At 35.6% G+C, this 72,089-nt stretch overlaps 2 protein-coding genes across 3 annotated transcripts in view; both read left to right on the top strand.

The window, feature by feature from the left end:
* TBX20 (T-box transcription factor 20) overlaps positions 1-2,933 on the top strand; it is a 41,507-nt gene extending 38,574 nt beyond the window's left edge. Inside the window, exon 9 of one of the 2 annotated variants that reach the window (XM_085309134.1) lies at positions 1,016-2,933. In XM_085309134.1, the coding sequence (XP_085165260.1) occupies positions 1,016-1,035 (20 nt within the window). In that variant the 3' untranslated portion in view covers positions 1,036-2,933. Of the gene's footprint in view, positions 756-1,015 lie in introns of those variants that run through there. The other variant, XM_085309132.1, reaches the window with a different exon arrangement.
* A 16,687-nt stretch (positions 2,934-19,620) lies between these two features.
* On the top strand, positions 19,621-70,797 carry DPY19L1 (dpy-19 like C-mannosyltransferase 1). The gene is made up of 23 exons (XM_085309131.1): positions 19,621-20,128; positions 21,128-21,196; positions 25,571-25,595; positions 26,848-26,935; positions 27,559-27,696; positions 32,558-32,678; positions 34,329-34,422; positions 40,759-40,816; positions 45,769-45,860; positions 47,896-47,995; positions 49,251-49,328; positions 51,279-51,365; positions 53,000-53,059; positions 54,416-54,496; positions 55,863-55,964; positions 56,731-56,802; positions 57,324-57,373; positions 58,472-58,496; positions 60,041-60,160; positions 64,875-65,049; positions 65,872-65,971; positions 67,279-67,404; positions 68,866-70,797. Exons 1-23 carry the CDS (start codon positions 19,840-19,842, stop codon positions 69,020-69,022), a joined length of 2,307 nt encoding a protein of 768 aa, XP_085165257.1. The 5' UTR covers positions 19,621-19,839; the 3' UTR covers positions 69,023-70,797.
* Positions 70,798-72,089: the final 1,292 nt, after the last annotated feature.

Here is a 72,089-nt window from a genome sequence, read left to right as displayed (position 1 = left end):
TTTTTTATTTTTGGTGAGTTCTTACTATCACTATTCCTAYCTGAGGTGGGTTTTTTTCCAGTAACCACATACTTGCTGGCCAGAGGATTTAGATATACTCTGTGACAAACTGTTCTTGAATATAGCCTCCAATTTATAAAATGACAATTTCTTTTCCTTTATTTTGCCTTTTAAAAKAAAACCAAGCAGTGATTTAAGTAAACTCTCAAGTAACTTTCTATGATAGTTTAAGGACAGAAAATACAGTTTGCTGTATTTTACCTTTAGCACATTTAAACAATCTTTTCTTTTTTTATTGTACCTTCAGAAACAGGAGGAAAGATTTTGTTTAAAAATAAGGAAGGTAAAAACTGGATGTAACCTCTTTAACAGAATGTACCACAGTTCTGCTGTTTGCTGTGTTGACTTTGTTGTTTAAAATGCATTGCGTGAGCACATTCACCATGTACTGAAGTGTGTGTTTGTGTGTACGGGGTGGGGATGGGGGAAAATCTTTTTATGGAAAAAGAAGTTATGAACATAAACTATGAAGCAACATCTAATGAAAAGTTTCTTTTTAAGTGCAATATATTTATTTCTGCTAGAAAAATAATATCAACATTATGTAATATTTGAAGCATTAAATGTTATTTGTAAACAGCTTAAAATTATATATATATATCACAAAACCTGTACAGAAGTGCAAATGTGTGGATATTCAGTTTCTTTCATTAAAATATTGGGTGTTTTGATATATCATTCTTATTAAGCCAAAACTTTCTCCTTCTTTTGTTCTTTCTCTAACCAAGTCACTTTGTGGAATGAAACCAGTGATGGATTTCTCTGAGAACACACAAAATTAAGAATTGCTGCTCATTGCAAAAGGTGGCCTAAATCTTGGATTCATATGGAGTGACAGTTATATTGTAATTAAGTSTAACTGGAGCTTGTGCATTGTTACACAGATAATTTTTCAAAGTGTTTTGCAGTCATATTCATATTCAGACAGTCCTCAAAATTGCTTTTTTKTCCACAGGAGTACAAATAAGAGTTTGAAATTTGGGGTTCCCAGGATGACCAAGATAATGATCGCAGGCCTAGGAAAAACAGCCTAAGAAAAAAGAGGAAAGGAATTGTGTCTGTTTAGTCTGGAGAAGTGAAGATTATGGGAAGACACAGAAAGATTTTTGAATCTATGAAGAATGTAAAGATGTAAGGAGTAAATTATTCTACATATCTCTTGTGGACTTTTAATAGGCTTAGATTTTGTTTGTATTTTAATAGGCTTAAGTTAGGGAGACTTATGTGAGACATCTAAGATATGCAAAGAGGAGGAGTAATGAAGCAAAACACAAGATTGCTYAGGGAAGTTAAGGAGCAATTTCCATCACTAGAAATCTTTAAGAACAAATTCTACATGTATTTGTGTGTATTTGTTAAGAACAATGTGAGCAGAGCTAATGTTGCCTTGGGACAAACAAATGATCTACTAAAGTGATTTCCAACTTTCTGTGAGAGCTATTCCTTTTAGCACCTTTTCACAAAATCCTCAGATTCCTCTTAAGGGTAGTCTTTACACAYCTGCTAATTTATCCTCAAATTGAGATCAGCTGCTGGGTTTCAGCAGCTAGTTCACAACAGTGGTTGGCTTATGGAGAAACTTGATGTTACAGARGAGCGCAAGGTCCCATCAAACAGTTGTAGCATTGCCTTATTTTGGTTTCTGTCTGAGAATGTAAACAAGGAGAGAGCAGCCTGAGAGCAGTCAAATACACTTTTCACTATGCTGAGTTACAACCAAGCATTACTGTATCCTTTTACATTCGGAATATTTGAAAATGAAGACAGCTCAGTGARTTAACAATGGTATATGGTGTCTTTTGTTATATTTTAATGTCTGSTTGGTAGCAAAAAACCCTTCTATTTATTCTCTCATGGATATTCAGTGCTCTGAAAGTCTTTTGTATAACCTCAGGCTGGGAGGCTTTTTTGAATGCAAGATAAACTAATTGTGCTTTCTGGCACTTTCCYGAATCAAGGATACTGGTTGTACGCTTGTCAAGTTATAATTATGCCAATAGCCTCATTAAAATCAGTAGACTTGCTCACTTAAATCATTGCTTAAGTATTTCACTGACTCTGCAACTGAACCCTCTGTGCTTTGTGGAGTCAAGACTTTTGGGAACAAGTTGTCCATGCAACAAACACCTTTATTGACAGTAGTAAATGAAGACTCCAATTATAGAGAAACTAKAAGATTAAATAAAGCAAAGCTCCTGAATTGCCTCACAGCAGAATTACTCTGAAAAGACTGATGAATAGTAGTGGTGACTGTAGGTTGGGTCTTATGTGTCACATTTAGTGAACAGACTTGTATCCAAATCACCTATCTTGGAGTGCAGAAAATGAGAGTAATTTTTCTAAATTTACTGTGTAGAAACACATTGATTTAATGGCATGCCAGCCACTGAGAAGTAAATGATACTTTGAATCACAAGTAGAAAAAAATTACATAAAAATGTTTAGATTATACAGCTTCTGTTCATTATTTGTATTTAGCAATAATCAGTAATGACAATTCTATCTAAGAAAAAGCATTTAAGTTGTCAGTGGTCTGATGCCGAATATCCTTGTTAAAGCCAATTATTGATAAGCAGTGTTGGTCAGTGAGGCTCCAGAAAGGAGTTCTGGAGGAACTACCCTCTCTGATGATATCTGGAGGAACTAACATCCTGTGGGAATGCCTACCGGAAAAGTTTATCAGTGAGKTTGGTTTATTTATTTATTTGAAAAGTAGGATGATAACTTTTTTCAATCCAGAGTGTATTAGATATCTGGTCGCTGCATTTTTAGGCATCTTTTAGGACTTATATGTTGGAAAATAGACTTAACATAGAGACTGCACTAACTTGTTTCATCTTGATCTAGTGTTGAATTAAAATCAGGCAACCATGCTGGATGGCTCTTTTTGATTTATTAGTTGACTTTGAAATGTTTTTACTCTAATTGTGAAGCCTGCCAGGGACATGTGCTGTTATTTTTGAGTGACTCCAGGTTTTTGTGTCCTAGAGAATCTCCTAGTTCTGAGCCAAGGTTTGGCTAACTTCATGAGTATTTGCTTCAAATTTCTGTTGCCCTCCTGTGTTTGGRGCAAGGTGATTAGCAGAAACAGTGGTCACACAAATAATAGCGGTTCAGATATGCAGAAGACACTCCACTTGCTTTTCATCTGTTTTAATTCAGTCAGCTACTGTAAAGGACTAGGTCAAAAAATAAGATTAAAGAAGGGCAAAACCTGCCACTGAATCCGTAATTGATGACATTTAGGAAAAATAACCCCCCCCTCAAAAAAAGGCAGAAGTAATAGAGTTCTTTGAGCATTTACAACTTTCCTCTATTTAGATGCTTAACTTATGGTCAGGTGTCCCTAGAGGGATGAAGTATGTATCATACATTTTGTGCCTTTCCCAGAAATCTATAATCTTGTCTTTCAGAGGCAATCCATTCATATACTTTTTGAYGCCTCAGATTAGAGTTACTGATGTACTTTTTACATGGGCCTCTGTCTTAAGGCATCCTAAAATGTCAAGAAAGCAATAATACAAAATCACAGAAATTCATGAACTCTTCTAATTAAAGTCTGCACTAGCTTACAGTCAGCTTTTAGGGACAACACATAATATCACTTTAACTATAAAATCCTGAATTGTTTGGGTGTTTGTCATCAGAATCTAATCTGTCTGTCTCTCTCCTTGAGTTATCAGAGAGCTGGAATGAGCTGTGATTCTTAAACTSATTGTTTCTGTTTAACAGGAACTGCTGGAAGTGGCTATGGTCAGTGAGGGGCCTTCCCATAAGGAGACAGTCCTCCTCCGCTTCTGTCAGTACCTGCAGCTTTTTTGTATATTTTCAAGACACAAAGTCTATTGATCTTCATTGATGTTCTCTAGTGTGAAAAGTGAGTGTTGGAGACAGACTTTTTTTCATCTTTCTTTTCCTCCACATCTTAGTCATGTTTGATGCATAGTCACTTACAAGTCTATTATTACTGCTTCCCCTGCTCTTCAAAGATTCCAAGGCAGCCAAAAGAGGAATCAATTTTTGTCCAGATGCAAACCATTGGTTGTAAAATTTGCATCGACAATACTTGAACGTATACCTAGGGCTTTGGAATGGCAAATTTCAGTTACCTTCCTCTGAATGTTGTAGCTTTTAGACTTGAGACACCCGTAATGCTACTTGGCTTCAATGATGTTACAGATAAGTTAGTAGTACTCAGGAGATTTATCAGCCTGACTTTATTTAATCATTCCCATTTTCTGTTAACATAGTCACCCCAAGCAGTGCATTTCCAAAGGATGATTAGATTGTTTCAGRTGGTTAAAGTCTTTGTCCTTCCTTGCTCTTTCATTTTACATTGCACCAGGAACATCACACATTTTGGTATGCACATATAAAAGTCAAATGCTTGTGCCCCCTTAATTTCCTTTACAAGGCTTTAAGCATTTTTCAGTTGTTTTTAAATGAATTAGCATGTACTGTATATCCTGCCTAGCCCTTGAGATAACTTGGCATGGTTTCCAGTTCTTCTGGACAGACAACTTGTGTTTTCAGTCAGAGAAAATGTTTTCCAGCCTAGATGCCTGCTAAGGAMAAAAAAAGATTAATAATGAATATTGTAGGCTGAGATTTAAAAGCCATCTAGGTATATAAATGCACAGATTCTACTAATTTTAGTAAGAATCATGCTTCTAACTCCCTCAGTCCTGCTTTGAAAGTCTTAGCTATAGTGTTTGCTATTTTGATAGACTTATGATTTATTTAGACACCAATCTAAAAGTCTTGCCATCCCTTCCTGAATCTGTAGTTTCTTTTAAAGTTTGTTTTGCTCCATGCCATAATATCATGTCTTTATTCTTCTGCTCTTCAATAGCCTTGGCCAAACTGTTAGGGGACACATGGATACTTCYTTTTTATTTGCTATCTCAATAATAAGATCACTAAGTTGCAGAAATTCATTTATTTTCTCTATTTATGGGGACTGGAGTATGCTGGCTTTTGTGGTTCCTCTTCCTAGGAGCTTAGTTCTCCTCATGCTTTGAGTAAGAGTCCATATACTTGTCTCAAAGCCAGAGCTGCTATCTCAGCAAAACTGAATTTTGCTGTTCCAGTAAGAGCTCGTTTGCCATAAAACAAGCTGGGATAAGGTGGAATGTRGATTTGCAAGGGGGAGAGTAGGACCAACATTTTCTTACTGCAGCCAAGAAGTGGTGCTTCAAAYCCTTGTTCCTTAGTAGTAGCTGTTGCCCTGGCACATTCAAGTACCCTACTCAACAAATTTTGCTCTTCAGGGGTTTGGTATAGTGAGCAAAGTAGGTAGCAGAACTGAGAGGCTGGTCTKTCCCCCCTGTCCACACAAATATAAACACACAGATTCTTAGARGCCCAGGAACTGCCCTTTTAGCTTGTATGCAGAGCTGACTACTCAAGGCTGTGGATTCCCTTGGTGATCTAGGAACCTAGAAATTAAGATCTACAATGTTCAAGTCTCTTTCATAGATCATTCCCCAGTTGCACGTTAGGGCTGAATAAGGTCCTAGTCCTGCCTTTGTCTAAGATCCTATTGGAAAGGTGTGAGAAGTTCGGATAATACTTATTTTGAAGTCCAAACTTCTGCAAGACTTCGGTAAAGCCATTTTTTACAAATAGAAATGTGTCCACCACTGGGATATCCAAAAATTGATGACTTAAGTATTTTTAACATTTGTATTATTCTGGAAATCCACAATGCAGCTATGAGATGGGCATTTTTCACCAGAATGAACACAACAGGAAAAACTAGAAAGACAAGAATAGCAACTGTCTAGATGCTACAGTAGAAATAAATTGGAAGCTCAGTAAAAGATCCAAGTGGGTATTTAGAGTCATTGTAAATAGAAATACCAAATTAAGCAAATAACATGTCATTTTGAGATGAATTGCTCTATGTGCCAAGTGTAAAACCTAGCATTGAATATGCCCTGTATGATAACAGGAGACCAGGGGAGACATTTTAAAACACAGACCAGGGGAGGCATTTTAAAACATAAAATTTCAGGAGAAATTGCAATCATTAAAAAGAATTCTTAAATAAAAACAAATCACACATGCTGTATGAGCATAAACAACGCTGAAACATGGTTAAAGACTATTGTAGCTTAGGATGAAGGGTTCTGTTATTACATAACCTGAAGAAGAGACAGGGCATATGTCGAAATTTTTGCTATACCAGATCCCAATTCAAGCGATCATTAAAAATCAGCCATGAGCTGTCCATGAGTACAAGAAAAATAAGTGCTTATCCTAACTGTTGTGTTACAGTGCTGATTCCATATTTATTTACCTCCTTGGTTCTAGAGTATGCCCATATAAAACAACTTGCATGGCTGGRGCTAAACCAATGATTCAAACACAAATACAATGAACAGGACCAAAATAATGGATTTCTGCTTCATCTGTGAACCATGACAAAGGCTGAGCATCCATCYAGAGAGAGAAATTATTCAGAGAAGACAAAACAACCCCAGAAGAGGAAATGGAGAACTATACTTCATCTTTATTTAAATAATGAATGCCATAAGAATTAATAAGTGCACCAATCTGTTGGAATGAAATTGAGGAAAGAAACAGAGCTCTGCAAAATATCCCCCACAACTGCACATGACACAAATAATCTTAGAATGAATAATGACTTCATTTTTTTCTTTTGCTCTAAACTTCACCAATGGTGAATTAATGAATGCCTTAAAATAGATTTCTTCATATGAAGTTGCTTTGAGAAGTAGGACTTAAAAGAAGCAGCTTAAGCTAGTAAGAAAATCATAGGTTAAAAAAAAAAAAGTTACGTTTACAAGCATAGTACATAAGGGTGTGCACTCCTGTTAGTAAAGAAAACAAAGGTTCTTAAACATGATAAAATGTAGGTACAAACCTGATGCTGTAAGAGGTATGTACCTCTAAAATGGTAAGGATTATAGCAGGGAGATCGTTCATGAAACATAAATATGGTTTCAGTTATTTTTCTTGGATTTCCTTATTTATATCCGCAAGAGGGTATAAGCTGGTTGTTTTACTATGCTTCACCCAATATCACATGATCAAAATATCTGGATAGAGAGCTGGAAATTCATTTTAAATTTGAATACAGGATGGCTGTAATCGCCATTGTCTAATTTTAAAACTAAAACATTTCATTTCAGCATTAGGGCTTCCCTCCCCTGCCAAAGCTCCCTTGACTTTTCTTTTGTATTTTTATTGTGTTTTGTGATTTTTCACTTTTTTTCCCCTTAAAAATATACTGATGAGAATCAAAATTTTCTAAGAACCCTAGCTTCCTCCAAAGGAGCGGGGGGGAGGGGGGGAGACCCCTTAAAGTTGCAAACAAATAGAGGTGAGCTTCAAAACTCAGCATCCAAATGATAGTAAGATTAAAAATATAGTCCCAAATCATTTCCCAGTTAGGTCATGACTTATGTGAGGTTTTTTTGTTTTGTTCTTAATACTGGTACTGGCAATAGCAAAAATACTTTTGCAGATATTGCTATGCCATCAGATATATTTATTTCTAATATAATTAATCCAACTGCATAAGTAAAATAAGCTATAATGRCAAAGTGACTTTTCTACATTGCTCTTTACACAGCTGTATTTAGGAATCTAAAGTAATGGGCCTGGGGGGTACTTTTTGGTTGGATGCTAAACTGAAAAAATAGGGTAAATTTGATTCAGATTGAATTGAAAATGGAAAAATAGTTTTGAGGAGCAGAATGGCTAATTTAAAAGCAGAACAGCAAGAAACACTTCACAGGCAAATCTGTTATGTTGCATTCACTGAAAATATTTGATTCTGTCCTCAGGTTATTTACCATTCTTCCTTAAGTAATTTATGACACCAGTTCAAAATGAAATATTAAAACACTTTATCACCTATCAAAATAACATTTTTTTCATATGTGAAGTAGTTTTTCTTTTTTTTTCTTTTTTTTTTCCCTTCCAGCTGAAAATCACTTGGTCTGAATTAGAAACTCATTTCAGTTTCCAGGAAACAGGTTTCTCATTTGACAAGTCCACTCATCACTGAACTTTTTGGCCATGGCTGATCCTAAGTCACGTTCCTTCATTTGAATATCTAATCCCTACTCTACACTCTTATATGTTGTCACTCCATTATACTCTTTTATCATCATTAGATAGCAAAACAAACAAACAAAGAATTGCAGTGCTGGCTACTGTAAAGTCTACGACAAAGTACAATTTCATACCCCCTCTGTAGCTTGAGATGCTGTGACAGTTTTAGACCCCTTTTTTGTACGCACTAGGTAACTGTTTGGAAGGCTGGCTGCACAGCCTCACATTGCAGAGCACTGATGGTGCTGGAGAACAGAGATGCCCTCTCTKGCGGCTGCTGCAGTCCTGCCCATTCCCACAACTTTCCATATAAAGCTAGGGACCCAGCTCTTGCTTGAACACTGAGCTAAGGGTCAACAGCTTACCCCTCTATGCCACAAACCCATTGCTCTGCCATGCTCCAGTAGTAAGCACTGACGGGGGTCTCAGGTTCACAACTGACCTCACTTCCATGCTATGTCTGTTTGCACATGCATATAATACCCAGCACAGSTGTYCCCTTGCAGCACAGCTGTCCCCTTGCAGCACAGCCTGGCCAGTAACCCTTAAACCTTATGAAAATGTTCCCTGCTCAGGAGCCACTACCAAAGAACCTTTTCACAAAGAGTAACACTCTACCAGAGCTGCTGCAGGGGAGGATGGAGCATGCWGCAGTAAATGGAGGACTGGCAGGAGAAGGGCAGTCCGCTTTCACAATTGCTTGGGGGCACCAGGTGGTTTTTTTATTTTCTCTTCCTTGCTCTAGCAGTCRGCCTAACCTGAAGTTACTTTGGCACAGGAACAATTCCCATCTTTGTTTCTAATCAAAAACTAAAAGTTTTTTGGAACTCATCTGATTGTTCTCCTCCTACACTTGGATAGAGCTGTAAGAAAAATGCCACCTGAAAGAGAGAATACATCTTTTTCAAGTACCATATTACAGGCATGTATTTCACAGCATTTCTGTGCCCTCTGCTGGCCGCACGATGGCAGTTCCCTGGGCCACGATGGCCTTTTCACTGGCAGCAGATGTACTTGCAGTATGGGTCCTGCGGCCTCAGAGAGTTGCCCGCTAGAGGAAACATGGGAAGGTGCAAGCATATAGCAGCAACGTGTGTGTGGGGGGGGGGGAGGGGAAGGAAAAAGAGACAAAAAAATTGGTCGAGGCAGACCTCCCTGCGCTCTCTTTACTGGTATTCCCAAAACTGCCTTGCTCCTCTGCTGGCTCCCAACCTCTGCCCTCAGCAGTGATTGTGTCAGTTCTTTCCCCAGGAACCTACGCTGACGCTGCTGCAAATTTTCATTTTGTGGCTTCAAGCGTTTTTCAGGCTCCAAAATCACTTTTTTTCCTATGCAATATAAAGCCTACATTCAGCCCTGAGTGTATCCTCATAGATTTTCTATCAGATCCTTGGATGCAAAATCTGCAAGGTGAGTGAAAGGATGCTGACTTGTACATGCTAACTCTTTATGTTTCTTAAGTGGGCTTTTCTATGTTTTTCTTTCCTTTTTTCAACTTGTTTCCTGACAACCAGTAAACTGTAATGTCTTTTTGGATTATGGATGTAAGATCATTTTTTATTCTTACATATTTTCAGCAAATAACAGTGTTGTCTGTAACAAATGCTATCTCAAAAAGAGAAAAGAATTAGCTCATATGCACATGCATTACTTTTAATTTCTTCCCAGTAGGCAAACCAAATGTACCAGTCCATATCTTAAAAAAGGAGTTATCTTTAAAATCTTTTGGAGTATATACTCCACATTGTACCAGGTAGAAAATACATAGCTTTATTTTCATTTACACAAAAGCAAATGTATAATGCTCAGGAAGCATTWCAAAGCTTAAAGCAGATTTGTGTACCCATTTAAAGCTCTCTTTACATACCAGAATTGTGTAACTAGACAGTCTTTCAAGACTTGCTGTTGCTGAATGGGTAAAGTGTGCCACACCTAACACCTCACTCAGGGAAAAGCTATTCAAATGGAATATTTGCATTAAGATGAATGTATTTTATTTTGCGGAAATAATTTTCATACATTTTCAGATCTCCACTTTGAGCAGGATGAAAATGAACTATAAAAAGATACTGTGATTTAGTCTTTTGCACTGGTCTCAAATTTTTGTCTTCTCTTCCTTCCGCTGCCTGCACAGATCTAAACTGTTGTTAATCCAGAAACCAACAGAATACAAGRACACCTYACCACTACTGTAAAGCATGAYTGTCAAATTAAGTTGAAATTCACTMAATAATAGAGTCATTAGACATGGCTAGACAAACTCATATATGCACTTATAAAGTCTTAAATCTCATTTCTGTATGTAACTGAGTAAAAAATCAGGAACTTAAGACACTTACCTTCATTTTCAGCTTTCATGATTTTTGAGTCTACATTCAAGTGGACCCAATGAGAGGAAAAGACTATGGTCTCTGCTGGAGGATAAGAGTGTCTCAGCTGGAGTCTAGCTAAAGGAGAGTAAATCTCCTTTTAATAGAAATGTTGAAGTAYACAGCATGTGTCTGATTCTAGACATAACCTTGCCATCTCTTGGAAGTGAAGAYATACTTGACAGGTCATGGAATTTGACCTTCCTGGTCCTTCCAAACCATATTTGRGGGGCTTTTCAGAAACAGGAAGGCTAAACCCTAGAAAAGAAGAAGATTCTGATCCCAAAYACAGTTCTGAAAACATAGGGACTGACTGAAGGGTAAAGTAGACAAACAGCATAAATCTGACAAGTGCTTTTTGAGGTAAGGCTAACAGGATGAATATAAGGAAAACTTGAAGATGCAGCTTCCTTCTGCACAATCAAGTGTCTATTGGGGTGAATGCCTTTGCCTTCTTTATGTTTCTTTTATTTCAAGCATATTGGGTGCAACTTTYCTCCTTTTTCAGATGACAATAGTGATGAATGATGAGGAAGAAGTACCAGAAGGACATGCTCTCCTGGAGACTTTTGGAATCTATTCCTCAAACCTTGAGAAGGAAGAGACTTCCAATGTTCAAGAGAGGAAGGCAAGAAAAATCCATCACATGACAGACTCATTTCTTGAATGTGGGAAATAGACTGGWTACGAAAAAGCAAAGTTTATCGTATCCTGGGGTAGAGAACACATAGAAGGAGAACTTCTCTATCTCTTGAGTGAGATGAAAATTCTAGTAAGTGAGACTTTATGCAGTGCTGCAGAAATGTGAGCCCTCATGGTCTCTGGCTTACTATGAGTGGTAGGCCAAGGGACCCAGGTTCCAAGTCCAAGTTTCTTTGTAGCATTTAGACATCCCTTTTCCACTCTCCACTCTTCCTCTCCTTTAAAAATATACGAACCACTGGAAATAAAAAATTCTTTGTTGGAATTAGGCCTCTTTTTCATATGGACATTTAAGGTTAYTTATTTCCCAAGATAACTTTTCTTTTCTTCCCTCTTTTCTTCTTTGTGCTCTGACTTTTCATTTTCTTCCTCAATTATTTCCTGCCCCTTTCAGTCCTATTCTCAATGCTGCTAATCAATTACTGTCACAACACCCTTCCTTCTCTGTTATCACTCCCATTTTAGACYATCCACTGTACTTACAAAGGTCTGTGGCAGATCCATTAGAGAAACTCAGGTCTCAGACCCAAATTAWTTTTTCATTGTAAACTCATTGTTTTCTCTTTCTTCATCTGCTTTCCCATTCTAAAACGTCCAAGCAAATGTTCCTGCTCCTCTGCTTCTGGAGTTCATTCTATTCTCCTGCTTTTTCAGACATTAGCATMATTTGAAGTGATTGTTATGTATTTTGTTGCAGAAGATTAATCTTCCCTGAGCTGTAGAGAGCCTTCATGGCGAACAACCATAGAATGGTARCTCAAAGTGGAAAAAAAGCATTTTCCTCAGTGTATGAGACCACTCACAGCTGGGTCAGGAAATACTTGGGATGAGATTTTTTTTTCCATAAAAACTCATTGAGCATTAGCTCTCATATCATAATAAAGAATAAAGCAAGAAAGCTTCTTCAGAGATCATCTCCTACACTAGGGGGTCCTAGAATAGATAGGATATCTAGARTATCCTATCATGCATTAGAGAAAAGGTGAAGGCTTACACAGACAGGAGAGGATTTTATTAAAAAAGTCTCAGTATGTAATAAGTGGTCCTTATCTACAGAGTTAGAATGATCACCAGGAGCAACACAAATTTCTGGCAGACATACTTAAAATTTGTACTTTACAAACAAGCCTGGTTCTTCTTACTTTGAATGTATATCATAGCATTTAATTATATGGAATTAATCTACAAGTCAGGTGTGATTTAAACTATGCATAGATTATTGGCTTAATTTAAATTAACAGCAACTCTGACAAAATAACCTTATAGCCAGCAGCAAATGAATATGCCCTGGTCAGTTTGTTTTCCATCTAGTCAAACAGCCAAGAGTTGGTCCACTAAGCCAGATCAAAGTATATGTTGAAACAAAAATGAATGTGTTAATTCTGGGGAAAAAATATATTGCTCTTTTCAGTTAGTACACATTAAACATCATCTGCATTTTGTTTTCTGTCAAGATGATGCAAAAGTAAAGAGGATGCCTTTGACAGTAGAGGGCACTATGACCTCAAAAATACACTTCAAAACTAGGAATTAGTTCCACCTATTTGTCATAACATAGCTGACAGGACACAGACAAAAGCCTTATTCCAGCTGAAAGGAAGCACCACCTATCTGGTGATAGTTCAAGAAACGAMAGTGGTGGTAGAGTGACAAGAGAAACAAACTGATAGGTAGTGTAATGCCAAGATGTCTGTGAATGACCAYGGAAATTTGAAAGGAAGAATTCTATCAAGTTAACATGGTGAAACAAATATTTTGGCACACAGTCATTAAAGCCTGGTTTTTGGGTCCTGCTATCTGAAAGGTCTCAGAACACATAATGAAGCCATACAAATAGTCAGGACCATGATTTGACACAGATCATCAAAAAATGAAAAAGGTGAGGAAGGAGATGAGGAAAACAGATTAAACTGCTGCTGTTAGTTACCAGCAAGGACTCTGTATGTGATTTTCAAATATATTTTGTGATAATTTTTAGTTGTGTGGGGGTGTGAAATTAAAGGGCTTGTCATCTCACCAACATTTTTTTTTCCAGATAAGGTTTCTGGCATCAAGACTAGACTTGCCAAGAAATGAAATGACATGCAGACCTAAAAATGACTGTGTCAGTGATTCAGTTCCTAACAATGAATTCACCTTTGTTCAGGCATGTATAGGAAGCAAATAAAATTCCCAAGTGATAGCTTTGTCTACATTTATGGGGTACACATTTGATGTACAAAATCATCTTGCCTTCATTCTGTCTGTCACTATCTGCAGGTACTGAGTCTGCCTCTTCTCTGCCTTCATTAACATAAATGAATCATGAATATCAGGGCGGGCAAAAGGTAAACAATAAATTAACTTTCTAACATCTCAATAGATGAGCTTGGACCCTGCCAGTTTTTCTGTTCGTAAGTATTTCACAGGGGTTCACAAGCTTCTCTCTCTCTTGCTAAAGTCGATTTGCCAGTAAATCTCCAGCAGTGTAAGTTTAATGACTTCTATATGGCAATAGCAATGTATTTCAAGAGCAATACTGTTTCTCATATCTGACTGCTTTGCCAGTTGTTCACTGAAAAGCTATTTTGTGCACACCTCCAGATCATTGCTTTTCTCATATTACTGTCCTAAGTCCATTGATGGCCTTCCTGTATTTCCACCAGAAATGGTGCTGATGTTCTCATTCTTGCACAGAGTGTATCTGCCATGAAAAACAGTATTTGCTCAGTCCATCTTCATATGATCCTATTCTGCCACTGTCACTTAGCTCCTGCTTGTCCTTGCAGGCTTCTTCCTCTTTTCTGATACATCTTCTGGCAGCAGCCACTTAAAGAGCTACCAAATAAACACTGACCCCACAAAAAATGAAGCAAAACCCTGGTGGGTGGTAAATCAGGTTAGGATAAGCTGGCTCAAACCCTTCTTTCTATAACCGTGAGTTTTGGGGTCTTCAGATAACTTGCTCTACAATAAATGCAAGCATAATTAGATGCAGTTGCTGTGGCTATGAACCATGGCATCCATGCCAAATCAGTATGACTACTTGCTGTGACCAAATGTGCGCAGTGAGAATGTGTGGCATACTGCAAGAGTTCATTTTGAAATCTGTAAGATTATATCGTTCAGTAGAGTTGAAAGTCCTCAGAATGGTGAGGAATTACAGAAACATTACAGACTCCAGTGAGAAGAAACTATCACATTCCATGTTACAAAAAGAGGCACTAGCAAATATCCCAAATCAGCTACTGAACATGGCAAGTGGAAGGCTGTGCTGCTGTGATTGTTCCATCTGCAGCAAGGAAGGAAGGGTAACTGGAGCTATCTTAGATCTAAGAGGTTCACGATGTAGTTTATAATTTTTTCTTGATATTCATAATAATTCATGGTCTTTTAACTTTTTTTTTTTCCAGAGCTGCAGGCAAGTATTTAAGGTAGTATGAAAATGATGGTATTGGAACCTGAAAACCAAGAAAACAGAAAAGGTCGGTGGAAGATAATTGGGCTTTTCTGAGTCACTAATGCTCTCCAGCGCTATTCTAGCAGCAGGCAATTTAAGACTCACAATCTTTTTTCTGGAAAGGAAGGAGGTAATTTCTGTGTCAAAGAAAGARGAGCCTTCAGGACCTTTCATTCTAAAAAAAATATTTTTGTTGCCAGGACGGGAAAGCTGAGTAAATTGTTCCCATTAATTTCTAGTAGAAACAAGCTTTCGCTTGTATGAGAGGTTAGCCACATATACATAGATGCTGCAGTTGTATAGTTAAAAATGCAACTGCAATTCTAAAAGTGAGARAAGATGGTTGTGAACAGAGATGTGTCAGCAGCAATCAGATTGCTGTATTACTAACTCGCTAGGAGTCCATTTTTCTCTATTCAAGATACAAGTAACACATTTAAGAGAGTTAACTGAAGGGGAGATATTCATATCGTGCAAAAAGAGAAGGCTCCACAGAGTTGTTAAATAGAACAAGATACACATTATTCTCATTACATTTGCTGTTTCTCCTGGAAGGTTCCATCACTTGCAAAGTCCTAGAGCAATCCTGCTTCTTCACATCTGCCTTGAGAGATTCCTTAGACAACTGCATTTCTATTCAGCCTAGTCTCACAAGAAGAGCTCCCAACTATTTCTGTCCTCACAAAGTACTTTCTCTAGGTAAGAACCTGTCTGCCCTGTGACTGAAGTTCAAGCAGGAATAATAATTATTTAAGTCAGACATGGCCATATGGTATGGAGCTCAAAAAGCTCTAATTGCCTGGGTATTCACCTGGGGCTCTGAGCTCCATATTGCTGTAGCTATATTGCTGTCAGTACTCAAAATCCAGTTTAATGCTAGCTTGAGCACGGCTAACCAAGCAGCATCCACACATTTGTCTACCAACCTGACATACCTTGCAGATTATGCCTTTACTGCATGTTAACCTTGGGTTAAATAAGGGAAAGGAAGGGAAGCTGAAGTTCCCTAACGACTGCTACAATGCAATCCTGCTATTATTAATGGTCTCTTGAAGAATATGGGGAAGTGTGGAGGATCGAAACATGCTTCAAAGAGGCAGAGCGATGTGGTWCTTGCCAATGGCAGATTAACTGTTCCCTAGTTACAAAATCTCCAGCATACACTCAGAGGCAACACAACTGGGACAAAGCAGAGCAGTAGAAAAAATATTATAGATAAGAAAAACRGAATTCTCCACAGGCAGTCTCATTCAAACTACTTTGGGATAAGGAAGGTGTTAGTATTGGTAATAAACTACAACATAAAGTGAGATAGCTCGTAGCAAGAAACACTACAGAAGATGAGAATGAGTGGAGGAAAAGAGAGTAAGCGCTGCACTGTTTGGTGGTGAGGAAGTACATCGGGGTAAATACTGCCAGAGAAAAGATAGGAATTGTAAAGGCAATGTATTTTTTACTGGCAGGGCCTGACACGTACAGACTATGAATGACCTCCATTGAAAGTGTGTCAAAAATACCATCCAGCTCAGTAGCCTGAGGCTGTTGAAAGCTGGAAGAGTGACTTTGAAATATGAAGAGACAGTCAAATGGTCATTGACAGAAAATCTGTTGCCAGAGAAATAAGGGGGACTTAGCAGAAACATGAATATTGTGGTCTAGGATGTGCTTTGTCCTGTGAGTGATGTCTCATGCATTTTGCTGTCCTTTGCAAAAGAAGTTAGCAGAAGCTGATTAACATATTGTCTCTCTTGCCATGCCTACCATGTCTTTTAGTACCATCAAGAACTGAGAGAAATCAAATTTACTTTCAGAGTTATCACATTTCCTCTTTTTTTTATTTTGTTCTTAATAGAAAGGTGTATGTTGSCTTACTGGGGTCACTCCTTTGTCTGTGATCTGCAGGTTTAGCGATGATCTATTCCATAKGAAACATTGTTGGAACTACTTACATTTTTTAGACTGAAGAAAGTCTCATTTTATTTTTAGAGATATACTGCTTTACTGTAGCACTTTCAAGGTAGTGTTAATGGTTTTCTATCACAATTCATAGTTGCTGAACACCTTTACATTTAACGATTTTAAGTTCTATCTTTATGTTCTTATCACAAAGTACAGTTTTCTAATCCATCTGAGTTGTTTAGTTAAGTAGTAAGTGCCTTTGTTATTACGCACTATGGGTGGTATCTTCTGAAATAAATTATCTAAAGAGTTATACTACTAAAAGAAAAGAGTCTGAAGGTAATCAATTCGCCACAGGCTTGACTAGGCCCAGTTAATCTTAATAGTCTAGCCATCCCAGGGCAACGATGTGAACCGTAATAATGCCAATTCTCCTAGTTCCTAAGTGTTTCATAACTATATTGATTTTGACAAAATTTGAAAGTAGGTTTCAAGAGTTAAAACTCAGTAGAACATATCGTATTACTCTTTTTCTATGCCAGTTAAATGCAGAACTCCTTAAATATCTGTAGACTGCACACTTCAAAACACAGCCAGCAACAACAGACTTGGTTAGTTACTAAATTTATGACAAAGCTTCATGATAAGCATCAGATACGAAGAACAGTAGATTATAAAACTTCTTCTGGTTTAGCCACTTGGAAAACAGATAGAAAAATTGTATGAGGTCTTCAAACATTAAAATAGCGTTCCTTTTATACTTGTAGATATATCTAGTATATAATAAATGCAGATAAATGTAATGTTAATCTGTTGCAGGTAATTCACTTCTGAAGAAGAACTTGTGTGCCCARGAGACTGGCTGTTTTATACAATTATATAAACTGAGCAAATGAAAGGTATTTCTTCCCCAAAGATTTGCACTGCTCATTTTTAGACAAATGTAACACAGGACATATGTCATTTGATTTTTATTCTGAAGAAAAATTGAGGGTAAAGCAATGATTTTCCCTCAGCAAGCTAAAGAATGTAGAGCTACAAGTATCTGTGGATACACAAGCCCTCTGTCAATCCCCTAGACTTGTTTGTTTTATTAAGCTGTATCAGTTTATGTCTATTATTGTGGTAATAAATACTTTCACTGTTATTGCAGTAACAACATTCCTACTACCACAAAGATACAAAGGCCATTCTTTTCTCATATATTCATAACCTTGGTAGCTGAACCTGGACCAAATTACCCTCCTGTCCTAACGATCTGACTATATTAAACATCTTTTTGAAATAATATGATAGCATAATATTTGYTGCATAATGCTGAAACCTTTCTTTCAAGCAGGATAGAATTCATTAAAAAATAGGAAAAGGAGAAAAAAAAGGAAAAACTGAAGCTGTAAACATTTTAGAAGCAGCCAAGTGGCTTTTATTTCAGAATGGAAATGCCAGAAAAACATAAGCAGAGAGCTGAATGGAAAAATGATGCCAAGCATGTGGAAAACTCAGGAGCAGAAACATGAATACAGAGAAAAGAAAAAGGAGCAGGGTCAAGAGAAACACTTAAGACAGAAATAATGGACATCTGGGAAGCAAGGAATATGTATGGTTGAGAAAGAACTTGCAGGAGAAAAAATAAGGGGTCAGAGAGAGAACAGTGATGGGGATAGTTTGTASAGATTATAGTAAATACAGTGGTAATACTCTTTTATATTTAATCACCATTATCCAAAAATGGTAATTAAATTGATGTGTCATTATCAGATCAGTCACTGCCTGAACACAGTTGTGTTGACCAGAAAAACACAGGTAGGAGGAAGAAAGATTGTTCTATTTTAGCTCAGTCTTGTCGGACAGTTAATATTGTATTTACATCATCAGTGAAATAGTAATTCTATTTGTTAGTGTAGGAGCTACAGTAATAGCTACCATGACTTATTGAAGATGACTGCTTTAGAAAGTCATGAAATAAAATTTCAGGTTTCAGAGGTCGCTGTTATATAGAATCTAAATGGGTATTATGGGGAAATATAAATATTTTCAGGGCATTATAACCAATTATACAATGTGCTGAGCAGTACTGTTCCTCCCCTGGCATGTCCCGGAAAACGAAGGAATCGGGATGCTAGACAAGCAAGTCAGGAAGCGAGATGTGCTCTGCCATGCTCGCTGACCCGCTCTGACAGTGCGGTTCACAGCCTGCAAGGCGCAGGCGGACCACTGGTCGAGAGCACTGCTCTTGTGCGTTCATGGGCATCCTCAGAAAACAGGTACACAATTTACCTGGGGCACTCTTACCCCCTCGGTGGAGGAGGCCCTGGCAAGATCTCAGGGCTGTGCACAGGCATTAACCAGAGTGTTTTAGTTAGTTTTAACAAATCATAATGCTAAAGCACAGGTGAACCCCAAAATGAAGAGGAGGTCACATTTTCTGTGAACAGGAGGCCACTGGGACAAGGCAACACACAGCAAATCACGTTCTGGCAGTTAAAAGACTTCACTGATGGGAATGGTRTGTGGGGAGGCGAGCGCTCTGCGATCTCCCTTCTCTTTGGGGAGCATTTTGTTAACTCGGATTATGCTTACAAACCTAAATGGTGTAAGAATGGACAAGAAAAAGGCAGCACGCAGTAGCACCACAGGACGTGACATGAGCGAAAGGAAAGAAACACCAGCACAAGCGAAAGTGGAAAAATCGAGGCTGTCCCTGAAGGGGGGAGGCGAAGGGGAGGAGAAACAGCTTTGTTTTGAGAGCGGGCCCTGCCAAGCGCCTCCGGCGGGCGGGAGCTCGCAGCCGTGTGGCCCGGCCCTCCCGCCCACGCAGGGCCGCGCGTGTGGCGGGAGCCAGAGCGGGAGAGAACCGAGCAGCCCGCGCTGCGGCGCAGTGGGCGGGGAAGGGATAACGGCTCCGCGCGGCCGTTGGGCTCCGAGGCGCCGCGTCCGTGAGCGCGCGGGGCGGGAAGGGCGGGGGGGGCAGGGGGCAGGGGAGGGAGCCGTTACCCGCCCCGGCGGGGAGCGGCGAGGGCGGGGCCGCGGCGTGCGCGCCGCCCCCTCCCCCACGTGGCCAGTCGGGCGGAGCAGGCGGCGGCGGCAGCGGCGCAGCCCGTCAGAGTAGTGACCCGCCGCCCCCGACGCCCGTTCGCTAGCGGCCCGCCAGCCCCTTCGCCGCCTCTAGGCCCTGCCTGGGGAGTGGGGGGAGCTCCGCGCTGAGGACCGCCCCCTTCCCCCCGCTCCCCTCCCCTCCCCGCCCCTCCTGCGCGGCACCCCGGCCGCGGCGGGGACTATGCGGAGATGGCCGTCCAGACCCGAGGCAGGAACAAAGAGTCGCCGCCGCTCAAGCCCGGGCACCAGCAGCACCAGTCGCCGGGCGCTAGCCCCAGGAGCGGCCGCGGGCACCCGCCGCACTCGCCTGGCAGGCAGGGGGCCGGCGCCATGCGGAAGGGAGGCGGCGGCGGCCGGCGGGGAGCCCGGGGCGACCCCCAGGGACCTTGCAAGGAGGGGCCGGCGGCTGAGGGGGCGCGGGGCGCGCTGGGCCGCGGGCCCCTGGGGCTCCTGTGCTTCTGCAGAGACTGGCTCCGAGGTGAGGTGCGGGTGAGGGCCGGGAGCTCGCCCCCGACCCCGGATCGACCCCCTTCCCCGGCCCCGCTGCGCCGGTTCGCCTGGGGCTGGGCTGGGGGGTCAGCCCTTCCCCCCGGGGGAAGTGGGATGGGGCTTGATCTCGCCTCCCTCCCCTCTTTCCGGGTGTTTCTCTGTGGACACGGGTGTATGTAGCATTGCTCGGCGCAGGCAAGCCGCGAAAGTCCCAATCGCACGGGGCAGCTTTTAACTACCGCCTTGGAAACGGGAACCTCGGGACGTCCTTCCCCTGGGGCGAGGCGGGGTGGAAAGAAGCACCTCCGTAATGAAGCGGGCACCCCTTTCCCCTTCACAGCACCCCCTCCCCCCCAGAGGGGTGGCACGAGGGTCCTGTGTGCGCGGCATGGGGCAGCATCTGGCTGCTCTTGGCTGCTCTCCCCGTGCTTGTCCTCTAACCTGTTACAACTGGAGGGGATAAAAGAGGCTGGCAGGACCCTCGCAGGTATCAGCGAGAACTAGGGACAAGGGGAAGGAAGATTGCTTTTTATCATTTTTGTCCCCTTCTGGGGAGAAAAAGAATACCGTGCCCTAAGTCGTCATAGGACAGTCTAATATTGACTAGCTCTGCTGACTCTGTTGGTGTTATTTGCCTGTTTCTTGACTCTGCTTTGATGGAGAGTTGTTTATTCTTAAGAAAGTCTTACTTTGTTTGAATTAATATATCCATATTATGTTTATATACACGTTTTCTTTTGTCAGGTTATTGTGTAAAAGATGTTTCGGAAATAATAAAGGCTGATTGTGTGTGTAGTCACCTTAACAGTCTATCTGTGTTGTTTAAAGCTTGTATGTGTAATTACCAACTGCTGTATGAAGTTTTTTTCCATAGCTTTGAATCCAAGTCAACATTTTTACAGAAAACTAATGCTGCAGAGTTTGAACAGATTTTCTTTTAGAGAGGCTGTTCTTAACRGATGCCTAAAAAAATGTTTTCTTTTAACAGTGTTTGTTGAAGACAAAAAGGCCTCCATATTAAAAGCTGATAGCAAGATATGGCTCACGCTTATTTCGGGTAAGTAGAAGGGATGTGTTGGGGAAAAACCTGTTCTTTTCACCTTTCTTGGTCTGAACTCATAACCTGTATCAAAATATACTTGGAAATATAATTTTAAAAAGAATGTAGCCCATATTGTAAAGAGAAGGGAAATAACTTCCTACTTATTAATTTTTTTAATGCTGTTATTACAGGAGTTGATGTTGTGCCAGGACATTTGTAGGAAAATAAATGTCTAGATGAGATCTATGGATCTCTTCTAGTCAGTCATTAACTTCTAGAAAAGACATTGAATAGTGACTGTTATTCAGTAATGTAGTCACAACAACTTGTTTTGTAAAGATTATTGATGGAAGAGGATATAACTGTAAGAGGGATGTAAATTCAAATGTCATTATCCCTGGGAATATTTGGGAGTAAATAATAAAATTACTAATGGCTGCAGTATTGGAACAAGCATCTGTAACTTTTGCAAAAGTAAATACAAAACATGTTCCTAAAGCTAACAAATGTTAAATAATAGCATATTTAGCAGATTCATGATTAGATACRCTCTTAAAGTTATTATGTGAAAACACTGTCAGGGTATTCCAAATATGCTGGTAGTATTAATGACACTTCCAGGAGTTCATGTTGCCAAAGGGAATTTTTTTAGTTTGAATTACATTGCRAAGTTGTAGCAGGGAAATAATTCTTAGCTTGCAAACTACTCAAAAAATAAACTGTTCATGAATTGCTTTGTTTACCTCTGTTTATACTGCATCTCTTAGACTAGTAGTTATTTTAATGACACAAGAACATAGTCAGAAAAGACCAAATGGTCAAAAATTGAAAAATTGAATTGAATATGATTGAAATTTGAGAGCAGATTAGGCAGACAATCTTACAATTTCTGGAGTTTACATTTGGATGTGAAAAMTCAATAAACCAGTTGAATGCTTCAGGGAGTGATTTACAATTTTTAGTAGTAAAGCTATTGCAAATAGTATATAGTATAAATAGTGGGTTTGGTAACTTTTAGCAATGGTTGCATTTTTGTTTTGTTGTTCTGTTTAAGCTTTCAAGTCCAGACTTTCAAAATACAGAGGCTCCCACAGCTGGAGTAAATCTTATTATAGAGTTGGTGKTTTTTTTTTTTTTCCCTTTTTAGAAACTAACTCCAGTTTAGGCACTACAATGAAGTTACAGGATTTTTAAGAACGTTCTTATACAAAACTTTGACCTATTCTGATGTTTTCTTACAACCATTGAATTGAGGCCTAGTTCTTGAAGACGTCCTTACCGGAATCTCACAATGAATATTTTGAGTAAGCTGCAAAAATWGTCAATCCTTACACTTTCCTCGTTGTTACCAGTCCTACTGTAGTCCTGCGTAAGGCTTGCAAAGTATTAACCAATTTCTAGCAAGTTTCACGTAGTGTTGCATTACARTATCTCAGCATTTGTTCTCTTTATCAATAATTTCTGTATGTTGCATCTTTTTAAGAATGGTTTCTCTTTCTGGTATTTAATTTCCAAWACTAGAACACTTCTTGCCTGCTATTCACATTGCCTTTCTTAGAACAGAAGACAGGTGAAATGGAAAATCTGAAAAATCGAAGACCAGATTTTACTTAGCAATCCTAATTTGTGAGAACTTAATTGCGAGCTTCTGTTGGATGAGAAAATACCATTTGCAAATTAAATACATAGTGATTGTATGAATCTACGTAGCGTCAGGACTCTATAGTGTTTCTTTCCTTCCCACTTTCTCCCTTCCTTCTCCCAGTAAGAATATTAAAGGAAGGAGACAGAGAACGGTGATTTAAGAGAGCTATTCYACATGTTTTTCTTCAGAAACTAGCTCGCTATGAGTCTGGATACAGCCTGTTAAAGTTGATTGTAGATCTGTGCTTGTAGTATGAGTCTATGAATGGTGCACGTTGTCTCTTTAAGTAATTACATGAATTGCTCTGTGATTATAAAAGGGTTTTCTTTATATTCTTACAATAAAGAGTGATATTGTGAAGTTGAATAAAAGTGTATATGAAATTCTTCCAAATAACTGATTGAAGGTATTTATACTTAATTCACTGACTTTAAATAAAACATTTGCAGAAGGGAAAAATAAGATTTAAATAAATTATTTTCTTTATGAAATAAATGTCACTTTTGAATCTGAATTGTAATTTAAATATATAATTTAATTACAACATAAAGGTACTGTGTGTTTTGATTTGATACCTCCTGAATTTAGGATCGTGAACGGTACTAGTTGTTAAAGTACATCATGTCCTTACTATATATACTTTCGTAACATGTAATGTCTTGAATTTGATTTTTTTTTGGAGTTGAGATGTGTGTGTGTATGTGTATGTGTGTGAATAATTTATTTATGTATCTAATCTTATTTGGAAGATAATCTTAAAAATTATACTGAGAAATAAAATAATACATTATTGTTCTTTTCGTCTGTGAATGTAAGATTCAGTAAGTAATAGTTAAGAAAAAGAATGAACTGTTCTGTTTCTGTCCACACAGTTACTTAGTATACAAACTTGTTTCAGAGTATGGATTATTACATTGCTGATTTAGCTAATGTGCTTCCCTGGAATTCCATACATCATATTTGCTATAGCGAGAGAAGTATTTGCAGCTTGTCTGTGAGAATTGATGTAACTGTCCTTAAGGTAAAACAACTGCAGCTCGCTGAAACTTTAAATGTGAGGTATACTGAGCAATCCTCAGTGATCTTTTTTTCTAGAAAGTATATGTAAAAATGTAAAATTTTCAGTATAAGGTTGTAGAATTCATTCTTTAACTGAAATTTGGGTCTCTATTTGAGAAACTGCTTYAGTGACCAGAGTGGAGCTGAAAACTTCTAAGAAATTTTCAAAGTGGTGTTGTATAAACTCAATTACTCTATGAAATAGGTAACTTTAAATGTTTTTCTTTTAATTGTATAGGCAGGYAGTCTAGACTTACTTATTTCCCCTTATGAAACTTTTTTGTTTATCATCCCAGTGGTTCAGTTCACGTATCTTTTATATAAAACTTGAGTATTAAAAATTGAAATTCGTAAATGTAGTTTGTGGCATTGGCAGCGGCATGACAAGGATAACAGGTACTACCACCTGTGGCAGCAGCAACAGTTTCTGCCTCTGTCTCAGAGATACATATTTTGGGGGAATGTATAGCTGGGAAATAAGTGTAAAGTTAGTCCATTCTTCTTTCAACATAATTTTAGTCTTCTTGCAAAGATGTTTTCTTTCTTTTGTTCCTGCTGCTTGTCAGAAGCAGACCACCATACACATGTAACACACACATATTACTAACATACGCCCTCTATCTCTTGYATCAGTATGCAAGTGTTTTCTTGTAATAAGTGGATGTGCACACGACTTGACCCCTCCTGTGGCATACAGACTGGTGCCATGCCCGTGGGCCTGTGTGCTGGTGAAGGCTTGTGAAGATCAGCACCATGGAGAGGGACATGATGCGCAGCACCTCTGTGGTTCTAGGTGGGCACGAGCAGGAGGGGCTGTTGTCCTCTCACCTTTCTCTCTACTCATTATAGCCTCTGCAACGAATATGGCCCTTCACTAACCACATACGCTTTCTTGGACTGAAAGTAGCCAGTCCACCTGCCTTTCCTGTGGCAGAGAATCACTGTGTGTCTAGAGAGCAACCAAGGTTCCTGCAGTCTAGGGGGAACATCATGATCCCTTTATCTTTGATGCTTTCCTTGATCCCTCACTTATGCTAGGTTTGCATCCAGAGTGYGAGCTCTGGATACCGTTTAAATGCTGCCTAAGCAAAATGGAGTGGCTCCTGTTCTCTGGGTCTTGTCATGCTCAAGAAGTCAGAGACCTAGACACACCTTTATCATCATCTGTCATTTCTGTTCCCTCTTCAAATTACCTCACTTATTCTGTACCACTGTGATCAGTGACAACAGTACAAATAGTATCAGAATGGACAAATAGTGTGTTGCTATGAGTAGTTCCACCATTTTTTAGGAATTAGATAATAGTCTCAATTAGATTTGTGTTGGCATAKTAAAAATATGCTCTGTATAACATAATTGCTTATGACTCAGTCTTTTTTCTTGATACTTGAAATACATTGGTTAGATCCATCACAATCTATTTGAGTGATGCAGGGTACAGGTGAGACCATCACCTATAGCTTAATGCTGTCAGCATAACTTCAGATGATCTGAGAGTTGGCCAAAAAAGGTATTTTAGATGTTTCTGTATCTTTGCTCTTTTGGAGACCAAGTACTTTCTGTGCACTAAGCCCATGTATCAGTCTTTTCAGTCTCTGAAGTACTGTAATTGCTTTAAAAAACATGATTTCACGTTCTRTGATTTAAATATTTAAGTAACTTGGCACTTTCTGTTTTCTTTACAGCTGCTTTTGCAGGAGTCCTGCATTGGTAAGATCATATKTATTGCTTAAGAGTGATATGATATTTTAAAATAATAAAAATGTAATTCTGACTTTCACCTAGACAGGCTGTGGGGATTATTTATCTTCAGATCCCCTCAAAACCAAATTGTCATCTAAGATCAATAATTCTGTTCTTTTGAAGCTGATTTACAAAGGTTTCCTAAGCCTATTCAGCCAAGAGTGAAGCTTCCTTTCCAGGTGGAAAAGCTATGTGAGTTCAGGTGCATTTCTGCTAGCAGACCTTTTACCTTGAGCTGATTTTTGAGGGTCCAGATTAAATCCTTTCAGCTTTCGCCTACATTCTGATTATTTGCATTCTGCTTTAATTTCTTAATTTAACATTATATTGCCTTCTATCTTGTTAGAGAAAAMTGGCAAATATTTTATGTGCAGAACAGTGTCCTTTCAGCTGCTTTTCATCAGCATAATTCTTGTGTTTCAGCTTCCATTCCAATCCTACTCTCTGTTTTTGTAGTAAAGACTTGGAATGGAATGGCTTCCCAGCTATGTTTACGTGGATAAAAAGTAGCAGATTCTGCTAGTCTGTTTTTGTTTTCTATCTGAAAAAGAACTAACAATTGTAGTCTGCTTCTTGCAAATTCTTACCCAAAAGCAGAGGTATGTGCACTGTTCTGTTTCTTTTTTCCATACTTTCCAGAGGTAAAACTCAGAATTTGCRAGTAATTAAGAAGGCAAAACTTGCATTTTTTCTGGCTTTTTATTTTCTCATAGCTGCATCTTTATCTAAATTTGGATGGTAAGCACATATAGTTGCAGATAGCTGCACTATAATACAAGTCAGGAAAGACTTTTAAGGAAAAAAATGCAGTACATACATGTTCACTCTAGTATTTCCACCGGTTGTTAACCTGTCCTTTTCATTTGTCCTTGTTTTCATTCAAATTTTTCATATAGTATAGAYTTGTTAGTTTTAGTAGCATTAAAATTTTGATTGTTAAGTTACTTCACTTACATTAAAATGCATCAAAACATTTTATAATTAATTATATAATAGGATTTAATAGTTGATCTATGGTTTCATTTTTTTTTCCAGTTGAGATAGTTGAATAGCAGAGAATGTTCTTACAATATTTGAGTAAACTAAAATATCGGTCCATAAGCAGACTTTAGRTCTGCAGTGAAACATTTGCAGAATATTTCTTCGTATATATGACGTAGTACAGGTTCTAAAACTCTTTATTCATTTTTAATTATTAGGCTCTTTTTTTCTTTAACAGGTGTCACATAACAACTCTTTTTGAAAATGACCGTCATTTTTCTCACCTGTCAACGCTAGAAAGAGAAATGGCTTTTCGCACCGAAATGGTTAGATTATCTTTTAACAAAAATTCAGTGATTAGAAAACTTCTGTCCATAATCTTGTGGTCGTGGACTTCCCAGAATTTCATAATAATTTATATATAATTAATGTATTGRTATTTCACAACTAACATTCATTACACTTTTACCTAGAGAGCATTTGTGTGTCTTGTAGTTCATGTGAATGTATCTCTTTAAATAAGTTGCTTATAATTTAAAAATATGATTCTAGAGGACCTAAAATACAAAATTACAAATACTCTGTAACATACTTTCAATTACAGCCATGTTATGCAGCTGTTTTTTAAAAATCACTTTTGCATTAATAAATTTTGCGTATGTATAYGTCTTTTGCAACTTTTGTTTATTTTGAGGATTGTGCAATATTATGCTAGTGCACATTACCTGCCAAAATGAGAGATTTTAAGATGCACTTACGAGACAAGCCCATCATGCCTGTTTCAGCAGTACTAGTAGAACGTATTTGGAAAACTGCATAGTAATCTTGAATAATATTGTCCTATTTTGTTATCATACAAAATTGCATTTAAAAATGAAGCCCCTRTATGTCAGTTCATGAAGCAGAAATGACCTCTTTAACCCTAAATAATAATTCTGCACTCCTGTAGGGTCTTTATTATTCCTACTTCAAGACTATTATTGAGGCACCATCGTTTTGGAATGGAGTATGGGCAATTATGAATGACAGACTAACTGAATATCCTTTGGTGATTAACACTTTACAGAGGTTCAATCTTTACCCAGAGGTAAGCCATGTTTTGAAAAGTATACCTTGTGAGAAATCTTTGGTTTATTTAAGTCTGATTGTAAGTTTGTAAGAGATGTTATTCTGGAAAATATGGCTTTATTGCTTCACACACTGATCAACTGCTATGGATAGTTACCGTTCTGAGACTTCAGGTATGCCCCAAAAAATATGAATGCTCTCTACTTCTTAATAATTCAAGACCTAAAGTTGCAGTCTAATTCTGTACTTCCCTGTCTGTCTTTTTTTGTTCTTTTCACTGGAAGCAGGTAAGTTGYTGACATTGTGCCTTTTGGGAAATATGACACATAAAGTATCAAATGTCTGTAATAGTGCAGATACTGAGAGGATATTTTGACTTGCATTTTGTGTATGACAGTGAACTAATGAATCATGACWATTCACTTGCCCTAAAATCCATGAATGGTTATTGTTTACTTTGAATATTCAAGAAGAAATTTCTCTTTCAAAGACAAGCTATTACTGTTTTGTATTTATTTGATGTTAGACTTGTTTCCTGATTAAATTGATTTTTATTCTGTTTCTAACTCTGAAAGAGAGCTTGYGTCCTAGTACAGAAACATTTGTTTTTTTTCCTCTTATGGATGTGAGATGTGGTGATGCACACACTTTTGCCCCTATGTCTCAAGCATTTTGAAAAGGGGAATCTCCTTTGGTTAATCTACTTTGGTGTAACTCTGTGTCAACAATAACGTAGTTTTTGAGGAATCACAGAATGATAATGTCTGTAATTGCTAGTTACTAGCATTTATGCTCRTTTCGTTGCTTTGATGGAGCAGAGCTGCTTCCAAAAACTACATRTTTAAAGAGTTCTCTGCATGCATATTACACAACTTGCATATAGTAGTTTCATTTGCTTCTTATTTCCGTGCTCTGGAACAACTAAATGCTATAGACTGCTGCTTCTTTATTACTCTCTTCTTGTTTTTTTGTAGGCAGGAGAGATTGGAGCTCAATTTTAGAAATGTAACCTTATTTGAATAATATATTTTCTTCAGCGAAAAAAAGGAAGTGTATTGACTTCAACTCCAGTCTGACTTGCAAAAATCAGAAATACCTGATCAAATGAACTTGCTCTAACTGAATTATTAGTAGCAAAATTAAAGATGCCTGAATAAACAGGATGATGAAATCAAAACAAGAGCAACCATACAATGGCTGACATTCTGTAAGAACATTAAGTAGATTAATGCACAGAAAGCGTAGGCTTGTCTGTCCATTCAGAGTTCTCAAGCATCTTAGTGGCTCGTAGAACTTTGTGATAATRTATAAATTGATTCATTATTTCTGTACCTGTGTGGGCACACAAAGCAAACAAATATTCTCCTCTATTCCTTTTAGCCATATRCTGCTTGATTTCTAGCCTTCCTGTAAATAGTTTTTAAAAGATACTTCTTTAGCACTATTGTTTCTGCATAACTGCATCTATAAAATTTTGTCAATAGTTACAATATACCATCTGAAATATATTCTCCAAATTTTTTGTGCTTTTGTTTTCCTGTAACTACAATGGAGCTGTGTGTTGGGAAGATGCTTGTGGATTTCTTTGCTTTGTTGGCAATGAAATATTTCCCTCTGATATCTAGTATACAGTCATATTTTATATGAAWTTTTTTCATTTTCTATTTAATATTTAGGCACTCTCCAGCCTTTTCAGCCCAATGCTAGCATTAAGACTGAATTTGAATAAAAATTTTTGTTAATTTAATGGAGTTTGAAATTAATTGCATCAAAAATACCCTTGAAATCCAGATATTAAACAGGATGCAGAACACATTAAGAAAAATAGAACAGGTCCTAGACGGACAATTGGTGCTAATCTTAAAACCCCAAAAAACGTAAAACAAAACAAAACRACACAGTCCATAGCAGTCGTGGACTACGTGGTCTATGTGAATTAAAAATACACAGAAGAAAAAAAATCTTTAGAAGGAACAAGCCATTCTTTCTATTTATACAGTATTATAGTGCCAAAAATATCTTGATTGTCTAGGTACTTGTTCCGTAGTCAGGTTGTTCCATTAGTTGTGTTGCTGTTTTTGTTTGTGGTGGCTGATGTAAAGTGAGAGAGAGAGAATCTGTTAACTTCATGCTAATAAGCAGTTTGCTRTTTGGCTGTTCACCTTTATAAAACAGTTGATATATCTGTATGTGTCCATCCTGATGAAAATTTTAGTTGGATTGAAGACTATTCCAAATACCATATGTCTTCAGTGCTTACTCAAACGCAACTAGTAAAAGGGATTGACTTTTCTGAATATTCTTTCACAGCAAAGGACTGGCCTACAGAGGATCTCCTGGATCTGCAAAATAGTCTGTTCTGTGTTTTTTACTTGTTGCTTCTTAGCCAACAWGGGACAGTGGAAATTTCAAAAAAGCTATTGTCTTTTGTACTATTAATTTATTTTARTTTTTATTCCCATGTTAACTGTTCAAGTAAAGTAGCTTTCAGCAAAAATATTTCTTTGCTTTGCATGAAGCTTTTTTCTAGAAAGTATTCATGTGTGATAGTGTCTGCAGCAGATGTTAGCACTTGTGGCATGAAAAGGTGAGGCTGATAAGTAGCATTTTTTTTATGTAGCATTGTTTCATTGTTTCTGGTTCATGTATGCACACATGCATAATCAGAAATGCCCAGCACAGATATTCAGGAAGCTTTCAGGAGTTCAAGACAGTGTATTTTGTAGTATGTAGTATTGAAGTAGGGAGTCTGGGTCTAGGAAGAAAGATGTAGTTATTTTTTGAGAATATGAGGTTTGACTTTTACCCATAGATGAAGAGAGTTTTGAGTGTTGGATCTCTAGTTTGAAGAATCAATAAACCATAGAATCACAGAACGATTGAAGTTGGAAGGACCTTCTGTAGATCAATTAGTTCTACCCCTCTGCTCAAAGCAGGGAGAAMTAGAGCAGGAGATGGAGACACTACAAGTCTCTGGACAACCTGTTTCAGTGTTTGACCACTCACGCACACACACACACACACGCACACACAAAGTTTTTTTCCTATTTGTAAATGGAATTTCCTGTATTTCAGTTTGTGCTCGCTGCCTCTTGTCCTGTCACGGAGTGACACTGAAAAGAATGGCTGCATCTTGTTCATTCCATTCATGTCATTCTTGTCTTGGAGAGCCAAGAACTGGGCACAGCAGTCTGGATGTGGTCTGCTCAGTGCTGGATAAAGGGAAGGATCACTTCTCCCAACCTGCTGGTGACAGTCTTCCTTAATGCAGCCCAGGATGCTCTTGCCTTTCTTTACAGCAAGTGTGCATTGCTGGTGCATGTTTAACTTCTTGTCCACCAAAATGCTTAGGTCCTTTTATGCAAAGCTACATTCCAGCTGGTCAGCCCTCAGTCTGTACTGATACGTAGGGTTATTCCTTCTCAGGTACTGGGTGTTGCATTTCTCTTTGTGTGATTTCTGTTGGCCTGCTTCTCCAGCCTCTTGAGGTTTGTTTGGATGGCGGCGCAACCGTCAGCCACTCTTTTCACTCTTTTTTTTTTTAATATATTCTGCAAATTTGCAGAAGGTGTACTCTGCCCTATCATCCAGATTAATAATAAAAATGTTAGACAGTATTGGCACTAGTATTGACCCGTAGGGCACTCCACTAGTGACCGGCTTGCAGCCGGACTTTGTGCCATCAGTCACAACCTTCCAAGCCAGTTCAGCCCATTTGCAGTCCACCTCACTGCCTAAAAATCAGTTTCATCAGCTTGTCTATGAGGATGTTTTAGGACACAGGTTGAAAGCCTTTCTAAAAGTCAAGATAAACAACATCCCCTGCTGTCCCTTGTCCACCAAGCTGGTTATCACAGAAGGCTATCATRTTGGTTGGGCATGATTTACACTTTGTAAATCTGTGCTAACTTYTCCCAATCACTCCTTTTGTCCTTAGTGTGTTGGGAAATGGTTTCCAGGAGGGTTTGCTCCATCACATTCTCGGAGATCAGGGTGCCTGGCCTGTAGTTTCTGGATTTCCTTCTTGCCCTTCTTGAGGATAGAAGTGACATAAAGACTTTTATTAATCATATGGGGAAAGAAGAGGAGGAATCGTCTTCCTGTACCTGTGTTTTCTGTGAGACAGGGCTGGGACAGCTGTTGCTGCAGTGGTGAAATACATTATCAGACTGAGAAACCCTGGGTTATAGCTTTCAAAACAGCTTAACTAGGGTGGGCACCTTACTCATTTATGAGGTCTATMAAGTCTTTTATGTCCTAATAGAATAGCTTGATAAAGTGCCTTTGCTATGAAGTGGGTCTTAATTTTTCTGTATGTATAATACTGATGTCTTTTGTGTCAAGTGTTGAGATTTGATTTGTTTGTTATTATAATCACATAATGCCTTTGAATGGAAAAGGGAGGTGCTGTCTTATGTTACATCTGAAGCCAGTTCTAACATATACTTAACTTTAACCTTTCAAAGTTCTTCTGAGTTGAAATCTTAAAGATTTGATCCATTAATATTCTTGCCAGATCAAGAACTTTTCAGTTGATTTTAATCTAATTAGGCTATCTGTCCTCTGTCAACAAAATCTAGAATTTTAACCTGTAATATACAAAAATGGTTCAATGGGGAACCTTCCATAGAATATTGAAATATACGATTTTTTCCAAATACTTCAGCTTGATGATTCAAAAGATTCCTGTTCTAGAACAGGCATAATTTTACTCTCTTAATCCATGTTGAGTGCCTTTAGTGAATTGTGTTCAACAATACTTAGTAGTTTAGATAAATTCTAAGCTTGGAAAAAAACCTTGGATGTGGTCCGGTTGCCATGAAATGTTACCTAATCTCAAAGTTCCTTTTTAGAAACTTCAAATCCTGTTTTCCACATAGGTGGTTCTTGCCAGCTGGTACCGCATATATACTACTGTTATGGATTTCCTGGGTGTTCCAACAAAGACATGCTGGACAGTAAACAGAGGGACAGGGCTTAGCCCTGTTGAAAGCTGTGAGGGTGAGTTGTCTTTTGGTCTAGTTTCTTCCTGGAAGCATGTAATTGTGGCTTTACATATTTCAGAAGGAGTAAATTTTCCTATGTCCTTATCACTACYTGCTTTAATTTTGCTAAGCCTGTGTTTCTGGCAGATTATCAACATCTGTGAGAAGCACGAAAGATACTTCTAAGAGTGTCAGGGTGGAAATGTGGGCTTTGCCTATTAGATAGCTCGTCCTATCTAGGTTGAACTGCTGTATGGCACTTCTGATCTTCACAGATGAAGTCTGAGCCTTCATAGTCCTGGACTGCTATAGAGAGCAAGTGTCACTAAATATAATTGAAGGTATATTAAATATACATTCAATATATTTTAAATTTGTGTAGATTCTGTAGAATCTCCTATACATTTCAGAATCTTACTTTTCAAATTCTTACCCTCTGTATTTCCTTCCCAAACCAGAACTTTGGTGGAGGGAGAAAGGGAAAGCAGAAGGCTCCCTTTTGAAGGGTATCTTTTTAGTGATTCTGCTGGGAGAATCTTCCTAATATTCAGACTAAGAATTCAACCTTATATCATGATTCTGATGACAAAGCTTGAATGCTTCTACTTTTTTGTTTTTTTTCTATACTCAAAATAGTGCTGATACTGACTTGTCAAGAAAGTTTTACTATAAAGGTACTTTACCCAGAAAYACCATTGTGTTGTTTTACAGTCAGTTGTGGCTAAATGATAAAAGGTAGTTTGTGAAGCTGTTTCATTTTATCACTTAAAATGTATTCAAGTGGTGACATGTTAATATTTTTCCATTGCATAAAGGATATAAGAACTTTCTTAGCACTTGAACCATTTACGTTCTCTAATTTTGCAGAAGCAATAATAGTGAATAAATTGTAACATCTTTCTTGTTTGGGAGGAGGGACAGAGGAAGAACTTTAAGGCTTCCATGTTTGGTGGGCGTATTGTCATCTTGCTTTAGAGAACTGTACTCCTATATGTTCAGCAATAATGAATAATCATTTCTGCAGACTGAACTGTGAGGTTTTGCTTGATTCCCTGTAGTGAATATGGCTTTTTATGCTGTATAGCTGTAAAGATTAGAGCTAGAAGGGTTTAAAAAATAATGGGAAAGAGATGAATAATAGGCCTGTGAACGTAGAACTGTTTGTGAATAAATAAATTGAAAGCCTTGCATTATTGGAAGAACTCTTGGCTCCTAATGAAACAAAGTGAAGAACRTTTGTGGTACAGTGATGTATAAATAAAGATGCTTTACTCCTGCAAAGAGGGTAGAAAGTATATCAGCTATGAGCCCTTTTTAAAAAATTCCATGATAAAGTCAAGATGTGGTCTTTGGAGAATGTTCTTAGTCATGCTTATCCTTTAAATACATTGCTGTTTTATTAAATTTTATTAATGCTTTCCTCTCTGTTTATGCTGACTGCTCAAGTACTATCTTCTCTCTCTACCCCCTTTTTTAGGAGTATAGTCTTCTGATCTTAATCCCCCCTATAATCTTGGTGACACTTAACTTTTTTGCTTTTCTGTTTCTGTAGATATATTATAGTACTATGCTCTGTGCCCTATTATGCAGTTATATTGGTTGTGGTTTGTAAAACTTTCATATATTTTGGCAATATGTCTTAACTGTTTGTTTGTTTGTTTGTTAGGGTTGGGGGACCCTGCTTCCTTTTATGTTGCTGTGATTTTTCTTTTGAATGGAWTAATGATGTCACTGTTCTTCATATATGGCACATACCTGAGGTAAGACARTTGTGACTGAGTTATTTAATTGGTACTAGTTGTCTCTTTTTATAGTAAAATGCTACAAAAAGTTGTGCAAAGTTTCAGTGAAGTGAGTATCTTACTGACACCACTGGATTATGCGTAAAACTAGATACTATCCAGGTCTTAATCAGCTTTTGATATGATGTGCTCTTAAAATTTTAAGAGYGCAACACATTTGTAAATAAAGTTTGAACAATACTATGCTTACAACCAAGATTAGAGTTTTAATGGTGCTTTGCCTGAAGTTGTATTGTATTTCTTTCAATTTTAACTTAATTGAGAAGGAAAAATATTTTAAGATAATGTATATTTTTGCAGGCATTTGTATATACTTCTCTTTTTCTGTGAATTTCTGTTTTCAGTATCTGTCCTTAAATTTCAGGAACTATAATAYACTTTCTTATGAAAATAGACTCCACATTCAGCAGAAAAATGGAAGTGGAAATACTCTTACAATTTTAATTTCACATGCCAGTTGTACATATGAAAAAGCATGCTACGTTTCCCTCTAAGAARTGCAAGGTTTTACCCCCTTCGTTCCTTGGCTTCACTCTCTTATATTCTGTTCCTGCTCTGTCTGAAGCATGTGCTGATTCTAAAGAGTGCTGGAAGTTCAAATTAGGAATACGGAGCAGGAACTGAATGTGACAATGAAAAGAGGAAGTTGCCAATTGAAACTATCAGGCATTTGGGGGTGAAATGTATATGTTTATGTTCCTTAATATAGGAAATGAATGCCTCATGTTTTGGGGAAGTGAATAAACTTTGAATATTAGTATCATTAACTTGTCATGTTTCTCTTAAGGGAGATGTATAGAAATCAACATTTCATACTAATGTCACTGAAAAGTCAATATTGTCTTAACTTCTCAGTACTGTGAGTTGGGCCATGTTGAATGCAAGTATTAGTCTTGTAAATAAATATCAAATGTTGAAAGTTATTTAAAATTAAATAAAAATGATTTGCAGTGTAGTCAGGCAGGACGATTAGAATATAAATGCAATTCTTTCAAGGTATAAGCCACTAGCTATCTGGGTTACAAAAACTGACTGACTACACAGTTTCCTGCAGGTAGTTTTATGATAGTTATTCTGAAAAAAGTCATAATTGGATACCAGATATAGAAGACTGCTTGGTTGTTACAGCAGTTCCAGGGTTGCTCTTAGTCAAGGAACACCRGGATAATTAGGCTTTTCCGTAAGATGTGAAAAGTAAAAGAACCAATACACTATTCCGGGGCAATCCAATTCTAATACATTGAAGTAGATAATCTCATGAATGGTGGCAAGTCTCCTTCCTGAAGTTATTTTGTTTCTGCTATGCCTTTTGAAGGGCTTTTCATAGCCTGACTTATTTGATCATGGGAGACCATTCTCTAATATTTCATCCAGCATTTCATACCTGAATTTGTTGGCAGCAGTCRTCTCTAGCATAGGTAATTGATTTTTCTCTACTTTTTCTTGCCATGTGTGTTCATGGAGTATATGTTTTATTTCTATTTCGGTCAATCTCTTCACAATTTTGACTAGTGATGGAAGGTGAAAGAATTGTGGAAGATCACTTTGTTACCTTAGTTTTCCAAGCTAGCATGTGTTTCCACCTCTGTGCTCACTGTAMTGTATAGTGAGCTTGATCAAGGAGTTAAGCTGGCAGAAAACTAGTTGCTTTTGTAGGATTAATTTCATACTGTTTAGCTTCCTTAACCAGTTTCCCACAAGGTTAGAAGATTACCAGATGTGGAAGTGTATGGCCAAGGATAAGAAAGGGAGCAGAACAATCCTTTTCAACAGTAGTTGATGTTGAATTGGCTTAGCTGTAATGTGAAACTGTAACTTTTGTTTATGCAAGGCACTTAGGAATCTTCTTGTGTGATGCAAATTAGTCTCAAGCTCTGGAACATACTGATAATTGAAATAGAAAGATAATTAAAGCAGTATGGTGAGAACTCGTGCTTTTCTATGGACAAAAGAATGGCATTTGGATGATAAGTATTTTATGCACGTCTAAGTTTTTTTTTCTTATTTTTTTTCTCCTCAGTCCTTCTATTGTAATCAAGTGAATGAGAGGCAGAATACTTGAGCTGATTGTCAAATACTGCATCCCAAGGAACTACCAGTGGATTTCCCTTATCTCTTCTAGACAATACTTTCAAAATATTTTTTCTTGCATATTAATCAATAATAATATATTATAACCATTCCCTAGATAGAGTTTCTTTAGACATAAGTTTATTGTACCTGAAGAGTCAAAATACTAGTTCCTTTTTTATTCCAGAGCTGATGCTACCAGACAAAGTGTAATTGTACAGGTCAGGTACAGTTCTTTAATACAGAATAGTATTATTAGATTTAAATAATATTTAATAAGATTTATTAAATAATTAGTAGGCTCAAACATAGAGTATTTAGTTTCCAGCTGAATGGCTTTTTTAAAAAAATTGTAAAACTTAGTTGTGGATATATTTCATTGGTTGGAATATGGTACAAGAGTTTCAATAGGAAGAGTTATCATTTAATTTTATACTGGTGTGGAATGGCTTAACTACTGTATCTCCTACATGTTATCATTACACTGGTAGCAAATAATGATTCTAGCTCAATCTTACCTGCACCCCTCCCTGAAATATACTATGTATGTATTTTGCTCTTCTGGGAAAAGGTGYTGACAAGCCTCTCTATTTTTGCCTACAGATCATCTGGTCTTTTCTCATGTGGTAAAACACTGATCCCTTACAGAGGCCAATATCTCTAAGGCATTTACAATACAATTAAGGCCTAGTATGCTTGACTTTAAGGTATCAGAATGTTAACCTTTAGCATTATGCTTGAATATTTTGTGAGYGTGTGTGTGCGCATGTATAAATTTTTAATTTACTGTAAGATTTAATAGTAAGAACATTCTTTTAATTACTGAGTATTTCAGGGTTGATGCTTTTAGTATTTGTGGAATTAAAGGTTTTGTCTTATGTGCAAGAATATACATTTCCTGGAGATTGTCCTAGGACTCAACTGGTACTTTTAATCGTCAGATRTTGTACTCATAAATCACTAATACTGTTTGACCTGTGTATTAGTGATGGGTGAAGGATCTTAAAGGGTCTGAGGGTCTTTTAAAATCTAACTGCTGGCTGATATTTTTGTTTAATAGCATAAATGCTATTTTTTGTCAAATCTATCTTTTTATTTACCATTGTACCTTTTATACAAATTGTTACGGAACAGTTACACAGATCAACAGTAACAACTTCAAAACTAATAAGCTATTTACTTCCTTAGGTCTGGCCCCTGTTTTTGTTTTCTRACTAATTGTGCATTGAAATGTTCAGGAAAATTAAGATTGCTTACGATTAACTATTTAGAATGATAGTTATGTCTCACCTGAGACAGATTTAAGAAAGTAATTCTAGTATGTAAAGTCATACACTGCTAATAAGCAACATATCTTTAGGGATCTGAAATTCACAAAAGTATAGATATTAGATAAATACCTGGAGAAGAGAGTACAAGGGAAGGAATAATTTTTTTTTTCTTTAGATGCAAGTTTTGGATTTTTTTTCAGTTCTTAAGACTTCTGGAAGTGTGATCTGTTACCTGTAGGTTCTTTTACTGTCAGATCCTTTAAAGGACTTAGGGGAACTCAGGACCATCTCTGAAAGCTTCTTTTTATTATTACTATTTTTTTTTAACTGTTATGTTCTCTTCATCAACTTGACTTTTGGGAGAATGTGTTAAATTCTGTATTAAAACCTGAGTTCAATATTTATAGATAATTATTTTTTTCTAGGTGAGTGTTAACCTTTTAACCCTAGACTCTTCATCATTTTTTATTTAAGTTACTATCTTGTTTACTTTTTTGTCAATTTAAACTAGAATTTTTAAAACAAAACCAAGATGTAGACGATTTGTTAGAAATAATAAAGCCTTAAGGCAAATGTAATTGTTGAATATAAAAATGCAGTAGCAACCTAGTAACTGGAAAACATATTGTGGAGTACTTCAGCAGTTAGTGGTGTTAATATGCTCTCTTTCTCACTCTGTCTTTTAAAATCAAATTACTTTAGCTATGTAAGAAATGTATTTATAATAACCATGTTGGCTTTAGTTCTCCTAAATTTAAAATGGTATTTTGCCTATTAAATAAACATCAAAGGTAAAGGATGTTTCTTCTAATCAGGTCAGAGTGGTAAACATTTTTCTACACAGGAATTCTAATGCTATGGTGTGATGTGAGAGGGCAGTGCTGTTATATGTCTATTTTGTCATCTTCCTCCACAAATTAAATCTTACGTATTTTGTGTAATGCACACTCTTCCTATATTATTTTAGACTGAGTACTTCTATACTAAGCTGTATCCTAAAAGATCAGGCTAACACTGTTCTGCTCTAACACTGCTTATTTTTAGTTTCTTTTTTTTCCCCAAGTGACTGTAGATGAGGATTTTGCAAGCACTATAATACCAGCTTAATTGTTTGGATGAAGTTAAAATTTAGCTGGCCTTATTCTTGTTTTAGGTTTAGCCCTTAATCGTCTTCCGTTACTGATGTTGTGTACAGAATTTTATATGGTTTTTCTTCTGAAATAAAGCCCCCCAAATTTGTTGTTTTTAAACAAATATTCTCCAAGTTTCTCTCATTATTCTTTCAACTTGTTGGGGATTGGTATGAAAAAGATGATTCACAAATTTCACRTGTTGTATTGGGGAAAACAGCTCCTTAGACATCCTTAGACATGTCCTTTATTTCTCTTTTCTTTTGAATACTATGTAATAATACTCGCTTTAGGTCATGTCGTATGGGGTGCAGCACGAAACTTGATACTATATAGTGCATTGTACTGTGATTTTGATGTTACCATTGAATTTTATTTCTGTGGTGTTATTTTGGCATAAGGTTGTAAAAAGGTGAATTAGTTTCTTCTGTTCTTCCGTTGGGCAAATCTAAAATCAGCAAGAATTTGTTCAAGTAAAATGTRCATGCTGCAAAATGGTCACTAACAGGCAAATCTGACAATAGATGTTATCATCAGGGTTTGGGTTTTATGAAGGATATCCTTTATGAAGGATACATTTCCTCTAGAGGGATAAATGAGAAGCATGGGAAGCAGAATGCTAGGGCAAGACTCAGCAGTCTGGAGGTCTGTGTGAGAGCGTGCAGCATGAGAGGAGCACATTATTGTGCAGTGAGGCTGGGGAAGAAATCCTAGTTCAGTTGTATGAACAGTATAGGGAGTAGGAACAATACCTCTTCCAGCCTCCTGACAAGAAGCAGGGAGTACAAGATGCTGTGGAAGTGCTGATCCARTGTTCAAGGGCAGGTTTTAAGGAACAAAGCAGCTGCTAACAGCAATTACATTGGCTTGTTCTAATACACAGTAATGATTTGGTAATGTGATCACTTAGTAGTAGTGCACTTGTTTACGGAGAAATTTCTTTGCTTTGTATTCCAGAGCATGGATAACTACAAATCTAGTTAAACAAAATAGGAACTTGGTCTAGTGCTGTTTTGAGGTGGGAAGGATATAAGTGCTATTTTTCCTCTTTGTGTTGACTCCAGTATGCTAATTAGTTGACAGGTAAACTTGATCAGTTTAGAAACCTATTAAAATCCTTAGTCGAAGGCTAAAAAACTCTTGTGCTAATGTCACGGTACTTCACATAGTACGTCACACTTTGACCCTTATGTGAAGRTAAGAGTTAAGTTATATCTTACACTAACTGTGTTTCACGAACTCATGTTTAAGTATGTTTTTGAGTTTGCCTGTTTTGATTACCCTATCATACTCCGCAATTCAGACCAAAATTTGCAAAGATGCCCAAACTTTGGATGATTAAGCATGCATCTTGTAAGGTCTCCTGCTCAACAGCTTAGGCAAGAAAGATCCCATTTCTATTGCCTGGTTAAAAAAAAAAATGCTTGGCACTTTTCAAATTCAAGCTGTAAATACATCAAAATAAAGGCCATAACTAGTAGAGGTCGCTGCTATTGCTGTGGTGATCAAAACCAAAGTCTGTGACAGAGTGTATTAACCATTTTGCTAGTTGTTTCTGTTGGAATTTTGAAATGTTCTGCAGAAAGGAGCTGATATATGAAGAATGGTGTGTTTTGAAACAAGCGCTTGTTGACTAGCTAATTCATGTTTGTTTTATACTGTAGATTGCTTTCTCTTGATGCATKGGTAGCATTTTTTTCTTCTATAAACTTCAGTGAGATTCTGGGAACAGAATCTAACTTAACTGTATGTAGCCACATTTCTGAAGCAGCATTAGCTATTACGAGATTCTACAGTACTTATTTTTCATATTCTTTTCACAGTGGGAGCCGTCTAGGAGGCCTGGTTACTGTGATGTGTTACTTTTTCAACCATGGAGAGGTAGGTCTTTGTTTGTTTGTTTGTTTTGWTTAAGCTAGGTGTCATTCCACTAGWGGTAATGATATTGCTTGTCTATTTTGGGATTAATTGAAATGGTTAATAAGGAAGGAATAAGGTACTACCTTAGTAGAAAAGTAGTGACTTGAAAATTTATAGCACTATCTAGTGCATCATCTTAGATACAAAAATGAAATTCTGAAGGAAAATGTCTGTATCTGGTATATGTGTTCAAGGCATCTTCCAGAGTTAATCCCATACTTGAACTCTGATATAATTTGTCTTGACTAATTCTTTAAGGAGAGATGTCGTATAAGGAGTACTGTAGTCTAAGAGAAAATTAGTGTTATATAGCCTAACTTGATCAGTTAACTAATAATCCTCTACTAAATCTTGACTAGTAGTGTTCTTATTGTTTGCTAGCAGAATGCTAGCAAATTTAYTGAAACCCTTCAGTAAGTCAAACTAAGTATTCTTCTATAGAATATAATTTTTCTCCTTGAAACCTACATTTTAGGGAGAAGAAATAGTGAGAAGAGAAATTATATTCTAATGAATTTTTGAGATTGAAATCTTAGTAGTACAGTGGCTTCAAGTTTCAAAACAACAAAAGCTTTTATTTCTGTCACCGTTCCAGGCATAACTGGACTAGATGAACCATATGCATAAGCTTCAAAAATGGAGGATGTTTTCTTTAATTACCATATATTTTATCAGAAATTCATGAGTACTTAAAAAATGTAATACAATTTTAAAATGCTATACTAATATTTAGTATACTCTTGATAGGCTAYATGGAATTTAGGAACAATATACAGTAGTCTAATGCTAAACATTTTTAGAAAGCTGTTTAAATCAGGAAGACAAGAAGATTGCTGCCTAACATGTCCTTCTCTGCTTCCAGCCAGTGCTGTTCTTGTCACTGCTTTTGTATGCCCTTGGGCAGTAKTTCTGTTTTATTTTTTAAAAAATATGGATTTTATTTTATTAAAAATATAGCTGAACTGTGAAGATTGTTGTCTAGATGGAAATGAGATACTCCATGATTTTGTTAAGAGTTAAATCTCTATTTTGCTTTCTTAGGTGACTGAGCTGAACTTAGAGATCTGAGTAGTAACAAAATGTAGCTATGTGTAATAGAATGAAAGATTCTTTTACTTATGATGAGTTTTGATGAYTTTCTTTTAAAACAAAAATCTTGTTGGTAAAATAGCTATTATATTTTTAAGTTTTGTTTGAAATGTTTTTCTCTAACTATCCTTTCTGCACAGTTTTTGTCTATAGATATTAACTGCCTGGAAGAAGGCAGATTAATATTAGTGCTTTTAAACTTTTTTTCATACTASAAGTGCTTACAGAATTTTGCATGGATTTCCATTCTTACTAATACTCTTCTGGAAGTAAATTCAATATTGCTATCCTTTGCCAGGAGATACTGATATAGTATGTGCTGTTTTGCTGAATCTGTGAAAGTGATAAACTAACTTCAGAAAGGAACAAATTGGAACTGTCAAAGATAGTGGTAGCAATATTGAAAAGAAGCATTTACTTCACTGTGGTACAGTCAGCTCTCCGTTTTATGGATGACTCAACTTGGGGGGAAAAAACACAGATAATGTAGATATTTAGGACAATGGCATAGACATTACACCGGAGTGGCTGTATGCACACCTAGTTTAGGRTTTATATGGAGACTGAGTATTGTGAGTGATTGAGTCTCATCTGCATAATTTGGATTTCTGGAGAGGAAAGAAGGCTTATTTGGGAAGATTCAGTGCGAAATCTCACCTGGATCTTTGTGTTTCTACTACACCTAATCAGATAACTCTTTGAGAATTTGATACACTTTTGGTCTGTGGGAATTATTTTGCATGTGATTCAACAGTACCCACTGTGGAGCTAGACCAGTTCCTAAAAGATTACTTTCCTTAGCTGAAAGGGTAGGACTGTGTTACAAGAGTCGACTTGGTTTGTAAGTCTTGTTAGCTCGGATTCCATACCACATAATAGTGGCTAACCTTCTGGAGGTTAGCTGGTGATCCCTAAGGCAGCATGTTTTTATTTGTACTGTGCTTGTGCTAGTATATTTTGATGATGCCAAACCCAGACAGTTCTTAAATATTTACACTTRTAATAAAGTTAGTTTACATCCTTGATAAACTGTCCACTGATGATTTAGTATTACATGCCAAATACAGAATAATAACATGAGTTACATGAGTCAATATACTGCTAAGGTAATGCTTCCTTTTTTATGGTTGTACATCATCACCACTGCTTTCCGTTCTTTTTCCTCCTCTGGTATCAAAGCAAATGTTGCTATACTCTTGAAAAATAACAAACATAATCAAGATTATTCTGAAACAGTGTAGTCCTTTTTGTTAATAAAATTTTTTTAAGTAATCATGTCTTTCAGTCAGCTGAAAATAACATGTTAACTTTTTTTATATATGAAAAGTTTATTTTAATGGCTATCAGGATGCAAATGTTAGAGAGAGAATCCTGTTAGGCTCTAAGGTTTGTATTTGATGAATGCGACTGTCTTCTATTCTTTGCATTATTTTACATTATTAATTTAACATATTTATAAAATAGCAAGACAATAAGCAATGAATGTTACAGTACTACTTCTCWTGACTTCTTTGGTAAAGCAACACTAAAAAATGTTTCTAATGTTACAGGGATCAAAGTAGAAGGGATATCTGCTCATTGAGTTGAATCCCCGCTATTTTAGTGTTACATACTATCAACTTTCATAAATTCATCATGATCCAATGTTAGAATGAATTATATTTTTGTACTGCAGTAGTGAAGAACTTTCTTACAATTTTTTTTCAGMCTGAATCTATTGATGGCCATTCCAAACCCATTTGTTTGTATCTCAAAGTTGACGTCTACTAGAAACATCTTATTTTCCTTCCACAGTGCTTTTATCACAGAGTACTTACACATTTTTATCCTCTGTCAACCTTCACATAAGTGGTTTGAATAAGCCAAACCCTTCTATGTTTCTGCTCTTGAGATAAGATCTCCCTTACACAGTTCTTTTAGCAGGCCTTTGTTCCACCTCTTCTCGTTGATCTTCCTTGCAATTTGTGAACAGAATTGTCTTTTCAGCAGTCTTCTCAAGACCTTGTGTTATAGAATCATAGAATGGTAAGGTTGGAAGGGACCTCTGGAGATCCCTCCAACCCTCAGCATAGCCCCGTATGGGGATTGAACCCGTGACCTTGGCATTAGCAGCACCAYGCTCTAACCAACTGAGCTAAACCTGCCCCACCGATCAGCCATCTATGTATTTTTCTTTCAACTGAGGATATAACTTTCTTTCCTGAAGTATGAGTATTTTTTTAATGATTAAGGCTATACTTAATTGCCTTTATTTATTTATTTGTTTGCTTGTTTGTTCATCTTACATTCATTCATTTAATTTTGCCTTCTGTTACTAGCACAGTCAGTCTTATGTTGCATGCAAAAGAAACGATGTGCAAGAATATATGTCCTTTTCCCTCATTTCAATTATTTTATTTGTTTTGGAGTAAATTGTGCCAACTGATCATAGACATGACATAGGCATATGTAGTATTTCAGATTGTGAGGGAGAGTATTTTTAGGCTCCTGCTGGCGATAGTTACATGCTTCCTAGCTGCAGACTCAGTGGCACCTATCCTCCCACCTTAATAATGAACAAGGTAGTAGACAAAGGAGAATGGGTAATACTGTTATATAAGTTTATGTAAGAAAAGCTACAGGAATGTTTAGTTTGTTTGTCAAAGCATACTTGGCAATTTTGCAAAAATGTTAAGTGCAAAGTTGTAAGTGATTCTGTTGCAATGGTAAATAAATACAAATCAAAGATGTTTGTTCAAAACATTTTTCCTAAATATTGGCTGAAAACCCCACACATGATAGATACATAGTGGTAATCGAAGCTTATCTCCAGCTTTGCTTGTGAACTATGGATTTGAAAGTGATTGTATTGCCTCCATCCAGACTTGTGWTTTTTACAACAGATTCTATATAAAGTGTAATATTCTTTGGATAAACTGCTTATGCATCTGAACAAACATTGTATGTAGAGTTGAAAAAATATGAAGTACATTATTTAATTATGTAGATACATTAATTTAAAATGGAAATGGAGTGTAATGTGCTTAAATGTAAAGTTTTAGTAATTTTTTGATGGGCAGTACCATCTCCAAAATTGAATATAAAGATTCAAGATGAGAGTTGTCTGAGCTGTTTGCCATGTACTCCTAGAGATTAGTGAAAAAAGCTATTCAGTTGATCAAATTTTATTATTCTTTGTTTCATTAGGGTTAAAAAGTGACAGGTATAAGTTAGTATAGCGCTATAAAAGCTTAGTTTTGTTGCTGAGTTTTACTGGCTTACAGGACAGCTGCAAATTCTGTACTTTCTATGTTGTTGCTGCTAGAAATATGAAATGTTTATAACCTAGAGAACTGTAGCATATTAAAGAGTAATGAAGACCATGTCGATATATCCTTCACGTCCTCTTGCCACACACACTGTCCACGTAAGTGTGGCAACTCACTGTCTGAATTTCAGAATGATTCTGGTTACCTGAATGACTTGATAATTTCAGCAGAAACAATGACAAACAGCTGCTGTTCTGGCCTTTTTCTTTGATGTTATCTAGCTGTCACATTTAATTTTGGAAAAGCAATAATCTGTTTTAATTTTCACATTTCAGGAGAATGAGCCAAAAGTAGCAGTCTGAAAAACTGTGCATCAGCCATCAAGCCTGAAAGCTGCTTCCTTTGTCCTTCTCTTTTCTGCTTCCTGACATGTTGTTTTGTTAGCTTATGAGTAAAAGCTCATCTTGTTTTATTTTGCTTTATTGAATTATCAGTGGTCATTCATTTTGAAATGCAGATGCATTGCTTTATGGGAATACAGCAGCAAACATCAGCTAACCTGGTTCTTATTTTTAGTGTACTCGTGTCATGTGGACTCCGCCTCTTCGTGAAAGTTTCTCATACCCATTCCTTGTGCTTCAGATGTTGCTTTTGACCTATATTCTCAGGTACCTTTCAATTTATACTTGGCTATTTACAATTCTTTTTAAAATTGAATGTCACAGGGCATTATATGAATACTGTGTTGTTTTGCAGATACCAGCTGTTACTAGTTCCAGTGCCTTTGTATGCTGCAACAATTGTATCATTAGCACAGAAACTTCCTTGTGGCTGTTTACATGGCAGACACTGCACTAGAACTGCAGTAATATTGCTCATTTGTTAAGAGGAAAAGCATTGCAGTTTCAAGATATCACTGTAATACAAATCATATTTAACATGTTGGCAAATACATACCTAAACTGCACATCAGAATTTTTGGTTGACTTCCTAATGAGAAACAAGTTGATATTTCATCACCTTATTTTTGTCCCTCTTAAGGAGTGGTAGGTTGGTTGCACTTAGAGTATACCTATGGTATGCAATAGAGGATGCTGTAGGCACCTATAAGCTAGTATGTCCATGCAGCTTTCTATGAGTGTATTAGCTCAAGCTTTTAGAGCAATCTCATTACATTAATGCAAGGATGCTCTTGAGGTCATATTCCTTGTTTCAAAGGGATTGCTCTTAACTTGCAACATGCTTATGTGACTATCTTGCCTCTGTTTTGAAAAATAAGCCTGATACTTCAGGGCTTTTCCACCAAACTCCATGGTGTCAGATTCTCAGTATACTTCTGATTTAGCTAAACTTTGTATTTGCAACCTCAAATTTTCCTTTTTTAGGTCATGCTGATTTGTAGTCATTAATGACTAAAACAAAAATACATTTTGCTTAGTTGTGACTAACCTGTCATTTTTAGGTGCACCTAAAGGTATATACTGCTTAGAAAAATATTTTAAGCAACAGTTTATAGAATGATTGTTAGATTTTATATTAGAATGGCACCTTCTCATTTATTGCTTATTCTTAAAGTGTAAGGTGAAACAAAAAGAAGAAAACTGCACTTTTACGTTAGGATGATCAGAGTGTATGTTTTCTGCACCTAAAATTATGATGCTTCTTGAAGTGGATATTTAAGATAGAAATTTCAGCACCAGGTCCTGAAAATGTGTTAAAACATTTTAAGACTTAAGTTTCTGATTCTTGCTTCAGGAGCAGCTTTGTTTTGTGTATAGCAGTCTTTTGCTATAATACAGGAACTGTCTTTGGAGCAAGGCTAGAACTTAAATCCTCCACTTTTATCAGTTAAGTAAAACAATAGTCTCATGTTTAGCATGACTTTCAGTATAAGCTAGTCTTGAGACTCTCTAAGAGAACTGATGAATAATTTTACAGAGTTTGACAAGACTGTGAACACATAATCTATTGGATTTGTTTTTTTTTTTTTTTTTTTTTTTTTTTCCCCAGCAGACTATTTATGGTCTTTTATCTAGTGGAGGCCACTTAGTAAATTTTGAAATGTAACTTTTTTCAGAAGTAAATTCAAAGCTAACACAGAAATTAGCATGTCTAGTAGCACCTGGAGAGTAGACTTTCTTCAGTTAAAGATGAGTTTCAATTTTGAGAGACAGATTACTATTAAAGAGGATTTCAAGAGCTCCTTTCTGTATTTTCTTTTCTCTTCTGCCCTGAAAGCTTCATTCCAAGAAGGGACATAGGCAAAAGAAACATGTGAGATAGTGACTGCATTCCTCTATCATCCTATCAGATACAGACTGTTCTGAGAATATTTATGATCTTGGCAGAAAAAAAGAAATGAATGTGGCATAATTGTTAAGGTATTACAAGGAGTTGGACCTCTACAAGAGACATATTTTGGCCTGGTATATTACATGCTGCCGGGAAAAGACATGTCTGGTATATATAGTCACTCTTGAATTGGATGTTCTTCAGAACTATTGGAAAGTGAATTGTTTTTGGAAACTGATGGAAAATTGATACTAAATTTGCTTCAGCGATGTTATCTRTAGTGGATCAATATTGCTAGCAGGCGTTCAAGGTAATCTTGTTTTTATTCTGTTCTCTACTCTACTTTTGGATAATACACAAATATCTATGTAGTTTAACTTACTGATACCTATTCTGTCTCTTTTTCCCAAGGATTCCGAATATTAATACAGGAAGCTTGATTGCACTGTGTGTTTCTAATGTCTTTTTCATGCTTCCCTGGCAGTTTGCTCAATTTGTTCTTCTCACACAGGTAAGATTGTATGCAACTTCAAATAGCATCTTTGAATTATTTAGGCAGGTTGACTACATTCTGCAGAGAATCACTGAATTTACGACTATGCTGATGCTTTCCTTTTAGCCAGACTTCACTCTCGCTTTCTGGAAAGATTCATACTATTTGCTACAGCAATACTTTTCTAGTGGTCTTAAAAATGTAAAAGTTGACCACTTACATCACTCATTTTTCTGTTTCCAGGACTAAACAATTAAGCCTTCCCTTAAAAGCAGCCTGCAGCCTAAGATAGGTACATTATAACAAGTGCAGAACAAGACAAAATTTGCAAATTGAATTACAAAATAAATTAAGGCAGTGGTCTTGCATCACTTTAGGTTATACAAAATTAAAAAAACAAATTTTAAACTGAGCAATTTTTGCATGGCATGTAGTGTCTGGCATGATTTTGCATGATTTTTGATTTGACTTTGATGATTCTGTGACTGATGACATAATTTTATGTGTGAAAGAGTTCAAATAGTTCAGGTAATTTAGTATTTACTATGTTTCTGCACTGACTAATGCGAACAAGAGAGTACTGACATGCAGCATTCTTCCCGAGTGTTTAAATTGACTGAAMTGTAGCCCGTAAATCAGAAGCCAGCCATGTGTCCATACCTTTTCACTTGTTTATCCCACTCAAAGTTGCTACTACTTGAATTTAGTTGATAGTTTGAACAATCAGTCTGTGCTGTGGTACACGTATTTTCTAACAAAAAAACAGGAAGCCTTTAAAGTATATAAAATACTTTAAGGAACCTGTCACTATAAACTTCTAGTTGTTTTTGTTCTGTTTTGTTTCAGAAACAATTATACAAGGTGGGGTAAATACCTGTTTAAGATTCTGGGCCTGAAATTTGAAGTTATGGGCTCAATTCATAATTTCATGGATTTGCTGTCTTACTTTTATGGCAAACTACTTAATCACTGAATCACATTGTCTTCATCAGCAAATTTTGGATGTTTCCATACTTTACTTAGCTGTAATATTTCAGCAATGTTAATTAATGCTATTTTTTAGTCAAAGGTGAAAGGTTTTATTTTAGTAATATATTTTAATGTCCTTATTTTTTTTGTAAAACTGAAAACTTATTTCTTAAATATTCAAATATGTGGTTTTAAAAATTGATGTATGATTATTCACAGTTACTTTTTCTGTATGAATACGTGTTCTGCTAGGGAGAGTACATCACTTTAAATTGTTCTAACTATCTTTCACTTTTGATTCTAGATAGCTTCTTTATTTGCTGTGTATGTTATGGGTTATATCGACTCCTGCAAATTACAGAAGATACTCTCTGCTCATATGGTAATTTTCTTTTCTTTTTAAGCTAAATTCTGTCAACCAGGTTAGCATATCAAAAGAAACTAGCTGTCTTAMGTGCTTTGCTTGTTTATCAGATGATTGAACAAATGCAGTAATAAGTGGTGGAGGGTCTGCATTTGAACAATTTAATCTGACCTAGATCACAGAGTCAGAAAACTAGAATCCTTTTGGCACACCCGCGTCTTTGAACTCAAGAAAATCAACAGCTTGCAAGAATTTTGGAAATACTTGTCTCTCCTTTTTGTCTCTACTTGTTATATGAATTTAAAGATACTGTCTCAAACAGCAAACTAGAAAATATACCAAGTAATAAAGTATGAACAGAAAAAGTTGAAAGTGCAGCATTCAACTCATCTTATATCATGGTTATTAGAAACCAAAAATGGAATGTTAGCAAGTCAGGATTAGAGAATAGTCTATTTTTTAAAGAGAATAATCACAGCTAGAACTGGGTTCTGAAGATTACAGTAATCTTAAGTATATGAAGGTGTTGTGGTTGAACTGTTTTGGAAAATAGTAAGGAAGTCAAGATAAAATACTCATCTGAAGAAAAAAATACTATGTCAAAAATTGATGAAAATGTCAACAAAGGCTGCAGAGGTAATAAGCAGAAGGCATGTAAGATTCAGCATAATATATCTGATTTTCATTTTTGAAGTTACAATAGTGATAAAGTTTTGCTACAAGTTTCTTGGAGAGCGATTATTGTCTTAAGTATACAGAAAGACGTAAACTTCTTTGAAGAAATATGGCTGCTTTTAAAAATACATTTTTGCTGAAATTGTGCTAAAGAAACTCAGTGTGCAAAAAGAGAATGTCTGCCACAGCAAAACAGCTTTGAATGTAATTGTACTTCATATGTATTCAGAATGATAAAATACTGTAAATCATAAAGTTCTGTACAACTAATTTCTGAAGTTAACCGAGGACACCCAGTGGTGTTTCTAGTCAGACTTGTTAGAAAAACTTTCAAGTAAGCTCTTGGTTTAGTAATTTTTTTTTGTCGGAAACAGGATGAAATACTTACAACTTCCTGTGAGCAGCCGTATCGTAATTTTTCTGGTAGCGTCGTAAAAAGTTCAATTTCAGGTCAACATACAAGCATAAGATTCTAGAGGAAATTTAGTGAGCCTAGCTAAACTGCCACTCTTGCGTTTTTGATTTTTTTTTCTTTCCACTTTTCTATGGAATATGAGGAAGTCTAACCATGAAAAATAATAGGAGTTCAAAAAGCTGCGTATTTTATGAATAAATGCATTATTTTTCCTAGTGTTCCTGTATGTAGGAGAAGGCCCAGAGACTGACCATTGATGTAGCTGTYCAAGTTAGAAAATTTGATTCATCTTCTTTCTCTTAGGAAAGAAATCTTWAAAAATTAGAATAGGCACAGCAGAAAATCAAGACACTGGATAAAAGTTGTATTTCAGCTTTGAGTTTCAACCTAATCAACTGAAATAGTTATGTGTATATGAGGAAAGTGTCAGATTAGAATTTTGCATTATTGAATTCAGTAATGATTTAGTGTGTAAGAAATAAAAACAACAACAAACATTTATTCAAGATTTTTAATGTTTATCTGGGATTCTGAAAGACAGGATACTGATACAGTAATTTGAAAAAATGCGTATGTTAGGAGTAACTTCTAAAATGTAACTAGTATGCCACATAAAATGAATAAGGCTTGTGATCAAATCTTTCTGTCCATGTGTACTTATATTTTAGTGTAAGTCACTATAATAGTCTACATTTGGCTACCTTATAACAATTGCATCCTTACAATCTGTGTTTTCAGAAGAATTCTCTGAGCTGGGTATGTAGCTTGCATTTGCTATGAAGCAAATTTCTTTAAATTTCAAGTTGGTAAAAAAATTCTGTACTTAGACAATTCTTATTTTTATTTTAAATTTAAGTATTTTTATTTTCTTATTTCAGGTATCTCTTGTAGTGTGTTTTATTCTGATGTTTGGTAACTCAATGTTATTGACATCCTATTATGCTGCATCTTTAGTAGTTATCTGGGTAAGTTGTTTAAGAAAGAAATCATGAGAGATGCTAAGAATGTCATATTGTACTGTTATTGAATGCATTGATATGAAATGTGAAATTGTTGCATTGCCAAGCAGTTCAGAAAGATTGTTTTTACCTGGCAAACAGGATTAGACCTTTTAAGATATTTGGAAAATGAATAAAAACTATATATATATAYACACATATATGTATATGTATATGTACACATACATACACATATGGATAGATAGATATTTTTTTACATCAAGACCTCTTCACAGGGCAGCTGATTAGGGCTCAACTCTCTTCTTTTTATAGGTCAAACTTAAATTGTGGAAAGATGCGCATGCTGGCTGGCACCTTTATAAAATATTAGCCCTAAATAATTAGAAAAAGAGAACACGAGCAAAGGGGAGTTTGTTTTAAGATGTTTATGTATTGCTTGTGAAACTGCAAATACAAGATAAATGACTAAAACATATATAATGATAGTCTAAGCCTATTTGAATCTGCTGAGCCCCAGTGTGAAATCATTCATCCAAAACTCATCATCCCATCATCATCTAGCTCTGTTTATCTTAAATATGAAAAATAATCCCTAACCTCTTTCAGTTTCATATGGTTTCTCTTAGGGAATTGTGTGCATGGGAAATGGGAGATAAGATTCTTTGGACTGGTCTGGTTTAACGTACTACATTCATCTCCATTTCTGATTTTTTTTTTCTTCTCTTTTCTTTTTTTCTTTTCTATTTTTTGATTGCCTCTTTTTCTCCTAGAAGCTTGCAGTGAGCTCAGTGAATTTTCTTCTGTCGATATTTTATCCTTCAGTAAATAAGTGGTAATATCTCACCTATGCTAAGAATAAGCTACTTTGGCTTCTGGTAGTCACTGTAGTATAGTCTGCTTTTTATAAACTCACGCTATAGTATCTTCAGTTGTTAAAAGTATCAACTTTTGGTACTAAATTATATAGCTACATTGAGTTTCTTCGCTGCTTTTTGCTTAAGGAATTTTTTTTATTATTTGTCTGTTATTTGATTGTTTGTAGTAATCTCAGTGCCACATATGGAGTAGGTTTCTAGAAGCTCTTATGTTCATTTTCTATTTTTCTTAATTACATTTTTCATCAAATTGGCTTTATGTGAGTCTTCCTTCTATCCTAAAACAAGAAACAAAAAATGATAGTAACCTTTCTTTTCCTCTACATTCTGTTTCCTCCTTTGAAAATAGTTTGCATATGAAAATTGTGCTGCTAATAATTATTCAGTGTTTCAGAGGTCTCTTGTCATTCATGGAAACGGATATAATTCCATATTCCTATTGACTTTGATATAAAGCAGCTTATAACTGTATAATATAGAGTTTTTACTTGGTAAAGAGAAGAACAGTCTTCCATTTGTTGTATGTAAACTGCAATAAAAGTTCTTAAGTTACTATGTCTGGTCTGTGCAGGGTGAAATTGCAAAATCTTATATTCTTTCTTACTTTAGGTTGTATGCATTCTGGAATTATTATTATAATAATTATTTTAATTAGTTGTTTGGTACAGTAAGCTCTTACTAAAATAAAATAATAATCTGAGATACTGGAAGATGTTGTGTGGCTATTACATCTTACCTGAAAATTCACATTCTTTTTGTTATTAGGGAATTCTTGAATTGAGTCCAAAATTCTTGAAAAAGAGCAGAAGAGAAGTCAGTTTATGGGTAAAGATTTTGTTGTATTTTGAATTTCAGAAAAGGACTATTACTTGTATTTGATCTATTTGTTTTTTATGAAATAGAGAAATAGTTTCTGGTTTAGTTTCTTGTCTAGAAACACAGCTGAACTGCTGAATTCAAGCAAATTGTCCATATTCCCTGAAATTAATCTTCATTTAAGGAAAAAGAAAAAGAAAACAGAAACATATATTTATTTCATAAAATTGAAATAACATCCTTTCTATAGCAATGCATTTAATTTTATACTTCCAACTTGAACATATTTACAGCTGCTAAGATCTATATGAAATTCCCTTATAAATGAAAAAATTTAGAAGAAGCAGTGCTTGATATGGAGATTAAGCTAGTGTATTAGAGATCCACATAAAAATCTGTCCTATGTAATTATTGTTTTAGAATCTTTTTGATAACAACAATAAGCAGCCTATAAATAAATAGGATATGGTTACAGGTTATATTTAATTTATGGTTTATTTTAGTTTCTGATGCCCCTTATGTTAGCAGCAGCAAGTTCATAGGAGATGGAAGAAAGTTACTGTAGAAGCAAAAAATATGAAAGTGTTTAGAAAAGAATTAAGTACCTTCCAGGAATATAGGTTTGTTTGCAGCTAGTAAATATGACGATTGAATGCAACCAGCAGTCATGTTACCCCTCTGATTGTGTTAAAGGAAAGTTTGTATTTTGTTGCTATATTCTCTCTGAAAGTATCTGTTCCTAGTGTCTGTCAGATAGGTTGCCCTATTCAGTTCAGTTGGTTGTATAAAGAAATGGAAATAGCTTCAGTTAGATTGTCTAGAATTTCTTTTGCATCATTCTGGTGTAGGGATAAACCTAATCTATAACTAAAAGTATAAATTATTTTATTTGTATTTCCATGAATTTCTAACTTGAGTTTATCTTGTGAAGGTGCTGTAAATAAGCAAGTCCTCCAAAGGGTTGGATTAGTAGAACAGTACAAACTCATAATGTTGGTGGAAAATAATCCTACTACCCCAGTGTATGCAAAACAGAATTCAAATTCAGAGGATTTCAAAGTTAGTCTGCCCTGTTTAAAAGTGGCTTAGGTATCTCCTCTGTTACAATGCAGTGTGTAGTGATACAGCCATAACATGAATCAGTTACACAAAAATGATTTCAGCTGTAACAGGAGGAAAATACAAAACACCACAATGCACTCTACTTGGTGAAGCATACTTGGTTAGAGGTAGTTACACTTCTTGGTGGTGACATTTGAGTGTTTTTGACTAAGTGCTTAATTTAACAAGCTTTTCTAAAAAGCAAGTTTTTTTATTTCAACTTCATTTAAGACGTGTTTATATCATTTTGAATATATTTTTAAGGTCATTGAAGGATGTGCCTGGATATTTGGGACAGTGGCCTTGAAATATCTGACTTCTTTAGCGTTTGGGATAGCTGATGATGTAAGTGTTCTTTCTCTTAGCTTAATTTTTGTTCAGAAAGTCTGGTGTTACATAACACTTTCTTTAGGTACTGTTTTCTAATAGATTCATATGATAGTGATACTTACAGTAATATTTTATGTGATAGGTCATTTACGATTCTATTTTTTTTTTCTTTTTAAATTAAACTGAAGTGGGAGTTAGGTTAAAAACTAACATTATTTTGTCAGTGAAGCATGATGTTGAGAGAAGGTGAGTTAAAATAGAAAGAAGGAAATTTTCCTTAGTCTGGAAGTACACATGTCCAATAAGATATTTTAGGCCCATGGGAAGCAATTTAATGAAACTATTCTCAGGCTTTGAAGTAAGTTTGGAATGTTTGATTTATGTTAGAAAGCCTCTTTCATGTTTTGTGGAAGAGCATTACTTTACACATGGAACCTTTATTTTCCTACATTTCTGTTATGTAATTACGTATTTTTTTATTTTAAAAATCTCACTTGAAACAGGTTATATTAAACTTTATAGCATCAGGGAAAGGGAATAGTATAGTAATAAAACTAAAAATCAACTAATGGCAAATCAGAAAGTAATACATATCAGCTGAAGTCAATGGAGGCTCCAAGAAAAGTATTGATGTGTTTCATTTATTTAGGTTAGTTTCTTTAGAAAACTTTTAATTTTTAATATTTTGATTTTTATCATCTTACTTACATATTTTTCTGAAACCCCCAGGATTACTTTTCCAGAAGTGGAGGAGAAATTGTGTAATTGCTTTCCCATTCATTATGAATTATCATTTTGAGATGCTGTGACCTAAGCTGTGAAAAGACAAAGTTTTTTACTACTGATTTAACAAATGCTTTGTTTGTCTGTAAATGTGGCTTTGTAGAGCTTTATGCATTTCTGGTATCTTATGATATCTTTTCCTATATTTGCTCAATTCCTTAATTTACTTTTCTGTGAAGCTAATTTAAGAAGACAGTTTTRAAGTCTTTGTTATGACTAGGACTCCTCATTGCACTTTGGCCCTTTTATTACCAGATTCTGCTGTTTAGACGTTATCTATGCAGATGCTACATCAAGGGGTAAAAGGTGGCAAGCTCGTATCTTAAAATGAGTATGCAAAAACTGTACTCTCGTTGAGCACAGTCCCAGTGATAACTCCCTTATTCAACCACTTTCCACTTTTTATTTTGTCCAAGCTCTCTTACTGAAAACCTCATTTAATATACCTGAAAAAAATTTTGGTGCTTTTGTCACAATATTGTAAATCCTGTAGACTTCTCTTCTAATTAAAAATCTTTATATTTACATTTCAGCTGCTTCATTTCAGCACATAGGCCAATTTTACTGACTACTGCTTTTGTTTTTTATTTCCTACCAGGCTCATATAGGTAATCTGTTAAAATCTAAGTTTACTGGCTACAAGGATTTTGATACATTGATGTACACCTGTGCTGCAGAATTTGACTTCATGGAAAAAGAGGTAATCTGATCAAATCAGATCACTGTGGAACTGGAAACCTTTTGGTTTATATTAATTTGTAACTTAAAACATGTGAGAACCGTCTCTTCCTTGCATCGTAGGGCTTTTCTTTTTTGGAATTCAAGAGGTTACTGGTGAAGTTAGAGACATCAACGGACTTCAGCTAAATTTAACTGGCTTTGTTACTTTTTTAAGTGGACTAAAAGGACTGTTTTGATTTCAGTTCTAGAAAACATTTGCTTGAATGAAAGAAGTGTTGATTCAAGGGCAAATGGAAATTTACAGTTTTGCAAACTTAAGATTTTATGTGGCCATTGGTAATTGATGTTGAATAAAGGGAAAATGGGATCAGAGCTATAAGGGTCCTATGTGGTGGATTTAGATTGCAGAGGAGCATTGATGCTTCTTAATTTGCTGTTAGTGGACTTCTGTAGTTAATCGGTATGTAGATACATATTTAGAAATTTTATAGGTTCCTCAAACCATAGTACTCAAATTCAGATGGCATTCAGTCTACTCTTAGCCTGAGGAAAGCTGGCCAAAGAAATAGGGAATATTTGCTCATGGCTCTAGTATTACAATCTCCACTGAGATTTCTGGGTAGAGTTGAAATTTTAGTCTCTTTTAAGCTTGCTTTGTTTTTGTTGTATGTTTAAATTGACATTTGCTTTGAGGAAGGATTTTTTTTAAATTATTTTCTTTAAAATGACCATTATAGCAATTACAGATGAGTGGAAAGCAATTAATGCAGTTATTTCCATTATAGACTCCAGTGAGATACACAAAGACTCTGCTGCTACCAATTGTTTTGGTGATTTTGGTGGTAATCATTAGAAGGGTAAGTGATTGATTTAGTGAATGACCTTTTCCTTGAATTTGCTTTTTAGGTTTTTTGAAGGGGCCTCTATTTATATTGAGGTAGGAGAAAGCTAGGTAAAATATGATTCTTTAAAAACTTTTGAATAAAATTTTGTGTTCTCATTACATAGATTGGGAAAAGTGCAGTCCAGAAGTCAGTGGCAAAGCTTGCTTTGATGTTGAAGTTCCAAACACAAATTTCTGTCCTTTAGCTGAGGAGAACTATAACTGTAGTTTATAACTGTTTCTGTAGATCTAATTGTGCATGATTTGTGTAAAAACGACTTACAGTTTACACAAGAACAGATGGGAAACTGAAAACTGCCTGGCTAATTAAACATGCTAACAAAGAACTTTTAGCTGGAATATGGCTTTTTTTAATCTTAATATAATCTTAGAATGGGATTGCCCAGGTGCAATTTAATTTTGCAAATATTGAAAATACATTAAAATATTTTTGAAAGTTTATTCATACTTCTTGTTGGCTTTCATTTTCTTCAGGCAATTAAATATCTTGTGTGGACTTTATCTCAAAAAGGCCAATGTGAAAGGTAAATGTTGTCTTCTCTTTGAATATAAAACAATTTTCTGCCAGAAGTTTATTTGATTTGATATATGCTAGGTAATTTAGAATTTTACATTGTGTGGGCCCCTTTTGTACTGTAGATTGTTTGCAGTTCAATAACTTAATGACTTGGATGTAATACTTACAATGTTTTTACAGGACGTCTAAAACTAAGTTTAGCTGCTGAACTTAGTTTTGGATATCCTAACCTCTACACCCAAATGTTTTTTTGGTAATATATTTTTCTGCTGTATGTTCTTAAACCAATGTTTGTTTATGCTCTTATTCACTTTTCTGCCATAAACAGTGAATGCAAACACATTCCTCCCCTTTATTTTTCTTTCTGTGTTACCAAGATACTTGAGTTTCATCTTTAGAAAGGAATCCCTACCATATTCATTTTATTTACTAAATCTGTGTAATGCTTGCTCTGTCTGTTACATCCATTTGTCATCAGCTGTTGATATTAGGCTCAAGAATGGGGAATTTGGCCAACTGAGTGTTGTTGATTTCCCTGACACATCTTTTGCTGCGTTTTCTTTCTTTTATATTTTTCTGATCACTTCAGTGATCTCTGCTTTCTGTAGTCTGATGGCCTTCTTTCAAAATTTCAATAAATGTGAGCAGGATTCACCATCCTGTCCTCACAGATGCTTTAGCAGAACAGCAGGCATACATCATTTTGATTATATAAACATTTGTATTTCCTTCTAAGAATCCGAACACCACATATGTAGTAACTGAGTAAAGTGATTGACTCTGAAGAAGTGTTCTACTTCTTTTATGTTAGTGAGATATTCTCTAAATAAACTCTTATGTGTGAAGTAATCCATGGAAATAATTTAAAAAATGCTAAAATTAATTTTTGGATTGCAAATAGACATGTGATGGAGGAGAATAGTTACTGATTTGCGATATGTTTCAAAGATTGTTTAAAAAAAAAGAAAAAAATAGCTATTCAGGTGCTGAGTCATGCTTACCAGGTTCATTCAGTTGTTCAGAATAGTCATATATGATTCTAATGTAAAGCAACTGCTTCTGTATGATATAAACGAATAATTTGATTTTTCTGTTTTTCATTCAGAGAAGAACGTTCTAACCACGGTGAGGTAGGACTCATTCTGCACAGTTCTGTTCTGATGTTAACGTGAATATTCAATATTGAAATATAAATTGCAGTGGTCTGATGCTGATACGTGACTATTTGAAGCTAAGTATTCACTTCTGCTTCTATTTCCTTGTTCTATATTGGGTCTGGTATATTACCAAAATAACTCTGGAATGTTGAACAAAAAAAATATATATTAGCTAATAGGAGAGGAGGTAGTGCAGGAGAGGAATCTTTTGGGCTTTTGCTGTAGAGGCACAGAATGCTAATCTTAAGCTGGGCCTTTCGTTTTCCCCATACAGACTGAGAAGGTGAATGGTTACTATATGTAGTTTTATGGTATAATTTTCTATCAGTGGTGACAAAGCTTGCCATTGTTTGACAAATAATATTATCTTTTTAAAATTCCTTTTCATATGTGCCACAATGAAAACAGTTCTGCATGTGATTCTTTTAGTAAAATTACCTAAACAGTGTACGGCTGCCTTTTTTTTATTTTTTTTTCCAATTAAGTCAGCATAGAGAATACGAAATTTTCTTAACAGCTAACATGGCCAAAGCTTGCAAGAGAAACTTTTYATGACCCTTTTTGACCTTCATACCCATTTATTCAAATTCTTCAGTATGAAACCTAGTATAACTCTGGAGTAAAATAAGCAAACAGTTCACTGAAGATCAGTTTTAAATGTGCATATGGTGGCTTTAGGAAAGCCAAATAATTTACCCATTAGAGTATGAAATTACTGAATTATTTCAATAACTGGGAAAATAGTGATATATCAAAAATACTGAATCAGCTTTATAATAATTGATTTAGACGTGAAGGAATGAACTCTCATTTTCCATGCATACCAGGGATTTCCTAAGGAGCTTCTGTTTTCTGGGTGTTTCAGCAGTTTATTGTAGATTGTACTATGAGAGAAATATCATGCCATACAAAATATTTTAAGCAATCAATCAGATACAGGTATTTTTTTCAATCAATGCTGAATATTTAACTACAGCACTTCTACAGGTGAGATAGATTCAATGTTAGGAGTGTTGAATGATGTCTCTGCTTGTTGAACTTTCTAAGCTTTTACTTTTGAAAGTGCTAAAGCAGTCTCATGCTATAAGCAGATCTGTGGTTGTGTGATTACTGAGGATAATTTTAGTTGTTTATTTCATTTCATGCTTGTTAAGTATTTTAGATATTAAACAATAAGGTCTATTCACTATTTATAAGTTACACAAGAAATTTTACATATCACGTTGTGCCTCAGGATCTTTTGGATAGCTAGCCGTTTCTCTAGCTTTTTTTAGTAGTACTGTTACTGTTTCTCCCTCATGTTGTGCCATATCTTAACATACTACACATGTTTTTGTAAAGAAGATCGCAAAGTCGTTATCGCTATCTGAAATGTGAAGGTCTTTATTTTGACATACTCTTTCTTAGATAAGCTTGTAATTTAAGCTATACTGAAAAAGAAGTTGTATATTTAAGAWAAAAATGAAATGTTTACAAATGCTAGCTTATGCTCCTGTGTGGTATGTTTGTTTTTGCAGCTGGTATATCATACATTGCAGCTGTTGGCGTACAGTGTCCTAGCAATTTTAATTATGAGACTGAAACTGTTTTTGACACCACATCTTTGTGTTATGGCTTCCTTAGTGTGTTCAAAACAGGTAAGATCTTTTTTTTTTTTTGATTCTATAACTGTCTCAACACTTGTATTATTACCTAGCTGTTTGTTTTTAAACAAATTTCTGTGTTTGTAATTGCTAAATCTGAGTATACCAGTTAAAAATAAACAAATTAGTCTGTCTAAAAATAATGCTACGCATGTTCCCCTCTCTCCTCCGCCAAAGTAAAGCAAAAATCTTTTATTATACAACTTGTCCAGCTACATTATTATACAAATTAATACACTGTGAATTGAGCTTGAGCATACGGAGGCATATACTAGATTTTGTTTTATTTGAACACTTCTATGCCATTGCAAGGTTTGTATCGACTACTGATTTTATCCAAATAGTGTTTACATTTGTTTACATTTTGCTTTCACAGCATTTTGGATTGCTTTTCATGTTTTTAGTTTATTAATTTACTCTAAAAAGACATTTCTAAATAGTGTTGCATGTTGAAAATGATTTAAAAATCAGAAGTAGTGTGCCTAACTCAGATTTAATTTTCCTAGCTTGAAATCACCCATAACAGACAGCACTGTTAGATTGGTTTCCACATATGAAATGTCTGTTAGAATTGGCTTTCCATGTTTCAGTAGTTGTGTTTTTGAGAGGTGAACTTGATTGAATCTGTATCTGAATAGCTATTTCAGAAGCTTCACAATTGCTGCAAAAGTAGGATTTCGAGTCCTCTGTCTGGAAAGTGTTACTTACCTCATACGAAATAAATATCCCACACAGAGGGTGAATGAAGATGATTAATGCTGAACTTTCAGGGAATTGATAAGAAGGTCTATATGGGGAACACTACCACGGGATAAAGAATACAGGGAAGGACAGTTCTTCCATAATGTGGTACAGACTACATGGTAATCCGTCTTGTTTAATATTGTGCTCCTTACTTTCTTGGTGCCTTTTTTTTCACTTGGGCGCCTCATATGCAAAAGTACTGAGTGCTTGCTGACATAAAAGGAATCTGTATTTTCGCATGTTCATAGCATTTTATATGTTCAAATACTCTTTAAAAAGTAAATTCATTTAGTCACCTTGGAAATCAGTGTTCAGACTTAATATAAACTTGCTTGTCCTGTATTCTGTTGCCATTCTGTAAGGCAGGCAGGTGCTCTTATGACACTGCCCAGCTTTTAGTTACTTGATCTTGCAGCATTGGTGTCCTCTTCGGGGTCTGGTTGGTTGAGTAATTAATAGCAGTTACACTGCAGTTAAAACTTTCTAAGCAGACTTTCACAGAGTGTCTCTGTGGAAATGTCAGCGTACAGTATTTTCATTGCTTAAAAGCAATGAAATTGCTTTTAAGACATCAGAAAAGCAACAAAAAAAAAATCTGTTTATCTCCTTCTAACATATTGTTGTAATTTGTGGATGGCAAAATTATCATAGAAGTGAATTCTGTCCAGAGGAAATTTCTTCTTAATTCTTGTTTTAACTGTTTGTGTTCCTAAAAGAAAATTTGTAGGCTTTTCTGCCCTATTACGCACTTGGTATACAATATACAATCAATACATCAAGAGTTAAAACTCTTGTGTAATTTTGTAGCGAGTGAACTTTCAATTTTGTACTATTCTGTCAAACCTCTGCAAATTGACAAATGTGTTACTGAAGAAAATATGAACTACTCTTTTTCTGTTGTATCAAGAGAATATTTTCTGAAATATATGGAAAAAGTACCTTGTAACTGGTAATGAGGAAAGATGAGCTGATAGGAAGGTTTCTGGTAATAGGTTGTCTCCTTTGCTTTTTTGTATTGTAAGCTACCTAGTACATGGCAAACTAGTAAAAGTTTTACCTTTATTTATTCATTGATTTTAGTACCAAAGCTATATTTTTGATTCATTTTTAGATATAATTCAAAATTCACTTTGGATAACAGTGTTTTTGTTGTACTATTGCAACTAAGTTCATTGTGCCACTTAATGAAATATAGTACTTTCAGTAATCATTGCCTTTTAGATTTTTAGATGCCATGTTAACACTATGTAAATATTTGCAAGAAGGAAGGGTTCAGAGTAATTTATCAATATATATATTTTTTCCCTTTCAAGTTGTATCAGTTTTACAGGATTCAGTTTATGGCACTAACTTTTATTCATCTATCAGTAGAAAAGATTGTGTTTAAAAGGAGAGATTGGAAAGAACAACAACAACAAAAAAAAGTCAAGAGGTATTCTGCTTCTAAAAGCTGTTTGGTCCTTTGGGTGTTCTACTCTTATGTCTTTGGTTGTAAAATGAGAGCAAGATTCTCAGGAAGGTACAAATTCAAATGATCATCTATTCTGGGAGCTGTTCTGTTGGACCAGATGGCCAAGGTCCAGTGGCTTTTTTCCCTCTTCTTTGCAGCATAGTGGAAAAGAAGTTGGATTGAAAGAACTAGGTCTTGAATGATAGGAAAAATAAGGCTTTAGTCTGCTGTAGTTTGAGGGAGTTGTTCCGTGCAAAAGAAGGTAAATGACCAGCTGTAATATAAGTAAAAAATTTTTTTAAAAAAATCTCATGTTGCTGTCAGTGAAGGTTCTTTTGCCTTTAAAATGTTCACTAGGTTGATGCTGATTCATACCTGTAAAAGACAAGCTAGATTCTCTCCAGTCTGACTGGTGCACTTTTTTTTAGTGTGGAGCTGCTGGTAATTTTCCAGGTAACACATGGCTGAGTTGAATATAAGAGAGAAACTCTGACATCCTGTGACCCATAGGGCTATCCAGGATTTCCAAGACTTTTATCTAAGACCATTTCTAAGACTACTCTGACTTAAGAAAACAAAAGGCAAAGAGAACTTACTTTTTGTAGGCTCCGGAAAATATCAAATGGTTTTTCGTAAGTTTTTTTTCTGCCCTACTGGCTTCTAAGCAGAAATAATTTTTGAGACTGAAAAATCTGATTCTGTATATGTAATAATGATATAGAGGAATCAATGTGCTTGAGGGGGTGAGCAGGGTAAGATAGGCCTTGAGACCAAATGATTGACTAGAATGTGTTCCATTTTTTCATTGTTTAAAGATGTTTAGTTGGAGGATATGTTGACAGCAACAATTTGTCTTTACAGATGCAAAAAAAGAGGGGGGGCAAAATAAACATATGTAATTATCTCCTCGAGAGACCAGCACTGTCCTATCCTCTAGCAGGCCTTTTAATTTACCTGCGAGGGGTATGTTAATATAACTGCTTTATTTTGAGACACATTAATCAGCTGCCAGTAAAAATACATCCCTTTGTTAGTGAATATTTAGTCTGAGAGGGAATTTTGTAAAGAGGGTATACCAGTGGAAGGGAATTTTGTATACAGTGTTCTTTGAGACCATTTCATGAATCTGTATACTTACCATTATCTCAGTGTTGCAGCTTGTGGCATCCGACGGCTAGAGAGATTTAAAACTTATTGTTTATTTCACAAAAAGAAAAAAACTTTAAATCAATTAAAAAAAAAAAAAGCATAAGAAACACCCTGGAAAAAAAATGCTGCTTTTGCACTGCATATAAGTTCAGCTGTTCTAGGCTCTTTCTATAAACAAAATAGTATTAAATTGAGGTATTTCTTAACATTATTAATATTTTATAAAGCATTATCGATTAYGATTTCCTTTGATTTGAAAAGCTATGAAACTCTTTAAAAAATTCTGAACTTCTAACATGTTCTTAATTGAACTGAGGTTATTGCAATTACTGTTAAAAAAAGGTTTGCTCATGTAGACCAGCATACAAATGAATTCATTTCTCTTCCATTCTTCCAGACCTGTGCCAGGGGTCAGGCATATTTGGTATATTAAGTTTCCTTGGATAATGCTGCTATTTTTGCCAGAGTGTTCAGCAGGAAGTTTTTTTGGATAAGAGTGGAGTACGTTGTATTTCAGAGGTGTCTTGGGAAATTAAATAATCTGTAATTTAGGGTTAGTTTATACCAAAAATAATATATGTTATTTAACTGGTGTAATCAGAATAGTGGGAGATTTTACTGCAAAACTTGGTTATTTCATACTTTAATTAAAAAGTGGGTAAAAGTACTCTTACGTGAAATGTGCTTAYTTAGTGCAGGTTTGGTTCCAAACAACAAATAACTAAAAAAAGTATTTCACATTTTAATGTGATCCAAGGTTTAAAATGTTCAGCTATGGATGAGTTAAAGTATCCTTGCTGAAACCAAACAAGAACACAACAAATTTGGTACTTTTTTCAGATTCATCAGTATTTGCTTTAAGCCTCCAGCATATAGTCTTTAGGGAAAAATCCAAGGGCAATCTTTTTCACTTCAGGAGAGGAAGCATAGGATATAAAGCAATATTAAGTCCATATTCTAAAGTTCTACTTTTGTGATATATTTTCATAAATTTACATAATAACATTTACTTAATCAATACACTAGAGCCAGAAACTCTTGATATGAGAAGATAAAATATTGCATAAGTGCAGCTAGCATTATTGAATGATCTTTTACTTGCAGAATTCAATATCTGAACTACAACTTTAGGAGCTGCATTAATATCAATTCTTTTTTTTATAGTATTAAAAAGTATTAATGCACTGCATTCAGTACATGTGAGTACTTCTTACGAGGTCTCATTGAACTATAGTAGAGAACAATTGAAAAACAGTTTCATATTGTAATATATGTTAGATTCCTTACAGAGAAATAAAAATCAGTTGTACTGCTTATAGTGTTACAGAATTCTTGTCTAGGGATTAATTGTTTCTTCTATTTCAGTTGTTTGGATGGCTCTTCTGTAAAATCCAGCCCAAAATATTGGTCTTTGCTATTTTAGCATTGATGACAATAGAAGGATCATCAAACCTTCAAACTCAATGGAACATCATGGGAGAATTTAGCAATTTGCCACAGGAGGAACTTTTAGAATGGATAAAAGTCAATACCAGACCAGGTAACTACTAAATAATGTTAGCTGTCCCCTGTTTAATGTGATAGGACTTGGTAGAATGACTGCAAAGTTATTACTACTATCTGTTCCTTTGCCTTGGGACCATCCAAAAGTCACTGTTTAGTCACGTGTACTTGCCCAGSCAGAAGTTGCCTCAAATGGAAAAATAGCAAAATGTTTGTTTTGTTAGACTCCAGCCTAGCAGTACGGAAGTTTTTAACACTGTTGTGGTATTCCTACAACAGAAATATTTGTGCAAAGTCCTATTAAAACATTTTTTTGTGCACATGACACTGATCCTGTGCTGATAGAAGATCACTGTTTTGACAGAGGAAATGGATGTGCTGTGGTTGCTCCCATCTTTTACTGAAGTGAATAAAAGTGTCATAAAACTAGCTGGAAAAAAGTAGTTAGCATTTTAGCAGGAAAATACTTTCTAGCCAGAAAGGACTTACAAGGACTTGCATTTTTTTTAAACTCACTTAGCTGTGGCATAAGAAGGGACAAATAAACAAATGTTGTTATAATGAATAAATTTTACTTATTCAAGAATGAAAAATAATGTGTATTAAATACTTATTATTAGGTGTTTAGTTATCTAATGACTTATGTTGGGGTCAAGATTGAAAAAAAAAAAAAAAAAAAGGTGTGAATTTTTTGTGTGTCCTGTGGGTGCCATGGTAGGTCTTTTCAAAAGAGCACTTTTCTCTTTTTGCATTTTTATTGTTTAATTTTATCAGAAAACTATTAGATATTTGAAAATCAATTCTCTGCTTTTACTACTTGATTCTTAATCTCGAACATTTTTTTCATTCTGTATTTCAGATGCAGTTTTTGCAGGAGCAATGCCTACAATGGCAAGTGTTAAATTGTCTACACTTCGTCCTATTGTAAATCATCCTCATTATGAAGATGCAGGATTGAGGTAAATATAAAGGTTGAGGAGGGTTTTTTTAGCCATTAGTGCTSTTAACATTGGTAATATGGAGTAGGACTGTCAGCATGTTATATAGTAAAACTTATTAAAAATTTCTAAAACCTGATTTGATATTTAGTCAGATTGAAAACATACGAAACTTCTTTCAAGATTTTTGTTCGTTCGCTAGGATGTACTGTAAGATAGATACAGCTTCAAACTTACTTATATCCAAAAAAAATCCAAATACGATTCTGAATCGGGATTAACATGTACTAATACATCCTTTCTACATTCTGTTTTCCTATGACATTGTACATAGATTTTTTTTCCTCAAGAAAGCCACTTCAGTTGTTCCTTTAACCTTTCTGCAACTGAGTGTTGTTTTTTATCTTCTTATATCTAATTATTGAGATACTAAAACTAGTTGAAGTTGAAATTTGTAATGAAACTTCTACCAGTTCATTCGACATTGAACTTGAAGCACTGAGTTGTGTTCTTTATTATTTTCAAAATCAGGAAATTTTTCTAAATCAAAATTGACTTACCTGGAAAGGTCATGTTTTTTTGTTTTAATTTTAATGTCACAGATCATTTGTTTAGTATAAAGAAAATAGAGAGGGATAAAGGAGGTGATGGGGACACTGATGTTATGTGCCCTTATGCCCTTAGTTCTTTATCTGGCATAAATCCAAAATACAGGACAGGGCATGTTTAGGGAAAATAAGCTTGAGATGATATAGAATCAGAAAATGAACAGAAGTTGACAATGTCATACTTTGCACCATCAAGGAAACGTATTACTGGATAATATAACCAAGACTGTGGTTTACAAGTGACAGTTGTGCTCTGTTCAGCATAGACAGACTTCAGAGTGAGCTTTTGATCTTGAATTCTGAATTTAAGAATAGTCTAAACAAGAGCAATGAGAATTACCTTTGGCAAAGGGGACTGAGCAAACAATTTCTTCTGATCATGCCCAGTCCAAGCAAGCTTGAACTGATGTCTTTGCACCTTGCCTTGAATACTACATTTTAAGTACATGGATTTGACATCTTTACCTTTTGTGTTCCCAGTAACCACAGATCTTGCTACAAAGTTGTTTTCTACTACAGAAAAATGACTGTATTTATTGTTCTTGGAATCATTCTATTTGTAAAGAAATTGTTGCATTAAAGCAAATGACACTCTTATTTTAAACTTTATTTTAGACTAGTTGCTTTGTGAAATAAGCCTTCCTGTGTAGCCTAAAATTTAAGCTTACAGTTTTCTTGCTGTGTTGTTAGCTAACCTTTATGATATTTCTCTTTTTAAAGGGCCAGAACTAAGATAGTATATTCCATGTACAGTCGAAAACCTGCAAAAGAAGTTAAAAATGAATTGATAAAACTAGGAGTGGATTACTACATTCTAGAAGAGTCATGGTGCATAAGAAGAACGAAGTGAGTAATCTTAATCTTTCTCACAGGAATAGTATGCCACTCAAACAAATAGTCTAGCATTCGCATAAAGCAGTAGTTTTGAAATGTTGATCTTTAAACTTTGGCACTTTATTGTGCTCAAAATACATTTTAGTCCAGCTTCTCCAGACCCTAATACATATAACTAATGTTAGTAACGCATTAATAACACTGTGGTCTTCATTTGCACTTAAAAACTATGTTGTGTCTATTTTTAAACTTCACTGTAGAATATAGAGGGGGTTCACAAAATAAGTTATAATTTGCAGAATCGCAGAGTGGTTGAGGTTGGAAGGGACTTCCAGAGACCATCTAGTCCAATCCCCCTGCTCACGTAGGGTCACATAGAGCACGTTGCCCAGGACTGCGTCCAGATGGCTTTTGAATATCTACAAGGTTCGAGACCCCCACAAATTCTCTGCGTAACCTGTTCCAGTGCTCTGTTAACTCGCACTAAAGAAGTTTTTCCTTATGTCCAGATGGACCTTCCTGTGTTTCTGTTTGGGCTTGTTGCCTATCGCTGGGCACCGCTGAGAAGAGTCTGGCCCTGTCCTCTTTACACCCTCCCTTCAGTTACTTACATACATTGATAAGATCCCTCTAATTCTGTAGAGAACAGATGTGTTTGTGTAATAAAAAAGTCTAGTGTGATTAAAAGGTGCAGAATAAAAGGTAATTTTAGAATCATAATATTACCATTGTAGATTCCTGTATATTTTGTCATGTTTAGACTACTTAAGAAAAAGGTATGCTTTTTCTGTAATTTTTCTTTTTACCCTTTTAAAGCACCATTGATTCAGTTAACTTATTTTTCTATATGTTTAGAATAAAATGAAATAAATCTATGCTATTTCTTAGTATTGTCTTTGACAAAATTAGGAAATTTTCAGTAATTTTAACTTTGAGAAATAACCAATAAGGAATTGATGTTGCTTTTATGCGTTAACAAAGGAGCAAGAAAATACCACTTTTTTTTTTTTTTTTTTTTTTTTTTTTTTTTTTTTTTTTTTTTTTTTTTTTTTTTTTTTTTTCCCAAGGTTTCTTTAGAGGTTTTGGGGATGTGAAGTTTGCCTTCCATTTTCTAGGAAGTTGTGAGGGTCTCTGGCAATGTATATTGCATAATTTAAAAGTCATTTTGTAATATATACTGTCTCTTCAAAATTAATCACTACTAATTGTGTAACCCCCAAAGCAGACAGATTTTATATGTTATAAATATTTATAAACATTTTATGTTTATGTTTATAAATACTTTCTCTTGAATTACTAATACAATTATTAATTTCCTAATCTGTTAAGAATTTATAGTCTAAAAATAAAAAAAAAAGATAGAGAAGGTATAATCAAATATTCATAGAAAAATTCACACAACTGAGTTTAAAGAGCTGCATGTTTTTTGATGGCATTTCTTAATTTTTGCTTACATATTAAAATGTTTTCTAGGCCTGGTTGCAGTATGCCTGAAATTTGGGATGTGGAAGATCCTGCCAATAGTGGCAAAATACCTTTATGTAACCTTATGAGCAAGGATTCCAGACCGTATTTCATCACGGTATTTGAGAATAGCAATTACAAAGTCCTGAAGGTTCCAAAGGAATAACGTCTCAATGCAAAGAACCATCAATCTTTCAATTTTTTAACTAGTAACTGTAAGAATTCTAAATGAAAAATACCTTTTCTACTAAACTTGAAATGGGAAAATGTGTATTTTATTTTTTACCATTTTAAATGAATTCTGATTATAGAAGTATCTTAAACCTAACAGTTTGGATTTCTATTTCAGGGTCAGTCCCTTGAGATTTGCTATGCAAATGATTATATGTTTGCACATTTTATTTCACACTGATCCAAAAAAGTTAAAAATAGCTGTGGAAAGAAACTCCATTCTCAAAACCAATACTATTGTGAAATGGGACTGTCAGAATGTTTTAGCAAAGGAAGTTTGTTTAAAGTGTTGGTGCTTATCAGCTAGGAGGGAAGGAATGGTGCTATAGCATCTGGCATTGCATTTCTGATGTCACTAACATTACCCATCTCTCTTCTGGACAATGTGATACTTCCTAGAAATTTGAAGTCATGTAATTTCATTAGTCATGTCTGAGAGATATACGCTTCTTCTTTGAGAGGATTAAGAACATTGATCGTTTTGGATCACTTAAACACATGCTTTAAGCTTGCTTTTGAAATGGAAAAGTTTGTAAACAATCTTGAAACTTTATTCTTTAGATGCATCTTTCTGGTACCTTGTTGGTGTTAAAAAAGACTAACAAGGGTAATATTTGTAGTCAGCAATAGTTTAGCTTCTCAGTGTTCAAGAATTTTGGCATTCTTACGCATTCAGCATAAGCTGACATAGTGTATGTGAAATTTTTAAGGGAAAATGCTTTATTCAGGAAAAATCTGTCATAGCCTTAGAAAGAAACTAAAATAAACTCTTCACTGCCTTAACTAGACCTTCAGCGCCTAACTCAGTAAGAAATGACTTTCAAAATTTATGCCCAATTTTTTTTCCCATGTCTTAGATCCATCCTGCCTGGATTTGATAGTACATTGTTCATCCAATTTTAGTAAGGTAATGCTAATCTTTCAGATAGTTTGAAGAATCTCCAGCTCTAAAGAAAAATTAAATTTGCCCCAGTTGTGATACGAATATAGACATAATGGTGGTATGGACATAATCGTTCCACAAAATTAGAATGGTTCTACAATTTTTCTGTTGTCTTGGTGTCAAACCGACATTGTAAATAAGAGAATTACTTTCCAATATACTCAGTGCAAGGACTCCCTGTAGTCATTTAACTAAATTGACAGAGATATTATATAAGTAGTCATTGGAAACATACAGTAATTGTGATTCTACAGTCTAAGACTGTAGTAGTTGAAAGGTCCTCTGGATATCGTTCATGTTTGTTTTTTTTTTTTCAGATACCAGTCTATTAACATGACTGGTCTTTTTCAGCCCTGATAGCATCTAGCAGTATTAGGTGCTATAGAAGTAGCATCTGTCACACCTGAAACTGTAACAATTAAATGAGAACTTACGATAAAGTACTATTCTAAAAGCTGATCAGTATTTAAAAACTTTTTTTTAAAACAGTTTTATCGAGAGAGTGAGGGAAAATGGCTGAAAATGCATTAGCCTTTTAACTTTTACAGAGTAGATTTTGGAAAAATTTCTATAAGGAAACTCACAAAAAGGGCTTTCAGGAAGTCACTTTTTAAAATGTTAATTGAGTTCAAGGAAGCAGGAAAAAATCTTTATATAAACATTGTAACTAGTGTTACAGCACAAAAAGGTACTGTATTTTTATGAGGTTTATGCCAACTGTTGACATGTACTTATATGTGGTTAAATAAAAAAAAGATGTAAAGTGTTTTCATGTTTCTGATGTTACATATCTGCTCTTATTTACTTAATTTATCTGTTGGAATTGGAAATACTTCTAGCTTTGAATGCAATGAATTTCTTCAGTACAATGGGCACAATTTATAACAGCATCTCAYTTTTGATGGTTGTGCCTGCTGTAACATTTAATATGAAGATAAAATGAAGCACCTTTGTGAGACAAAGATGCTAAGACCTATTCAACGCTTCCTGGCCTTTTGTCATTCTTATCTACCATTTAAAAAAATGTTTTGCTTTTACCTTTTTTGGCATGTTAACTGAAACAGTGAAACTAAGTGGGTCAGTTTCACTTGGATTTTGGATTAAGATGCAAGTTTCACAAACCTGGATCTTACTCCAGGATAAGTAAAGAAAGTTCCTTCAGCAAAAGCAAATATGTAAAGAAGAGTACAGAGTTTTTGGAAATCAGCATTGTTGAAAGCAATTAGGAAATACAAATTATGACTTGAGACCTGTGTATTCAAATTGCATTGTTACAGTTGTTTCCATAAAGAGTGCTATTTCACCTAAGTTACAAAATGTGAAGGATGCAGTAAAACAAAGTGATATTTTAAAGACAAATAAAAAGGTGCTCTGGTATGATTTCAGCAACTGGACAAAAGACTTGAAATTTTAACTGACAGTAGTGATCTTCTATCTAAGCTTTATGCTTGTACTATAAGGAAAGAGTAGAATAACAGGTATGGTATGAAAGGCAGGCTTAACTCTATAAATATTTAAATAGTATAAATGTTAAGGAATTCTTAGAGTGACATTAAGACTGGGGATGTAAAATGGCATGCAAAAGTTGTAAATCTAAGATTTGGTCAGCTGCGTAGTAATTACTTGGATGATGAAAGGTTGCTTAGTGGTATGATGTACAAATTCTCAACTGTAGCTAAATGATGCAAGCATTTCAACTGTCTGTCAGTACAAAATCAAACAGATTATGATAAACTATCTTTAGCAGAGGATTAAGCTGACCTGTTTGGTTTTTTTGGAGCAGATAAGATGGATTTACTGGGTTGAGTACCAGACTGTAGCCAGATGGTGCCTAAGAACATCTTTTAACTACCTTGGCTGGAACAAATGTAGTTTTGCTAGGTGGAAATGGAAGGCTGAGGAGAAATATCAAAAGTTAGTGGAGAGCAGTGAATGGAATACAGGAACAGTTTTCCCAAATTTATCAGAAATAATGATAACTCTGGAAATATATAGTATGAACGTGACCACCAACAAAAGTATGTTAGCTGGAATATTAGTTTATAAGCATAGATGGATG

Source organism: Rhea americana, unplaced genomic scaffold (assembly GCF_003343005.1).
Source record: "Rhea americana isolate MKP2758 unplaced genomic scaffold, rheAme1 scaffold_291, whole genome shotgun sequence".
Lineage (NCBI taxonomy): Eukaryota > Metazoa > Chordata > Aves > Rheiformes > Rheidae > Rhea > Rhea americana.
This window is presented reverse-complemented; position numbering and strand designations above follow the sequence as displayed.